The sequence below is a fragment of the Apium graveolens genome, chromosome 2, assembly GCF_009905375.1.
Source record: "Apium graveolens cultivar Ventura chromosome 2, ASM990537v1, whole genome shotgun sequence".
Taxonomy (NCBI): domain Eukaryota; kingdom Viridiplantae; phylum Streptophyta; class Magnoliopsida; order Apiales; family Apiaceae; genus Apium; species Apium graveolens.
Genome location: NC_133648.1, coordinates 111,158,459 through 111,230,547, shown reverse-complemented (window position 1 = coordinate 111,230,547; position 72,089 = coordinate 111,158,459).

Sequence of the window (72,089 nt, the reverse complement as noted above, 5' to 3'; positions counted from 1 at the left end):
CATGAACATGCCTGAATCAGAAGCGGTAGTCTTACTACCATTCTTCTTCTTCAATTCTGCAAGGTAAACCTTGCAGTTCCTCTTCCAGTGCCCCAACTTGTTATAGTGAAAACAAACAGCTAAATTAGGACCAGTCAACTTGTGAGCATCTAGTATGCTCCGGAGTGATAGTGCAGAAGACATGACGAATATAGTAAATCTATAAATGATAAACACATAACAACACTTAGCAAATATTCAATTTCATTTCAAAACACTATATGAATTGGGTCTTTATTCATAAGTGTCTCCCACTAGTTTATCTAATTTTTTCAACCCCCTAAGTGAAAATTAAGCATTCATAATGCTAGTGGGAATAGGGATCCTACATTCCATCACACAACCTCGGCTGTGGCACGAAACGTCATGTGATGTTCAATAGGCAGACAACTCTTGTCAATTACATCTTATGTTATTCCCTAATATAAGTTTAGCCTCTTAAATAATTGAGTCACGGCTGTGGCACGACAAACTCAATATTCTAAGTAAAGTCTAACCCAACATTTCGTACAATTGAATCAGTCTCCAACGGCCCACGGCTATAGCACGTACCGATCTTTAGATTCTAATTCAATGTACACATCTCTATATAATAGACATGTATTTCTTATTTGGAAATCAAAGCCCTCGGCTGTAGCACGAAACGACAATGATTTAAAAATAAGAACCACTTTCTACCTTGTTGGAAGGCTATGACCGACACAAGCCCGTTGTGTCATTGGCCAATTACTACTTGATATTATTTAATTTTAGAGGGATTATATTACGTTACAATCATAATCATATTATAAAGAGATTCTTCCTTTTAAATTAAATATTTCAAATCAATAATCGATAATCAGAGGATTCCCAGATCGGGTGGAGCATTGTCAAGAGGCGTCACTTAATAACCCTTTCTTACAGATTGAAATCTGTTGTTGACAGAATCATCCTTTCTCTCAATATTAAAAATTCATATTCAATTACGTGTTTTATAAACACAAGAATCTCATGATCGTGTTCATAATATTTATTGTTAAGGCAAGAAACGATTCCTATTCTAGATTTTCTAGAGCACGCCTTATATTGATTTAAGTTCACCTAAATCTATCATCGCATGGTAAACATAGGCATATATCTCATATATAAAATTAAATAAACAAGTAAATGTAAAGTGCAATAAAGTAAATGTGTTTGGTTATGGCCCCATCCTATGTGATCTTTATCAATCTCATGATAAAGATCAAGGTCAATCTAATATAGTGATGGAAATAAATACAACTACTTATTACATAAGTCTTCTTCTTTGTTTAGACTTCTTGTATGCCTCGTCTTCTTCTTTGTATCACCTCCATTGGATAGCCTTCTTGAGTCTTCGATTACATTACATGATTTAAAGTAAAACTAATCTAATGAACTTACAAGAATAACTCGAGTTACATTCAAGATTTATGATTACAAAGATTGACAACATGCAAGTCATATTTAAAACCAAAACCAAAACCATAACACTAAGGTCGAAAGGCCATAACCATCCACCATGCTCATACAACACATAAAATCATGTTAAAACACATAATCTGATCCTAACATATCATATTATCCATGATCTAATCATAAAAAGAAAATATGACAAAACATCAGAAAAATCAGAATCAAATCAAAAAAACAAGAATCACTGTTTACGGGCAGTAAACGATGTCAAACGCCTTACAGACGAGTCGTTGATAGCTTTAGCTATCAGTTTTGTGCAGCAGCCAATTCAGAATCCGTATCTAATATGATTCTCATAATTAGAACAAACATAAATCATGTATATATCAGTATATATACATATTACATAATCATCTTATGATTATACAACTCACATGAATATCATATATTCAAAACTATACATATATAAGCATATTATATTAACATCAAATCATGGCGAATCACGTACATGCTCATATATCGAAAATAATTAAACACATAAATGAATTAAAAACTTTTCGCAAGTAGCTCTGATGCCATTGAAGGGTTTTTAGCACATAAACGCAGCGAAACCGTAAATTTAATCTTAAAAAAACCGAAACCCTCCGCAGGATCCATGCGAAAAATAATATGTCATTCGTAATTCAGTATGTTTACCTTAAGAAGCTTTACGTTATGGAAAGATGGAGGTCTTTAATAGCGATCCAAGAACGATGAACGGAGATCCTTAGCAGCTGCTCCTCAAGTGTGAAGCACTCCACTTGTATCCACCAAGAAAACGATGTAATGAAGGAGGAGGAGATGGAGAGAATTAGGGTTTTGTAAATCTTTTCGGTTGAGGCCAAAATAGGGTTTATAATAGTATATTTATAGGCAAAATTTTCAGCTAAAATTTTTTCCATAAAATATTATTATTATTAACCCTTTATTATACTCACTAATAATTAAAACACCTTTTAATTATTAATCCTTTTTCTAAACTCTTTAGAAATAATTCTCTCACTTGATTTAATTTCCAAAAATTAAATTCTTAATTAATAATATTAAGAACCTTTTCTTAATTAATTTATAATCAATTAAATCTCATTTAATCAATTATTAAATTTACCAATTAATTATTTATTTCATAAATAAATAATTATCAGCCATTATTAATTAATTCCTTCACCATTAAATCATTCTCTTTTATGGTGTGACCCTGTAGGTTCAATATTAAGCCGGTAGTAGAAATAAATAATAATAAAACTATTTTATCATTTATATAAATTCTCTAATTCATTAAATATGATTAATTAATTAATCATATTTATTATACATCGTGAGGGATACTTCTCAGCATATCGCGACTATCCGGATAATACGAATTCAATGCTTTGAAATACCAAGAACCTATTCAGTGAGTAGTTACCGTACAATTAATTCCTTCTACCCTGCAATGTCACGATTAAATACAAGGCATGGAACTTGTGTCAAGCCTATCTTATTTAATCACTTGCTTTCCCATTTACTATGCTTAGTTCTATTTAATGTAAATTAGAAACTCCTTTCTAATTTCATTCACTCTGGCCAGAGATTCCTGAACTAACATAAGTGGATCAGCATTGAACATTCTCTTCCTACACTGGAAGGGGTAATTCCTTTATTGATCATACACTATCTTCATGTACAAATTCCTATACCCAGTAGAGCCCTTATAATTGTCCCTTTAGACTAAGAACTAAACCAAAGCATAGTTCAGTGTACACAAGATGACTATGATGACCTCAAGTCTAAGGATACTTGTACAACTATCACTATATGAACAACTGCTGACACGTGAGTGAACTCCATCAGTTGTTCAGCTGTATGAGTCATGTTCGGTGAACTTATTCTATAATAAGCACCTACATACCAGCTATAGTGTCACCACACAAATGTCTATGAGAACAGACATCCTTCATAATGAAGCAAGCATAGTATGTACCGATCTTTGCGGATTATTAATTACCAGTTAGTAATCCTACGACCAGGAACTATTTAAGTTTAGAGTTATCATTTTTTAGGTCTCATTATTACGATCTCATCACAATCCATAAAAAGTTTTACTCTAAACTGTGGTATATCTTATTTAAACATTTAAATAGATAGAGCCCACAATAAAAACAAAACAAGCCTTTTATTAATATTAATGAAATCAAAACATATTACATAAAAGTTATTCCTAAATCCTCATACATGATTGGACTTAGGACATATCTCTTCACTTAGTGCTGGCATTTGTTGTGGATTGAAGAGCAGATTGTGTCTGACTTATGAGTTGAATGAGGGTGGTCTTGAAATAATGTTCATCACATTGCTTTGAAAATGCCCAAGATGGCATACAAGATCTGGAACTAGGGCCTACTTCTCCCCTATGTCCAGTGACCCCTCTTCACTATCATCACCAAAGAATTCTTCTAATCCACCAGCTTCATAATCTATGTCATCACCAGCTGTAGAATGCATAGCTGTGATGGCATCCTTTGCCCTTTGCATGGATTGAGTATTGTGCACCAAATTCAGCATCCTTTCTGCATCTTCACTACCCTGTCCAGCCAAAAGTTGATATGCTGGAACAGGATGAGTAAATGTCTCAGCATCCAAAGAGGTGGAATCTATAACAGCTTGACTATGCTGAGATAGATCCTCTCTATTTGCCTCATTGACATTCATTGACTTACTAACAATGATGTCCACCCTTATTTCTCCTGTACCTGCTTTTCTCTCATGAACTCTCTTTTCTTGCATCAAGGGCTCCCCTTGGTTTCCGACCCTCACCTTCACCATCTAAGGTGGGACTCTTCTCACTCACTTTTGCCAGTCCTGAAGAAATGGACTGCAATTGGTCACTCATTTTCTCTCCTTTTTCTTGGGAGCAACCCAGACTCTCACTTAATTCACTCATTTCCCTCAGTCCTATGAGTGATTGTACTACTACTAAGTCTTCTACACTTGTAAGAATTAAAGAAATTTGAAGTTGTGCAGAGACACCCGACAGATGAGGAATATCTATCGGGATAGTAGTACGGCTATCCGAAGGATGACTGCTGTCAAGCTTATCCATCGGGATACAATCACTACTCGACGGATGATGAATATCCATCGAAATAGAAGAAATGAATGAGTTTGGAGTGGAGACTGTTGTAGACTCTGTGCAGATTGATGAAAATTTAGGCACAGATGTCTTAACAGACTCAAAAAGAAATGGCAAGTGAGCCAACAAATCATCTTAAAGATGATGCTGACTTGCTTGGATTTTTGGCTTCTCCAAAAGAGTTAAACGTGGAGAATTTGGAAGTGATGTATTGATCATGTCAACCTCCAATGAGTGTATGGGTGAGTTTGGTGTTTGAGGTGCTTCTATCACTAGAGATTTTGGATGTGACTCCACATTTACTGGAGCCACATCAAACTGACTTTGAGAGGGTGTAGTGATGTTAGGCACAAAGCATTCGCTAATAATTCACGCAAGTATATGCGTTCGCAAGTAATATAGAATAATTTCTAGTTCGTTCCTACAGAGACTCGGGCTAATTATATTTAATTAACACTTACTCACCAATATATGATTACTTCTCAATGTCAAGACAATAAGACTTAAGGTTGATTAACTAATTATTAACTATGATTAACTAGAAGAATAAAATACTTAAATAACATTTGAATTAACAATATTAAACACGCATGAGATCATAACTTGTTAGATATATTTGATAATGTCATGTGCAATATGATTTGTGTTTAGTTTTCAGATCTTACTTAACAGGACAAATCCGTACTTAACTGGAAATCAGCACTTATACTGAAGACAGAACATAAGATATCAGAACTTAAGTTATCAGAACTTAAGATTCAGAAGATATTTATCAGGAGATAATATCAGGACTTAAGATGACTTTCAAATAAGGCAGGCGGCTAATTGAAAGGAAAGAAGATCGAGACTAAGACAGAAAGAATTGTGCATGAAGAAGGAATTATATGAAGAATAGAATACTAGGAAGAAAAGATAACTAGTTGATATATTTTAGGAAGCAGAATTATATTCCATATCAATTAGAAGATTATCTTGTAACTGTGTAGTATATAAACACAGGCATAGAGTTTACACTATAAGTGTTACGATTATCGAAGTTATTATTCTTTGTAACTCTAGCAGCTCTCATGATAATTTGTTCATCACTGAGAGAGGATAGTTCCATATTGTAACAGAGTTTATTGTGTTGAATAAAATCTGTTTTCTGTTACTTGAGTTCTTATATTCGATTTGATTGTGCTAAACATTGTATTCAACCCCTTTCTACAGTGTGTGTGACCTAACAAGTGGTATCAGAGCTTCTATTAACACACAAACAGTTTAAGATCCAAAATCAATCATGTCTGAAGAAGAAACTCCAACCAAGCCCACCAAAACTGAAGAACCTCCAAAAACCATAACCCATAGTCGATATGAGACTATAAGAGTTCCCATATTAAAACCTTCTGAGTATTCCATATGGAAAGTGAAGATGGATATGTTTCTGGAAGCTACAGATCCAGAATATCTCAACAGGATTTATGAAGGACCACATATGCCAACCAAACTCTCTGTGGAATTTGCAGGTCAGCCAGCAAAGTCTGTACCAAAGGAGAAAAGTGATTACACTGCTGAAGATATCTCATCGATTGCAAAGGATGCAAAGGTAAGACACTTGCTGCATAGTGCCATTGATAATGTCATGTCAAACAGGGTAATTAACTGCAAGACTGCAAAAGAGATATGGGATGCTTTAGAAACAAGGTGTCAGGGAACTGATTCAATCAAGAAGAACAGGAAGACGATACTCACTCAAGAGTATGAGCACTTTGACTCAAAGCCTGATGAGTCATTAACAGATTTATATGACAGATTTGTCAAACTCTTGAATGATTTGTCACTAGTTGACAAAGAGTATGATATTGAAGATTCAAATCTTAAGTTCCTGTTAGCTCTTCCTGAAAGATGGGATTTGAAGGCCACAATAATAAGAGACAACTATGCTCTTGAGGAAACAACTCTTGATGAAATTTATGGGATGCTCAAGACTCATGAACTTGAGATGGAACAAAGAAGCAAGAGGAATGGAAGGAAGTCAAGGACAATTGCTTTTATGGCTAAGGAGGAAATTCCCAAAGAAGCTGCCTCAAAGAAAGGCAAGGGAAAGGCTCTCATCATAAAGTCTGATACTGAGTCATCAAGTTCTGATAGTGATGATGACTCAGAAACTGAAAGTATATCTGGGATAGACCCTGATGAGGAGATGATGAAGCTGTGTGCTCTTATGGTGAAAGGAAATTCAGAAGAGGAAAGAAGTTTTCCAGGAAAGGTGCAAGTTCTGATAAGAAAGGTTTCAGAAAATCTGAAGACAAAGGAGGAAAGTCTGAAAGAGGAGATTACGCAAATGTTAAATGCTATAACTGTTGTGAGAAAGGCCACATATCTCCAGATTGCAGAAAAGGGAAAAGTGATAATGGAAAGGCTCTTGTCACAAAGAAGAAAAGCTGGTCAGATGCTTCAGATTCTGAGGATGAGGAAAACTATGCCTTGATGGCAAATGCTGATAGCAGTTCTGATACTGCTGACTTAAAGGAAGAATAAGAATATAAACTCCTTACCTTCAAAATCAGGAGTTAAGAGTCAGTCTGTTAGATATAAGCCACAAAATCCTTGTTTTCATTGTGGTAGTTTATGGCATTCCATTTATACTTGTAAGGAATATCATAGTTTGTACTATGATTATTATCAAATAAAACCTTCTGTAAAGAAAGTTAGCATTATTCCTTCTAGTATAAGTTCTGATGCAAAGTCTGATTTTGCAAATTCTGATAAGAAAACTGTTAACATAAACTCTGATGCTAAATCCGCTGCAAATGTTAACAAACTTAAAAAGGCCAAAGGATCCAAGTAAGTCTGGGTCCTTAAAACTAATTATTAGTGGTCTTTGTGATTGCAAGGCAACAGGAATAATATCCTAGTTCTGGACAGTGGATGTTTAGGATATATGACTGGAAATAAAACCCTGCTATTAGTCTTTGTGGAGAAAGCTGGCCCAGGTGTTTCTTATGGAGATGGCAACATTGGAAAAACTCTGGGATATGGCAATATCAATCTTGGGAATGTCATCATTGAAAAAGTAGCTCTTGTCTCAGGACTTAAACACAATCTGTTGAGTGTGAGTTAAATCTGTGATAGAGGTTATCATGTGGATTTCTTTGAAGAACACTGTGAAGTTGTAAGCAAATCTACAGGCAAAGTTGTTCTGAAAGGATACAGGTATGGTAACATTTATGAAGCCAAGCTTTCAACAAGTACTGATGGTTCTGCAATCTGTCTGTTAAGTAGAGCATCAATTGAAGAAAGCTGGGATTGGCACAAGAAACTCTCTCATTTAAATTTTAACAATATAAATGAACTAGTAAAGAAAGATCTTGTGAGAGGACTGTCAAAATCAGTATTTGCTCCTGATGGCCTTTGTGATTCATGTTAAAAGGAAAAACAAAGAAAATCTTCATTCAAGAGCAAGACTGAATCATCAATTCTTGAGCCTTATCACCTACTACATGTTGATCTATTTGGTCTAGTTAATGTCATGTCTATTGCAAAGAAGAAATATGCTATGGTAATAGTGGATAAGTTCACCAGATACACATGGGTGTATTACTTGCACACAAAAAGTGAAACTGCATCTATCTTGATTGATCATGTCAAGCAACTGGATAAATTGGTCAAAGATTCTGTGAAGATCATAAGAAGTGATAATGGCACTTAGTTCAAGAATTTGATCATGGAAGAGTTCTGCAAAGACCATGGAATAAAGCAGGAATTTTCTGCTCCTGGAACTCGACAGCAAAATGGAGTTGTTGAAAGAAAGAATATAACACTTATTGAAGCTGCACGGACTATGCTTGATGAATCAAAGTTGCCAACCTACTTTTGGGCTGAAGCTGTGCAGACTGCTTGTTTTACTCAGAATTCAACACTCATTAACAAGCATGGAAAAACACCATATGAGATGGTGAAGAAAAAGAATCCAAATCTGAAGTATTTTCATGTATTTGGATGCAAGTGTTTTGTTCTTAAGACTCATCCCGAACAACTATCCAAATTTGATCTAAAAGCTGATGAAGGAATATTTTTTAGATATCCACTTTCTACAAAAGCCTTCAGAGTCTATAATTTAAGAACAAGGGTTGTCATGGAATCTATCAATGTCTCTTTTGATGATAAGAAAATTACTGGACTTGAAGATTTCAATGATCATGATCAGCTGAGATTCGAAAATGAAGTTTTAAATTCTGATACTGTAAATCCTGATACTGCAAACTCTGATGGATTAAACTCTGATGTTATTAAAACTGTGGTGACTATGCCTAAGGAAAATGCACTTGTGCAGGGGGAGCATACAGAAGATCTAACCACATCTCAAGAAGCATCAGAACCTACAACAGGCTCTTCAAGTTTTGATGGGCCAAGTTCTGATAATTTTGGAAACTCATGTTCTGATATTTCTGGAAACTCAAATAATGAAGGATCCAACTCAGAGAGCATAATTTCAGGGGGAGCATCAGAAAATGTTGATGGAGACAGCATGGATCATGAGGGATCATCCAGTTCTAGAGAAAACCTTCCATCTGCAAGGAAGTGGACTAAAGCACATACACCTGACTTAATTATTGGAAATCCTGATGCAGGTGTCAGAACTAGAACAACTACTTCAAATGAATGTCTCTATAATTCTTTTCTTTCTCAGACTGAACCAAAGAAAGTGGAAGAAGCTCTTCAAGATGCTGATTGGGTGCAAGAAATGCAAGAAGAGTTAAATGAATTTGAAAGAAATAATGTCTGGACCTTAGTGCCAAAACCAAAGAACAGGTCTGTTGTTGGCACAAAGTGGGTGTTCAGAAACAAAACTGATAGTGATGGCATAATTATAAAGAACAAAGCAAGGCTGGTTGCAAAAGGATACTCTCAACATGAGGGAATTGATTATGATGAAACATTTGCACCAGTTGCTAGATTGGAAGCCATAAGGATATTTTTGGCTTATGCTGCTCACAAGAAGTTTAAAGTCTTTCAAATGGATGTGAAAAGTGCTTTTCTCAATGGAGACTTGGAAGAAAAGGTATATGTTAAACATCCTCCAGGCTTTGTAGATCCCAAATTTCCCAATCATGTCTACAGGCTTGATAAAGCACTTTATGGCCTTAAGCAAGCTCTAAGAGCATGGTATGAGACATTAGCTCAGTTTCTTCTAGAAAGTGGATTTAACAGAGGGACTATTAAAAAAACATTGTTCTACCTCAACCATGGAAAGGACTTACTTTTGGTGCAAATATATGTTGTTGATATCATTTTTGGTTCTACAAATGACAGACTTTGTAAGAAGTTTGCCAAGCTGATGCAATCAAGATATCAAATGAGTATGATGGGAGAACTTAACTATTTTCTGGGCCTTCAAGTCAGACAGAATGAAGAAGGAACTTTTATTTGACAATCTAAGTATACCAGAAATTTGTTGAAGAAATTTGGAATGCAAGATTGTTCAAGTGCATCCACTCCTATGGCCACTGCAACAAAGTTGGATAAAGATACCAGTAAATCAGTAGATATTACTGATTATAGAGGTATGATTGGCTCTCTACTCTATCTAACTGCAAGTAGACCTTATATCATGTATGCTACCTGTCTTTGTGCAAGATTTCAAGCAGATCCAAGAGAAACTCACTTAACAGCTGTGAAAAGAATTTTCAAATACCTTAAGGGTACAACTGATCTGGGATTGTGTTATCCTAGAGAATCAGACTTTAAGCTAATAGGTTACTTAGATGAAGATTTTGCAGGATGCAAAATTGACAGGAAAAGCACAAGTGGAAGCTGCCAATTTCTTGGAGGCAGATTGGTTTCTTGGTTTTGCAAGAAACAGAAGTCACTTTCCACATCAACTGCAGAAGCAGAATATATTATTGCAGGAAGCTGTTGTGCACAGATTCTTTGGATGAAGAATCAGTTACTGGATTATGGATTAGAATTTTCTAAAATCCCTATTTACTGTGATAATCAAAGTGCTATTGCTATGACAGGTAATCCAGATCAACACTCAATGACAAAGCACATTAGCATTAGGTACCACTTCATAAGGGAACATGTGGATGAAGGTATAGTGGAATTGCATTTTGTTCCCACAGATCAACAACTAGCAGATATCTTCACAAAACCACTGTGTGAAGCTACTTTTACAAGATTGGTAAATGAACTTGGAATGGTTTCAGGTTCTTTCTATAAATCTGCTTAGTTTATGTTCTGATACATCAGACTTTATGATCATTATTTATAGATATTACCATCTTTGTGTATTATGTGCTTAAATTGAAAAATTGCTTAAGTGCTGATTGTTGTCTGATGTGAATTTCTAAACTCTGATAGTGATATGAATGTTTCTGTGACTATTCAATCCAATGAGGATAACTGTACCAGATGCTGACCTGGTAGTCTTTAATATACTAAAGATCCCATGTTTGAATTAATTGTTTATGTGGAAATCTTTTAACACAAGCAAATTCTGATATTGAGCTTAGTTAAGTTTACTTTGGTTATCTTATTACTAAGTCAAAAACTAGAATAGTGCTTCTTATCTGTTAAGTTCTGATGATAGTAAATCTGGTGGATGTACTAAGTACTGATAAGCCTCACTTATCAAAAGAAAAAGAAAAGAAATAAAAATCAGGCACTCCTTTGAGATCTAGAGTAAAAATGTGGAAGGGAATACCCAAATGCATTGTTGGTATTAAGTAATATGCATTAGAAAAGCAAAATAAAATTTTCTTGGTGACTTTTCACACTCTATGATTATCGGAGAAATACTCTGATAGCAGCATAAATTATGATAAGCAGTCGTGACTCACTTACACTGACAAGCCACTGTAAAATAGAATTTTAAAAGATGCATAAAATGAGCACAAAACAGTTGAGGTGGACTCATGCATGAACTCGTTCAATTGTAGGCTTCAGAATAATGACAGATTTTGAGCAAAGTTCTTAGTTATGCCTTATTTCTAAGATGTACTGAAGTGAATCAGACTTTACTTTGTCTGATATTTAGCTTAATGCACACACTTCCACTCCATATGAATGATGAAAATTACTGTGGTGATCAACGTTGTTTTAGATGAACAATTTATGTGTCAGATTGCATAAATTCTGAGGACAAGTTCTGATGGAAGTTCTGATGATTAAGTTCTAATGAAACCTTATCAGTATTTGTGTGAAGAATTACAGGAATACACATTCACTTTTCGAGTTAAAGAGCCATATTCTGATGACTTTTAAATCCTGATAATAATCAAGTTTTGATGCTGACGTGGCAGTATTTATTTACTTGGTTTATTTTTGGTCATTACCTGAACGATAATATTTTTTACAGAATATTGGTTAATGTTAGATAAAATAGTCATAATCATTATGGGTTAGTGGTTAGCGTGTATGTCTTGAAAACCTGCATGCGCACAGTAATTATTATCATATCCCGTGCCCATTAACTCTGGCTTTAGATCTTTTTACTGACTGTTATTATTACACATCAGTCTAGGGAGTCGAGGGGTCATTATTCTTACTTGTAATTTTTAACCAGTCCTTGCGTCCCTTGGTATTCTATTGGCTATTTAAACCAACCATTCATTCCAGCCAATACATCTTTCATTTTCTCAAAAACTCACTCTCTTTTTATTCATACTAACAAAAATGGTCCGTTTCAACATGTTCCTGAACTATGAAACTTTTAACATCGAGTTGAGTTCTGATGAATGGCACCAGGATTGGCATGTCACCGCCATTCCCGACAAGCTTTGGAACTCAGTTCCACAAGAGGTTCACACAGAACTCTTGTTCTTATCAATGGAGTATCACCTCCATCTTGATAGGTTGGAAGAGGAAAGGAGAGAAGCTCTCCGTCAACAAGAACGGATCATCCGTCTTGAAGTGCTCTTCGTCAGTAGCAGAATGAGTTAGTCCTTAGGTCTTCTTAGACTAGGACTAAGGCTGTTGATGTTAGGAATCGTAGAATAGGACAATCTTGTAATTTTTGCATGTAATTGCTAAATTTCATCGAATGTAATCATCTGATATATCAATGAAATTTTCTTTAATTGCAAGATTTGTTCTTTGTTTCTCAAATTATGTGCCTGTGCATGTTTAATTGCAAGTTATTAATCTTTTCTTCATCAATTTTTAATTTTATTTTGTGATGAATGTTTTGATTAAATTCTGTTGATTTGAGGAAACAACTGAGGAACAGTTTCCAATATCAGAACCTGTTGTTGTAGAAGCTGAGAAGGTTACTTCTTAGAAAGATACTGTAACTGGGAGTTCTAGGCCCCTCAAAAGGCTTAGAAAGTTAAATTCTGATGATAAAGCTCCCACAGTGTCTCCACCTTTGAAGAAAGTAAAGAAACAGAGAGCTCATAGGGACATAGTTAAGTCAGATTCAAATGTAGTGGAAGCAGCTAAGGAAGGGGACCAGGAATCTCTAATCTCAATAGAACCAGTTGTTATTGAATTACTTCCTTCTGCACAACCATAAACTGCACAACCAGAAACTGCTCAAGCTAAAATACCTACACCTCCAATGTCACCTATAGTTGATCCAGTACATACTGAAGAACCAGGTACAAGTGTTGAAATTGATATTCATAACTTGATTATGCCTGAGGTTTTGTACTTGGAAGCTCCACCAATTCAACTCACTCCACCAACAACATCAATTTTGGATATTGATCAGAACCTGGCTGCAGATCAGAATTTAGAGGATGATGTTGAAGCCTCTATAGCCTCACATACTGCTATTTTACCAGAGGATGTTGATACTGCATATTCTACAAGTTTTGATGCTGCTAATGAAGAAACTACTGGTGAAGCTGCTGCCAATTTAGATGCTGGTGCAGCTGGTCTATCAGGACATGCACCTCAACAAATAATTAGTAAAGCTGGTTTAGTTAAGAAGTTTGTTATGGGGGAAGCACCGGTACCTTGGAGTGAAACTCCTAGAGGAAAGGAGTGGACTAAAGAATGGAACTCAGTTAGTTTTGTTCCTTCTGAAAAGATTCTTGCTGAGCATCTTGCAAAAGCTGATAAAATGCTGATAAATGATGATTTCAAGGCACAGCTGAGAGTTACTGCATTAAGTACAAGGCACCTTCAAGGTCAACACTCAATAACTCATGACAAGGTGAATAAAATTCAAGAAAACTTGATCCAGCAAGATATGACTGTGAAACTTGAAAAGAACAGATTTTTCAAGCCAGTCTTTGACAGAATTGTCTACATTGAGAAAATTCAGGAGAAGCAACAAACTCAAATTGAAGAAATTCTGAAGAATCAAGCTTCTCACCAACATCAACTCAATGAGATCCAATCCTCAGTGGAATTGCTTGTCTCTCTTCTTTTACCTGCTGATGCCAAAAAGGGGGAGAAAGTGATTAAGTCCAAATGCAAATCTATTCAGACACTGAAAGGAAAGGATGATGGAAATGATGACCAGGGAAACTCTGATAAGGGTAGAGGTCAAGGTCAAGGCAAAGGATTTTCATCAAGTAAAGTTATAATTACAAGTCAAGGAACAAGTTCTGATACTGGGAGAAGAATAAGTTCTGATACTGGTAAAAGGATAAGTTATGGTGAACATCTGGAACTTGATGAAGAAATTTCAAGGGAGTTATTTCTTAAAGAAAATCCAGGAATGGACTTTGAGAGTCTAAAGGAAGAAGAAGCTAGACTCAAAGCAGAAGGTGTCATGACAAAATCTAAAGCTTCTGTAGAAGAAAAGAAGTTTCCAAAACCTAAGGGTATTGTGATTAAAGAAAGAACAAGTTATGAGGCAACCAAAGCCAAATGACAAGTGGAAATTGATCCAAGGTCCAAGGGCAAAGAAAAAGTTGATGAACCTGTAAAGGTTTATATGCCAGTCATGGATGAAGAAATAACTGATGATGAAGAAGATGTTAATCATACTCTGATGCAAAAGAAGATTTTTCAAACAACCTCTGACATGGCTCATGTTGTTCAGAGTCAATATTTAGTAAGTTCTGATATGATAGTGAAGCAAGCAACCTATGACTTAGCTCAAGTTGGCTTGATATCAGAAGATAAGGAAAAGGAAACCTCTGACATTGCTCATGTTAAACCTTCAAAGATACTCCTACCAGGATTCACCAAAGCTAAACAGACTCAACCTTTGAAGACTGCAACAAGTGGTTTTGAAGCAAGAGTTGTTACAGGAAAGGAAGCAAGAGATAAATCTGGATTGGGTAGTTCTGATGAAAGAAGAGTACATAACACTACCAATGATCCAACTTCCTTAAGTGAACCAGGTGTTGGAGCAACTCCTGCAAGATTGAATCGACTTGAATCTGTGCAAATGGTTTACCATACCTTCTTGAAAGAACATATCTTGTTATATTTTATGATAGATGGAAGGGTATACCAGATTAAGCAGAATTCTATACCACTGAAGTATTTTTAGGAACTGGAACATGTTCTATTCACACTTCAAGTGAAAGACAGATTAACAGATAGTGTTGCAGGATATTTAAAGTCTCAAATTCAAAGACAGAAGAAGCTTTATTCTGTAAAGTCTGACAGCACATAATGTCCCAAGTACAGAGATCACAAAGGTGATATTGTCGATATGAAGCCTAACTCTGCTAATATTATAACTACTTTTCTGGGTTATAAAGTTGTGGAATTCAATCTAGAGTCTGACAAGGCATATCTGATTAGAGTAGATCAGGAGATAAGAAAAGCTAAGATAAATGATCTCAGAGCAGCTATTTTTCAAACTGGTAAAGATACGGATGAATTGATAAATGCTAAAAGGAGGATGGTTAATGAACTTGAATATGCTGAGAGATGTTTGTTGAAGAACTATCTCAGAACAACTCCTGATATCAAAGAGATCAGAAATAGAAATTGAATCCAAGTCAAAGATTTACAACTGCTTAAATTGTGAAGTTTATATAGACTGAAGCTGTTATCAGAAGTTAAAGATGGTAAAGCTAAAAGGACTGTAAGTTGTAGTTATCTAGTCAAATTCTCATGCATTTGTACTTAATGTTTTTGACATCATCAAATATCTGTTGAACTTGTATATTATGCTAATTTACAAGTTGGGGCAGATTGTTAGATATATTTGATAATGTCATGTGCAATATGATTAGTGTTTAGTTTTCAGATCTTACTTAACAGGTGAAATCCGTACTTAACTAGAAATCAGCACTTATACTGAAGACAGAACTTAAGATATCAGAACTTAAGTTATCAGAACTTAAGATTCAGAAGATATTTATCAGGAGATAATATCAGGACTTAAGATGACTTTCAGATAAGGCAGGCGGCTGATTGAAAGGAAAGAAGATCGAGACTAAGACAGAAAGAATTGTGGATGAAGAAGGAATTCTATGAAGAATAGAATACTTGGAAGAAAAGATAACTAGTTGATATATTTTAGGAAGCAGAATTATATTCCATATCAATTAGAAGATTATCTTCTAACTGTGTAGTATATAAACACAGGCATAGAGTTTACACTATAAGTGTTACGATTATCGAAGTTATTATTCTTTGTAACTCTAGCAGCTCTCGTGATAATTTGTTCATCACTGTAAGAGGACAGTTCCATATTGTAACAGAGTTTATTGTGTTGAATAAAATCTATTTTCTGTTACTTGAGTTCTTATATTCGATTTGATTGTGCTAAATACTGTATTCAACCCCCTTCTACCTTGTGTGTGACCTAACATAACTTCATTACTACTTCCTTCAATAGTCAGTGTTATTACCCTTAGCATGTAACAGTGATGATATTAACCGAACAACACGAAACTGATAAAAGCCAACTTTCATTGCACAAATACCATTCTACCAAGCATCCATAATTAAGATAGAAGTTGAATAGGCATCAATTATGTTGAGACCCTATATGTCTATAGAATTTGACAACATAACGATTTTAGCGCAAGTTATTCATTATGATTACACAGGGAAAGTAAAACGGTTAGAGTTACCCACTAATCATGCATACAATACATGAACCTATGCTAGCATGGTAAGTTCTAAATCTCAAGATTCACTTTGGCTTCACAAGAGATTAACAGGCTATCTTATATGTTCGCGATGCACATAAGATGAATAAGCACAACCTATACTAGATATCATACAATCATCACTTACCAAGGTAATAAACAATTAACTAAAGAAATCCATAGTAAATCCGCTACGACCCCATGATCACGATTAGCCCATGATTGAACTAATAAAATACTTATTAAAACCAGAGTACGTCGCAAGAGTATTAAGGTTCAAAGTAAAGAAAACTAGCATCCACTGTTATAACAAATAAAAGAATCATAAGATAACGTATGCTTCCTCTTCTTCGTTGCGGTGTGCTAAATCGGTCTTCTTATTCTTCTCACATTGCTCCTTGCTTGATTGATACTTGATCCTTGTTGCTTGTTATTGTGAAACGTCTCTCAAGTAGGTTTATATAAGAGTCCACAAGAAACAGCGTCGTCAGAAGCCCAGTAGAATATAAATTAAAAATCCAGAATTAATTTTCTCGACCCCAGGCGGCCGCCCCAGATTCCAAGCGGGCGCCTGCACCTCCAGGCGGTCGCCCCAGATCCCAGGTGGGCGCCTGGACATCTTCTGGAAAAATAACCTTTTTGCTCCTGATTTTGCTAATTACTTCGCACAACTCCCCGCGACTGATTCCAAGTACTTCCCTAGGCTTATTATGATGAAATCTCCCTAAATTCGCAAGTTATACCCTGAAATGCAAAGACACTAGAAAAATGCATCAAATACAAAAAATATTTGATTTCAAGACATCAACTCAAGCCATTATAAGACGTTCTAAGTGGTATAAAATGCCACTTATCACACCCCCAAACTTAAATCGATGCTTGTCCTCAAGCGTCACAGACTCAAAAACAAAATAAAAACATGCATGAATGCAAACTACGTGAAATGCAGCGATCCCCATCGCAATGACTAAACCAACCAACACATAACATCTCAACAAATGCAATTAGGCGACTAAAGATCAATCAAATCACGCAAGCTAACATACAACTAGAAATGTGGTGTGTGCGAATGCTTAACAGATATGCTTCGAAACTAGATCAATTATCATAACTCAATTAACCTCAAGGAAATCACAAGATTATACAAAGAATAAATTCTAGACACAAAATGACTTATAACACTTTAAGATCACTGGAGCTTATTACAAAATCATGCTTTTATTTAACACAATAACAAATGCTTATTTGATCGTGCAATGAGTGAGGTCCATAAAAGACTTATGCAATGGCATCCATTTAGCGAGCGTTAGGTTAGCGGATCCCAGACTATAAAAGACTTAGGTCACTAGGCACAAAGTCCCCTAAGAACTTGATAACTTGAATACCGAAGAGCTCACTCGTGATCAATTATGCATTAAACCATATTTTTTTCTTCTTTTTTTCTCTTTTTTTTTCAATTTCTGAGCAAGTGCGTTCCGCTCCATCTTTCTCAACCCTAGACTACTCGCATACAATACGAGCTGGCTACTAGCCATTTGACGCCTAGCCACGATTAGCAATGAATTCCAATTTTTACTCCAATTTTATCTTTTCATGCCTTTTATCATTAAGAGCCTATCATACATTCTAAGCATAATCAATAAATTAACCTCAAAAACCATCAAACCATGACAACAATCTAGCCTTAAGCATACTCTAAGACTTAGTGAAATTACAAATGTTTCTAGCATGCATGTCAACCTAACAAGATTCAACATCCCTCTAACGCTATCACTACACTTGCATCAATATCACATATCAATTGGTCAAGCAACACAAAAGGGATCATGGTATATGCATGAGCTACATGACATGATAAATAAAGCTAAAAAAAACTATATGGAAAAAATATGCAACTATATGAACTAAACTATCATGAATATACAACTACATGACACACACACAAATATGTTCCTTAACTACCACCCCCAAACTTAAAATCTTCAATATCCCCAGTGAAGGTAATAGAAAGGAGCACATGATATACCTACTCAGAGAAATCATCATCATCATCACCCTCAGAGGATGGAGTGTCAGGAGGCGGATAAGTAGAGTCCTCACCAAAAATGGGCCACTGGATGTCAGCTCCAAGTCCTCTAAAAGCAGTCCCAAGTGCTAGGGTGAGCTCCTGAGCAAACCTACTCTGCGACTCGTACATCGCATCCATCCTCCTGGATAGCCTCCAATACTGGACATCAGCTATACCTGAACCATCACCTCCTTGGGCTCTAGATGAACCTACCTCGCCAGACTGGGCCTAGCCATCGTAGCACCAGCTACTGGACGTCCTCCTGGAAGACGATATCCCAAACCATGCTCCTCGGTCTCTCCACCCGTCCACTCCTGTATCGCATTCAACATCGATGAATCAATAGGAGCGGCAAGCATCTGCAGCTGCTCATAAGAAGGCCAGTGGACTCCAACTGCCTTGCACAGCTTCGTGACAACAGAGGCATAAGGGATGTTGTTATGTGTCCTCCCCCTCAAAAACTTCAAAATCCCTTGGTAGATGAACTCACCAAGGTCCACATAATACTCCTCGTTCAAAATCCCCCACAACAACCTGGCTCTCTCAACTATAACCTAATGTGCATGCGAAGAAGGCAAAATATTAGCACAAATAAAGGCATTCCATGCACGGGTATACATGTTCATCGCAACAGCCGGAAAAGAACGATACTCATTAGATCCTTTCTTAAACTTCCACACCGTGCCCGGCGGACAGAGAGTAGCAATAAATAAATCTGAGTCAAAATCCTCGGGGGTCTTCTCATTCCAATTCTCCTCCTGGGGCTTCCTTTGTCGCTGCCCAATAACAAGGTGAATTGCCTCGGGCTGATAATCAACCGTAAGCCCCCGAACAACAGAATACCCATTCTTGTCGGCCTTGGCGTTCATATAAAACTCGTGAACCACACTCATCGGGACCGCCTCGGGCGACTCACAAAAAGTAATCCACCCTATTCTCTGCAATCATCGGTAATAACTCACCATCCCTCCCCGATGGCAAAAATCCCCTCTCCTTCAGAATTGGCTTAGTCAGAAGCCTAGCATACTCCTCCTCAGCAATCCTATCCACCAATCAGGGCCTCGCAGCAGTACCCCTCGAAGAATCAGTAGTCAGAATGGTGCTGCTATCAACAGTACGAGATCTCTTTGGGGCCATTGAAATTGAGAATAAGTGTTTGAGAGTTGTGTTTTGTGTGTAGGAGAGAGTTTGTAAGTTGAAAGTATATGGGAGTGTATATGGAGAGGTTGTGTGCATATATAGGGTATGATTTAGGTTTAGAAATTGATTAAGAGTGGGGTTTGTGGCTTGTTTGTAGGAGAAAATTCGTGGGTTAATGGGGTTATAGCTGTGGTATTTTGTTTTTGTGTTTTTTCTATTTTTTTTATATAAGGCTAAAAAAAAATTCAAACAGACGGGCTCCACGCGGTCGTCTGGGATTAGCAGGCGGGCGCCTCAGTTCCCAAGCGGCCGCCCGGACTAGCAGGCAGACTATAACGACTCGTATATTATTATTATTATTATTATTATTATTATTATTATTTTAATATGTAATTATGGAATAAATAAGTAAATAAAATATTTGGGTTATTACTTTGTCACTATGTGTATGTGATTATTAGTGTACGGAATTGAGTTGCGTGGTTAACTAATAAATAGTATGATGTTGTATCGTTGTTAAAGATGATATTATTGCAGTTTTATTTCCATAAATACTTGGATTGTCTCTAAAATTATTTTTATAATTTTATAATTTCAATAATTATTTTTAGGACTTTATAAAATTCAGAAATCAATATTTCGTTAATTACTTATTTTTAAATGATTTTGAGAGTGTGTTTATTGGTAAAATCCATATTTAATTATGGAAATTTTCAAAAATTATGAAGCTTATATTTTATTAAGTTCGTATTATTCTGATAATTTTAAAATTATTTTGGGAATTTTCGGGATTTATTTCGCCCGCGCGTTGATTCGTTTATTTGTTAAAAATGGGTATAATTTGCATTTCAGAAATTATTCTAAAATTACGAAATTCATGTTTTTATAAACTTCGGGATATTTGTAATATTTTAAAATTATTTTCGTAATTTTCTGAAATTGTTTTAGGTATAGCTCGGTTCGTTAATTGTGAAATACGAGTACGAGTTGTGTTGCAAAAATACTTTATAAAAAAAAATTATGAAAAAAAATCATTTTTAATAACTTTAAATTAGTTGTGATATTTTAAAATTAATTTGGTAATTTTTCGATCATTTCCACTCGCATAGTATATCGATTAAATTCAAAAGGCGGCACAGTCAGGGGCACGACACGTATCAATTAGCTGTAATTAAAAATAATATATATATAAATGAATAAGGACTGATCATATTTATCAGTCTTATCCCCCTTTTATCTTTGTTCCCCTGTTGATTTCTTTCTCCCTCACAGAAGCCTCTCGAACTCTCTCCATTTTTCTCTTTCTCGATCATTCTCTCTACCTCTCTGTCTCTCTCTATTAATCTCTCCATCCTTCTTTTCTCTTCTTCTGCCAGTGCCCTGTTTTCCGGCTTCGGGTAAGCGTCTTGGCCGCTGTTTGAGTTCCGATTGGTAGCTTCTGTTTTACCCCTGTTGGTTTGTGCGTGTATGTGCGTGTATATACATGTATGTATGTGTGCAGATATGGTGGTTATGTTTCCTTTCTGGTTTCCGCCGCCCCTCACGATTTCCGGTGAGGATGGCGGCGTGTGGCTGCTATCTTGCCGCGGTTCTATTGTCTGATTTATGTTACCGACTGTATTGTCATGGTGATGCTGTTGTTTGGCTTGATTATCGTGGGATTAAAATTTTATTATTTTACATAAATAATTGACAGATTTCGTGAAATAAATTATTCGGTATTTGTAAAAATTAATTTTATCAATCGATAAAATTTGCGTTGGAAATGCAAAATTTTCGGGTACCCGCGAATCTTATCGCCGTCGGCGATGAGTCTCGACGAGCCGGCGGTGGACCGTGATGATCATACTCTGAGTCCTAATTTAGTAAATAGAAATAAAATACGAATTAAATGTAAAGTGCGAATAATAACTATTAATGGTATTGAATTAGTGTTTGGGAATTTGCGGATGTTGGTTGTGGTAATTATGGATTGTGATTTGTTGTTATTGACGTCGAGTTGTTCGACGGGTAGGCCGATAATCAGAGCAGGTACTGCCCGAATTTTTGGAAATTAAATTCAGAAATTCAGGACATACCCTGTAATTATCGGAACGTCGAACAAGTATAAATAAGTATATACATATATTTTGTACGAAACCTGATTGTATGCTGTGATGACTGTGCTGTCAAAATCCAATAACCCTAATTTCGTAAAAGGACGAGTATACGTATTTCTGAAAACAAACACCAAACCGATTTCTCGAGAACGTGAACCCTGACTGTGGGGTGTGTTATTGTATTGTACTAATGTATATAATTACGAGTCGGGTTTGAATATTATTGAGTAGAATTGGTGTCGAGGATATGTCAAGCATACATAGACGTCTAACGTAGAGCATTTTGACCCTGTAGGTAATGATCGAGAACCTGAAAGTGGACGATGGACTAAAGATAACCTAGTGGTCAATTGACGAGTTCAGTAGAGTTTCTACAGAAAGACCTAAGTGTCGAAGTTGAATCCAATGGGATCTAGTGGTTGGACGTTAGAGCCTGAGCAGCAGAGTCGGCTCAGAGTTGATCAGTAATAGTTGTAAAGCCTTATAAGGCAAGTATTTCTGAACTTTTCTACAAGATATATATTACCAATGGTTTTGAACTGTTTTATAACATGTCGCTAATTATCAAAATAATTCCTGTTTTATACTGCAAGTGCTTTAAACTATTAAACCTTGAACCCTGATTCTTTCTTGATCTTGAGCCGTAAGCCCTATTCTTTGGAAACCATCCTTTGTTAATCCTCAGATATCAAATCACACCAATATGATACTACTCCCCAAAGGTATACTACCAAACACCAAACACTGAAACAAAATTGTTTGAAAACACAGAAACTTTTATACTGCAACCATTCTTTATAACATCAGAGAACCATATCCCGAAAAATCATTACTGATCAAATACCTGATCATTTTACAAACCGGAAAAATCATTTCTTATACATAACCTGATATACCCTTGTGATATCCATGAGTTCCTTACGTTTTTATGCAAATGTTTAATCATTATTGATTATGATCTTGTTTTATTGAATCATATTGTTATCATATTGAACTGCTTTAGGATTGGATAGTTTTTATATATGTGGACCAGATTCGTGGTCAGACCATACCAATGGTCAAGTTAGGCCAATGTGTGCCTTGGATCCAGTAATTAGAGCAGTGCTGTGTGCTTGCTCGGGGTTAGTGCATGACTGATCAGCAGCCTAACCTTGGTTTTTAAAACTTAAAATGAATATCCAATTCTAATGAATAGTTAAAAAGAAACTTGATTCCTTTGAATCATCTCATTTGATCATTGTTTGACCTCAGTTATCACTATTATGACTTGCTGAGCTAGTTAGCTCACTCTTGCGATTCTTTTATATATTTTACAGTTAAAAAGGATATGGATGATAGAGAAGCGCCTCAGTCCAAAGTACGGGCTAAGGTTCCAGTTTGAATTAAATCGAGTTAGCAAGAGCTTCATGCAGTGGAAAGATAGTACGATTGTAACAAAAACTTTATTATCAATTGTAAGTTAATTCAGTCGGGATTCGGTATGATGTAATAAATTAAGGTTGTAGCTTATTTTCATACTTTAACCTGTTGCGATCCGTGGTTTTGTGAAGCAGGGCCATTATAAATAATATTTCTTATACAGGTTCATATATGGTGTATGTGTTGTGGACCCCAAACTTCTGACCCGAGTTTGGAGGGAGCCACAGGTTGGTATCAGAGCCACAGGTTATAAGTCACTGAAACAAGCCTAGATTGTCGGGATTGGGTAGAGGGTTATGATTAAGAATAGGAAGTAGAAAGATAAGACGTTGTGAGATTGAGTGCGATGGTATAGTAGGTCTCCGGCACAGTTCGTATTACGATTCGGGATCCTCAGCTTGCGACGTAAATTCCAGACAACGGCAATGGCAGATCTTGATTTCCCGATGTTATTTGATCATTTGGAGCTTTCCGTTCGAGGATCGTCATCTTCTCTCAGATTGGAATTGCACCTTATTCTTTTACCAGTATTAATGGCACTACCTTCTGTTATAACGATTGCACTTCTTCAAGCTATTCTACGCTACTTTTCCACCTTTTGATATGAGATTACCTATTCAAGAACCTCCATCTGTTTATTCTTCTTTCACTGGACATTCGGCTGTGAGCGTATCTCTTTAGTTTACCCTACATCTTGTTCTATACCCCCAGTTGAGAACTTGTCATATGACGCAATTGTACCTACGAGGATGGATTCGGGAGTTACAATAAATGGTAAGCGCTTGAGTTATAAATAGAGGTGAGACAAAGTTTAGAGAGGAAATTTAAGTATTTCAGAGGATGGCTATTATCGGATTAAAAGAAGCCCTTAGTGACTAAGCCACCCGTGAATAAGTATGGGATAAACTAGATGAATTTTGAAAGAGTAAGAGAGAAAAGCATAAACCTGGGATTTTTGTGAAATTAAATGATGATGATATGATAAATGCGATATGTAAAGTAGTAATGTGATGTGACGCGAGCAACCTTTGTTCTATGAAACAGACTTATTGACTATTGGATAGTCTGTTCCCCTTAACGATTGCAAAGTTGATGATAGAAGTATTACCAGTATGGAAGTTTTAATGTGAAGCTACAAATAAGGTAACATGCTACGACAACTGAAGTTTTCGTTGATTAAGGAAGGCAAATAGACTCGATAAAGGAGAAAAAGTAGATCGAAGTGAACGGACCTTTATGTGATCGTTTCTTTAACTTGGTACCTTGTTATAGGTCGAAAGGACAACAACCAACTCATATAGTAAGGACAACCAGGTTTGTGATTTTCCAAATTTTTTTTTTTTAAAAAAAAACAAGTTTTCGAAAAAGATTTTCCTTTACAAATTCCTAAAATCCTTTTCGAATAAAATGATTTTTAAACATTGGTTGTCAAGTTACTATTTGAGTTTCTTATTTGTTAGAAAGCCCGGATTACCTGGAAGGATGTTGTGTCAGACTTAGTATTGCTAATTTTGAGAACGAAGTAACCTATGATTATGAAGGAGTTGGTTATTTCTAACAGTAAAGTGCAAGTATTGTTTGATAAAATCTACATCAGAATCAGTGTACGGAGTAACTATACATTCAATTACTAGGACTATCAGAGTTCGAAGAATTCATCAATATAACAGAAGCCGGAGCATGATCGAAGAAGATTGGAAAGATTTCCAGACCTCTCTAAAAGTAGAATATTATTAACAAAAGGATCGTTATGTCGAATGGTACGTGGTTATTCTAAATTAAAGGAGGAATCTCGAAGTTACCTGGTAAGGAACGCCATTATGATCGAATTGTTAAAGTATTATCCGTGTGGGTGCGATATTAAAGACGCAAGATGTGACAAGTAGGAATCTACCATAATGCTTAATTTGCAAAAGCATTTCAGTGTACCCTCTAAAGTTGTTATATGATGCAATTGGAATGTGATTGAACAAGCTCGAAAGATGAATACAAGTGAAATGTGGATGGTGACCAATGGTATCGTTCTAGCTTTCAATATTACAGCGTATATTCCTTCTCAATTCCTAAAAATATATGAACTTCTTTTCTCCAATGAGCTCTTTTCTATGATATCGAAAAAAAAGGATATTCCATTCCTTTCAAATTTATTTGCTTCCCTCAAGTTTTGCTTTCTGATTGAGACAAACAGTGTTATGGTGAGACACTTTGTCGGAATTACAAAGAGTCGGGTGGGACGCCACCTAATCATGTGCTGTATGCCATACGGTATGAAAGACTGGCCATCTTAAGTACCAATATGGTTGTCTCATTCATATTCAAATCATTACTTTTTCTTTCTTTTCAACTCTAAGTTTATTAAAATTATGAATCCTTCTAGTTGTTTCGTTGTACCGTTGTTCTTTGCAAGAGCTGTTCAAACAAAAGTCAACGTATTGTACACCCAGCGGGCAAAGTCTCATCCACCTCTCATGCATGGAAAGGAAACAAGGGCATATGGTGGGAATTGCAAATCACTAACCCTAGCCAGGGATGCATTACGAGTCAAGGTAAGGAATACGTTTTCGAGAACGAGAATATGCGATTTTCCTGTGAAATATGTTATTCAGAATGCGGACGTAATGATGTGGATGATCAGGGTGAATACCTTATTCGTTAAAGTATTAAAAGATGTGGGAGAAACTTAATTGTTTATCTCTCAAGGTTTTGTTGATAAAATAAATTACCCTGTTAAATTGATGAGATTGTGATTAAAGGACTAGCAAGTCAGGAATGTGTAATTGCTAAATAAGTGGGTACCAATGGGGGAATTGAGATGTCTGGCAATAAGTTGTGAAGAATTGATATTAGGAAAGATGAAAGGATTTGATATTATTCTAAGAAATGGATTAACTATTAAAGCGTGATGCCCAGACCAACCGTCGTGATGAAAAGATAGTTCCGAGGATGCCAAATGAGTAGGTGGTGAGGTTCAGAAGATGAAAGAAGGTAGAGAATTTGTTAACGATGACTTAAGCTAAGAGGTTACGGTGACCAAGAGGTAAGTACTATGGTGATTATGAATAGAAGTCAGGAGTAAACAGAATTTGAAGATTTTATAGTTTCAAGATATAGTTCCAGATGAATTACCAAAATTTTCTCCAGCTAAGGAAATGAAGCTCGCGATCGACTTAACACCTGAAACGGAGCCAGTGACCAGGGCCTTACATAAAATGTCACCAGTTAGAATGAGGAAGTTAGCAAAGCGGATGCAAGAAATGCTAGAAGAAGAAGCAAAGTATTTTCTAAAATTGATTTAGGATTTAGGCGTTACAAATTGGAGATTGAACCTAGGGACAGAATCTTTAAGGAATATCTAGATGAGTTGTAATTATGTTACTTAAAATCAACGGAGGACCCTGTATTTAATGATAATTAAGAAGTTGGAGAAGAAAGAAGTTGTATGTAAAGTTGCAGGGTGAAAGTTTTGATGATAGAAAGCGTAAATAGTTAGTGAGGAGGAGATTAGAGGAGATCCAGTCGAAATTAAAGTCACCATGAAAAAAAAGGCCAAAAGCATCAACAAAAGTAAGAAATTTTACCATGGACCGGCTATACTGAAAATTTGTACAAGATTTCTTGAAAGTTACAATACCTTTGATGAAGCTAATTAGGAAAAGCAATAAGTGAGTATGAAATGGAGAAGGGTGAAGAAAGTTTTGTTGAGTCAAATGAAGGAATGGTTATAGTACCTGCTTTATCACTTTGAAGATATCAAGGAGATTTGGTAGTTTATAGTAATACTTCTCATAAGGGAGTAGGATGTGTGTTGATGCGGTATAATAAAGTTATTGTATATGCACCCAGACAACCGAAATATTATGAGCAGAAGTATCCTACTCATCGTTAGGACTAACAGTAATAATATTTGTTTTGGAAAAATGGGGAGACATGATATGTATGAAGAAAGGTGTAAGATCTACGGACCATAAGAGTTTGAAGTAAGTATTCACGAGAAAAACAAATGTAGTGGCAAGCGATAAACAAAAAGGAGAGAACGAACATAAGGACTACACCAGAAGGATTAACTATAGGTTTCTCGCAGTTGGAATTGGAAGCTAAAGTTCATAATCCAAAAGGAAGAAAGATGGATAGTGTGACCTTTCAGTTGAAGTTGTGAAGTGAAAGATAAAATGTCAAGAGAAGATAATAGATCACGATATTAGCGATTAGTAATTGGAAATTTTACCAAGCACGATATCCCCAGGTTTTATTTCAGCACTTGGATGTTACAAGTAAAAGAATTAAGAAATGAGATCCTACAGGGAATTCATAATATTAAGTATTTAAGTTATTGAAGAAATGCCAAGATATATGGAAATTTAAGGAAAAATAGTGATAACCAAGTATAAGAAGGAAATTTTAAGATGAATCGGGAAGTGTTGGACATGTCAAAGAGTTACGACGAAGTATTGGAAAGCCTAGTGGATAAGGCAGACCCAGGAAGTGACTTTACAAGAGGCGAATCGTGAAGTGGGAGTTTTGCAAAACAACGAATAAGAATAAGTGATCCCTATAAAGAATTAATTTCCGACGAGACCTAATTCAAGCAATATACTATATCTCGAGGATTAACTTAAGATCCAACCTGAGAAAATATCAGAGGTTACGATTAAAAGTGAGTTAAGAGCATTGCAAGCTCTGGTGATATTATGTGAAATGACGAGTGTATCAGTTGTCTATGAGGAATTAAGAAACATGGTGTATGAGGAATACTTGGATAAGCAAATTGTATTTATTGATAATATCTTCAACTATTCAAAGAATAAGAAAGTTTGTATGGAATGCCCAAGGATTTTTCTCCAAAGATTAGAAGGAAAGCAACTATACTTTGAGTCTTCAAGAATGAAATTTTAACTAAGGTTAACAAAAGATTCTGAATTAATCCATTAAAAACTACCTAAGCAAAACCGTATGGTAATGGATGTTTTAGGCCGACAGAAAGGATTGGATGTAATAAGACCCCCAAGGAGTTAATAAACGAATTGGACAGAGCGAAATCTGAAGTTCAAATATTTTAAAAAATAACAGTACATGAAAATATGAGATTACTTTTCAGCCTTAAATGATGAAAAAGAGTAAAAGATTTTAAATGTTTGGAAACCAAGTTGAAAACGAGCACCTCCTATCATCCTTAAGCGGAGAGTCAAAGTACGAAAGTGATTCAGGAAATGTAAGATATGTTGAGAGGTTGAGTTTTAAGGAAACACTGGAATGATCATTTATCAGCAATATCCGCTTTGGAATGCCACTTTACCAAGCTTCATGTAAACGCAAGTATAGGTCCCCATTGTTATTAAGATAAAGTGGGAGAAAGGAAGTTGTCGAATTCTAAGTTAATCCAGCACACCAAGGGTGTAATGATATTGATTGAAGCAGCTCGAAGTAGACAAAGAGAGAAGACGAAATTGTATCAAGAGAGAATATGGGTATAGAAGTAGGACCAGTAGTGTTAGTACAAGTTTCATCTTGAAAAAAACTGGATAAGTCTAAGTAGAAGGGACATGTTAAGTCCTAAAAATTAGTCAGCCATCGGAGGTATTGATAAATATAGATAAAGTTGTCCATAAGTTAATGATTATCGTCACAACAGTGTGTTCAAATAATATGTTTTGCCTATCAGCGTTAAAGTGATAAGTATCTGACTTGAATTAAGCAATTGAGTAAGAGCCAATGGGCTCTTGTCTAAGTTTGTTCTGCATATAGTGATCGATCCAAATTCTTGATCGTTAAAGACGAGTTCTTGGAAATGAGAGTATATATATAGTAAGTACGGTTGAAATCCTCAAGTAGAAGAGTCTACTTGGGAACTAGAGTCAGATATGCTTGACAAATATCCTCACTTGTTTGGTTAAATCAGATTCTGAGGACAGAATCTTTTTAAGGGGGGAAGGATATAACGACTCGTATATTATCATTATTATTATTATTTTAATGTGTAATTATGGAATAAATAAGTAAATAAAATATTTGGGTTATTACTTTGTCACTATGTGTATGTGATTATTAGTGTACGGAATTAAGTTGTGTGGTTAACTAATGAATATTATGATGTATCGTTGTTAAAGATGGTATTATTGCAGTTTTATTTCCATAAATACTTGGATTGTCTCTAAAATTGTTTTTATAATTTTATAATTTCAATAATTATTTTTAGGACTTTATAAAATTGAGAAATCAATATTTCGTTAATTACTTATTTTTAAATGATTTTGAGAGTGTGTTTATTGGTAAAATCCATATTTAATTATGGAAATTTTCAAAAATTATGAAGCTTATATTTTATTAAGTTCGTATTATTCTGATAATTTTAAAATTGTTTTGGGAATTTTCGGGATTTATTTCACCCGCGCATTGATTCGTTTATTTGTTAAAAACGGGTATAATTTGCATTTCAGAAATTATTCTAAAATTACGAAATTCATGTTTTTATAAACTTTGGGATATTTGTAATATTTTAAAATTATTTTCGTAATTTTCTGAAATTATTTTAGGTACAGCTCGGTTCGTTAATTGTGAAATACGGGTACGAGTTGCGTTGCAAAAATACTTTAGAAAAAAAGATTTATGAAAAAAAAAATCATTTTTAATAACTTTAAATTAGTTGTGATATTTTAAAATTAATTTGGTAATTTTTCGATCATTTCCACTCGCATAGTATATCGATTAAATTCAAAAGGCGGCTTAGTTAGGGGCACGACACGTATCAATTAGCTGTAATTAAAAAAGAAATATATAAATGAATAAGGACTGATCATATTTATCAGTCTTATCCCCCTTTTATCTTTGTTCCCCTGTTGATTTCTTTCTCCCTCACAGAAGCCTCTCGAACTCTCTCCATTTTTCTCTTTCTCGATCATTCTCTCTACCTCTCTATCTCTCTCTATTAATCTCTCCCTCCTTCTTTTCTCTTCTTCTGCCAGTGCCCTGTTTTTCGGCTTCGGGTAAGCGTCTTGGCCGCTGTTTGAGTTCCGATTGGTAGCTTCTGTTTTACCCCTGTTGGTTTGTGCGTGTATGTGCGTGTATATACATGTATGTATGTGTGCAGATATGGTGGTTATGTTTCCTTTCTGGTTGCCGCCGCCCCTCACGATTTCTGGTGAGGATGGCGGCGTGTGGCTGCTATCTTGCCGCGGTTCTATTTTCTGATTTATGTTGCCGACTGTATTGTCATGGTGATGCTGTTGTTTGGCTTGATTATCGTGGGATTAAAATTTTATTATTTTACATAAATAATTGACAGATTTCGTGAAACAAATTATTCGGTATTTGTAAAAATTAATTTTATTAATCGATAAAATTTGCGTTGGAAATCCGAAATTTTCGAGTACCCGCGAATCTTATCGCCGTCGGCGATGAGTCTCGACGAGTCGGCGGTGGACCATGATGATCATACTCTGAGTCCTAATTTAATAAATAAAAATAAAATACGAATTAAATGTAAAGTGCGAATAATAACTAATAATGGTATTGAATTAGTGTTTGGGAATTTGCGGATGTTGGTTGTGGTAATTATGGATTGTGATTTGTTGTTATTGACGTCGAGTTGTTCGACGGGTAGGCCGATAATCAGAGGAGGTACTGCCCGAATTTTTGGAAATTAAATTCAGAAATTCAGGATATTCCCTGTAACTATCGGAACGTCGAACAAGTATAAATAAGTATATACATATATTTTGTACGAAACCTGATTGTATGCTGTGATGACTGTGCTGTCAAAATCCAATAACCCTAATTTCGTAAAAGGACGAGTATACGTATTTCTGAAAACAAACACCAAACCGATTTCTCGAGAACGTGAACCCTGACTGTGGGGTGTGTTATTGTATTGTACTAATGTATATAATTACGAGTCGGGTTTGAATATTATTGAGTAGAATTGGTGTCGAGGATATGTCAAGCATACATAGACGTCTAATGTAGGGCATTTTGACCCTGTAGGTTATGATCGAGAACCTGAAAGTGGACGATGGACTGAAGATAACCTAGTGGTCAATTGACGAGTTCAGTAGAGTTTCTACAGAAAGACCTAAGTGTTGAAGTTGAATCCAATGGGATCTAGTGGTTGGACGTTAGAGCCTGAGCAGCAGAGTCGGCTCAGAGTTGATCAGTAATAGTTGTAAAGCCTTATAAGGCAAGTATTTCTGAACTTTTCTACAAAATATATATTACCAATGTTTTTGAACTGTTTTATAACATGTCGCTAATTATCAAAATAATTCTTGTTTTATACTGCAAGTGCTTTAAACTATTAAACCTTGAACCCTGATTCTTTCTTGATCTTGAGCCGTAAGCCCTATTCTTTGGAAACCATCCTTTGTTAATCCTCAGATATCAAATCACACCAATATGATACTACTCCCCAAAGGTATACTACCAAACACCAAACACTGAAACAAAATTGTTTGAAAACATAGAAACTTTTATACTGCAACCATTCTTTATAACATCAGAGAACCATATCCCGAAAAATCATTACTGATCAAATACCTGATCATTTTACAAACCGGAAAAATCATTTCTTATACATAACCTGATATACCCTTGTGATATCCATGAGTTCCTTACGTTTTTATGCAAATGTTTAATCATTATTGATTATGATCTTGTTTTATTGAATCATATTGTTATCATATTGAACTACTTTAGGATTGGATAGTTTTTATATATGTGGACTAGATTCATGGTCAGATCATACCAATGGTCAAGTTAGGCCTATGTGTGCCTTGGATCCAGTAATTAGAGCAGTGCTGTGTGCTTGCTCGGGGTTAGTGCGTGACTGATCAGCAGCCTAACCTTGGTTTTTAAAACTTAAAATGAATATCCAATTCTAATGAATAGTTAAAAAGAAACTTGATTCCTTTGAATCATCTCATTTGATCATTGTTTGACCTCAGTTATCACTATTATGACTTGCTGAGCTAGTTAGCTCACTCTTGCGATTCTTTTATATATTTTACAGTTAAAAAGGATATGGATGATAGAGAAGCGCCTCAGTCCAAAGTGTGGGCTAAGGTTCCAGTTTGAAGTAAATCGAGTTAGCAAGAGCTTCATGCAGTGGAAAGATAGTACGATTATAACAAAAACTTTATTATCAATTGTAAGTTAATTCAGTCGGGATTCGGTATGATGTAATAAATTAAGGTTGTGGCTTATTTTCATACTTTAACCTGTTACGATCCGTGGTTTTGTGAAGCAGGGTCATTATAAATAATATTTCTTATACAGGTTCATATATGGTGTATGTGTTGTGGACCCCAAACTTCTGACCCGGGTTTGGAGGGCCACACAGACGCCCGGGAGGTTTCTAGAATTTTTTTTCCTACCTTTTTCTTTTCTGATTTTTTTGGTTTTTTGATAGAGTACTAACTTCTAAAGGTTCCTATAGTCTCAAATCTTGGGTTGCCTCCCAAGAAGCGCTTCTTTTACGTCATTAGCTTGACGTAGAGTAGTGCGATCAAGTTGACAATAAAACAGCACTAACCACTTCCCGGTTTGCCGTATCCCCATAATAGTGCTTCAATCTCTGACCATTAACCTTGAATGCTTGGCCCGGATCGTTCTCAAAAATTTCCACCTCTCCGTTTGGAAACACAGTTTTTGAAGATAAATAGTCCAGACCACCTTGATTTCAACTTTCGAGGAAAAAGTCGGAGACGAGAGTTGAATAAAAGAATTTGTTACCCCGGCATAAATAACTTAGTAAATAACTTCCTGTCGTGCCACCTTTTCAATTTTTCCTTGTACATTTTGTTATTTTCATACGCTTGTAGTCGAAATTCATCAAGTTTATTTAACTGAAGCATTCGCTTCTTCCCAGCTGCATCTAGATCAAGGTTTAACTTCTTCAATGCCCAATAAGCCTTATGCTCAAGCTCCGCAGGTAAATGACATCCCTTACCATAGACAAGTTGAAACAGGGACATCCCAAGTGGTGTCTTGTATGTTGTTCTATAAGCCCAAACAGCTTCATCGAGCTTCAAAGACCAATATTTCCTTAACGAACAAACAACTTTCTCTAGAATGTGCTTGATCTCTCTATTAGACACTTCAGCTTGACCATTAGTTTGCGGATGATAGGCAGTAGCAATACGATGATTCATATTGTAGCATTGCATCATAGAAGTAAACTTACGATTGCAGAAATGCGACCCCTCATCACTTATGATAACTCGTGGCATTCCAAACCTTGTGAATATCTACTTATGAAGAAAACTCAACACTACCTTTGCATCATTTGTCGGTAGAGCCTTGACTTCTACCTATTTCGAGACATAATCGACTGCCAACAAGATGTACTGATTATTGCAGGACTAGATAAATGGTCCCATGAAATTGATTCCCCAAACATCGAAGACCTCAACTTCCAGCATCACATTTAAAGGCATCTCATTCTTTCTAGTAAGATTCCCAACTTTTTGGCAACGATCACACCTTAAAATGAACTGATGTGCATCCCTAAACAACGTAGGCCAGAAAAAACCTGCTTGAAGAATACGATCTGCTGTCTTTTCACCACCATAATGGCCACCATAAACTGTGGAATCACAGTCTCGTAATATCCCCTCCATCTCACAGAATGGGATACATCACCTAATGATCTGGTCAGCTCCTTATCTAAACAAATATGGTTCATCCCACATGTACTACTTCACCTCATGCAGAAACTTCTTCTTTTGAGCCGCATTCATATTAGGAGGCATTATATTGCTGAAAAGATAGTTCACAATATCTATGAACCATGGCTCTTCCTCCTAAACTGCGAATAACTGCTCATCCGGAAAAGATTCGTTGATCAATGTCTTATCATGTAAAGTAGAATCGGGATTCTCCAGTCTAGAGAGATGGTCAACTACTTGATTTTCAGTGCCTTTTTGATCCTTGATCTCTAACTCAAATTCCTGTAGCAAGAGAACCCAACGAATAAGTCTAGGCTTCGAATCCTTCTTTGAGACCAGATAGTGGATGGCAGCGTGATCAGTGAATACTGTCACCTTTCTCCCAAGTAGATAAGATCAAAATTTTTCGAAACCAAAAACTATAGCCAAGAGCTCCTTCTTACTAGTGGTGTAGTTCATTTGAGCTCCATTAAGCGTCTTACTAGCATAGTAGACCACATGAAAGAGATTATTCTTGCGCTGCCCAAGAACTATGCCCACCGCATAATCACTTGCATCACACATCATCTCAAAAGGTTCTGTCCAATCAGGTGCCGTAATAACTGGTGCAGTTATTAAACTCTTCTTGAGAGTCTCGAATGCTGCCAAACATTTATCATCAAATTTGAAAGGCACATCTTTCTCGAACAAGTTGCACAACGGCTTAGATATCGTAGAGAAGTCCTTGATGAAACGCCGATAAAAACCCGCATGACCAAGAAAACTACGGATTCCTTTCACAGAAATAGGTGGCGGAAGATTTTCAATGACTCCCACCTTGGCTTTATCCACCTCAAGACCTTTACTAGAGACATTATGCCCAAGAATGATGCCTCGTTGCACCATGAAGTGACATTTTTCCCAATTGAGCACCAAATTAGTTTCCACACACCTTTTTAGCACCGAACGGAGATTATTCAAACATTCATCAAATGAATGTCCAAAGAGGGAGAAGTTGCCCATGAACACTTCGACATTATTTCCAATCATATCAGAGAATATTGCCATCATGCATCTCTGAAAAGTGGCAGGTGCACCACATAAGCCAAAAGAAACTCTGCAAAAAGCAAACTTGCCAAATGGACAAGTGAAAGTAGTCTTTTCTCAATCTTCTGGTGCAATGCAAATCTGATTGTAACCCGAATAGCCATCCAGAAGACAATAAATGGCAGAGGGAAGTGATCCTTCCTTGTGGTTGTATTCAACTTTCTGTAGTCCATGCATACCCTCCATCATGTGACTGTTTGAGTGGGGATGAGCTCGTTCTTCTCATTTGCTACCACAGTAATACCTCCTTTCTTCGGTACATATTGCACGGGGCTCACCCAAGAACTGTCAGAAATAGGATATATGATTTCTGCATCCAGCCACTTTAGAATTTCCTTTTTCACCACTTCTTTTATGATAGGATTAAGTCTTTGTTATTTCTCAACAGCTAGCTTGCTACCTTCCTCTAGCATAATTTTATGCATGCAATACGAAGGGCTGATCCCTTTATATCTTCAATAGTCCATCCGATGGCCGATTTGAATTCTCTCAAGATCCTCAAGAGCTTGTCCTCCTCACTACCTGAAAGGTCAGATGCAATAATAACAGGCAAAGTAGATGCATCACCTAAAAAAGCATACCTCAAGTGTTCATGCAATGGTTTAAGCTCCAAAGTAGGTGCTTCCTCAATAGATGGTTTGAGCTTTCCCTCAGCATTCTTGAGATCAGTATTACCAAGAGATTCAAATGGCATGTCTAGCTTTCGCTTCCAAGGAGAAGCATTTAGAAATTGTAGTTGCTCATTGCCTTACTCATCTTCACTTTCAAATTCCCCCAATAAGGCTTTTTCTAAGGCATCAGACCTTAGCACATGATCGAGTTCTGAAGTTACCATAAAATCAATCAAATCCACCTTGAAGCACTCCTCATCTTCTATAGGGAATTTCATCGCATTGAATATATTGAATGTTACATCCTGATCTTGCACCCTCATAGTAAGTTCATCTTTTTGCATATCTATCAAGGTACGGCCTATAGCCAAGAAAGGTCTTCCCAAGATTATGGGAATCTTCTTATCTTCCTCGAAATCCAGAATGACAAAGTCTGCAGGAAAGATGAGCTTATCCACCTTTACTAACACGTCATCCATGATGCCTCGTGTGTATATAATAGAATGATCAGCCAATTGTAGAGACATATAGGTGGGCTTTGGATCAGGCAAATTCAGCTTTTTGAAGATAGACAACGACATTCGATTGATGCTTGCTCTCAAATCGCAAAGGCACTTGTTGAATGACAACTTGCCATTGGTGCAAGGAATGGTGAAGCTACCTGGATCTTTAAGCTTTGGAGGTAATTTTTATTGCAGCACAACACTGCACTCTTCGGTTAGAGCAATGGTATTAAGATCATCCAGTTTCACCTTCCTTGAAAGAATACCTTTCATGAATTTCGCATAGCTAGGCATTTGCTCCAGAGCCTCAGCGAAAGGTATGTTAATGTGAAGTTTCTTGAACACCTCCAGAAACTTACCAAATTACTTATCCAACTTTTGTTTTTGCAATCGCTTAGGAAAAGGTGGTGGAGGATAGAGTTGTTTCTCCCCTGTATTACCCTCAGGCAGAGTATGTTCAACAGTAGTCTTCCTTGGTTCCGCCTCTTTCTGCTTTTGCTTCTCTTCTCCATCTTCAACTTCAGCTTCTCCATCTTTTGCTTTTTCAGCTTCAGCAACTTTTCCAGACCTTAAGGTAATAGCTTTGACTTTCTTTTTAGCTTCCTTCCTACCTGGCACTTCAGTATCGCTGGGAAGTATGCCAGGTTGACGATTGAGCACGATATTGGCTATTTGACCGATTTGATTCTCCAAGGTCTTGATAGAAACAGCCTGACTTTTGCACAACAACTTTAGCTCCTCGAAATCAGCACTAGAAGGTGGAGCAGCACCTCCTTGTTGAAGATATGATTGCCTTTGAGAAAATTGCTGAGGTTGCTTGAATCCAGGTGGATTAAACTATTTACTTACAGCTTGCTGATATGGTTGCTGAACAACATTCTGATTGTTGCTCCAGCTGAAATTGGGATAATTTCTGTTATTAGGATGATAAGTAGCTGACACAGGCTACTGCGGTCGCTGATAATTGTTCACATACTGAACAGATTCATTAACAAGAGAACACTGATCCGTAGCATGAGAGCCTGCACAAAGCGCACAGAAAATAGCTTTCTAATTGACTCCATAGTTGGCTAAAGAATCGACCTTCATAGACAGCGCTTGGAGTTGCGTTGCAATAGCTATAGCTGCATCAACTTCCAGAATGCCTGCTACCTTCCCAGGCATCATCCTTTGAGTTGAGTTTTGATGCTCGTTTGCAGCCTTTGTTTCAATAAGATTATAGGCCTCAGTATAGCTTTTGGCCCACAAGGCGCCTCCAGCTGCTGCATCGAGCATGGGCCGAGATTGGGCCCCCAAACCACTGTAGAACCCAGTGATCACCATCCAGTCAGGCATTCCATGATGTGGACACTTTCTCAACATCTCCTTATAGCGCTCCCAAGCTTCGCACATAGATTCTGTTGGTTGTTGCGCAAACTGAGTAAGAGCACTCCCCATAGCTGCATTCTTGTCCATTGGATAGAACTTCACCGGAAACTTTTGTGCAAGAACTTCCCAAGTAGTGATGGACCCAGCTGGTAAAAAATGTAACCAGTCCTTAGCTTTATCCCTCAGAGAGAATAGGAAAAGCCTCAGCTTGATAGCCTCATCAGTAACACCATTATATTTGAAAGTACTACAGATCTCGACAAAATTCCTGATATGCATGTTGGGGTCTTCAGTCGCAGCACCTCCGAAAGAAACAGAATTTTGCACCATCTGAATAGTGCCTGGCTTGATTTCGAAAGTAGTGGCCTGAATAGCCGGATGAATGATGTTTGACTTAATGTCATCAATTTTATACCGAGAAAAGTCCATAAGAGTTGGATATGCTGGAACTATATGATCTCCCATGAATACCGGTTCTTTCTTTTCACTCTCTTTATCCGAATATTCAAAATCTATCTTCTATGGAATATCAAGAACTGAATTTGTCTCCTCAGTCGTATCTAGAGTCCTCTTGCAAGTGAGAGAACGTGTTTGTATAAACGCTCGCTAGAGTACCTGAAACACAACCAGAAACAATAAGTAACAAGTCTTAATCAATGAGTCCTAATGACCACTGATGGCAAGTACATAAACTAAACAAATTAACACCGAAGTCCCCGGCAGCGTAGCCAAAAACTTGTTAGGTACAAAGCATGCACTAATAATTCACGCAAGTATACGCGTTCGCAAGTAATATAGAATTATTTCTAGTTCGTTCCCACAGAGACTCGGGCTAATTATATTTAATTAACACTTACTCACTAATGTATGATTACTTCTCAATGTCAAGACAATAACATTTAAGGTTGATTAACTAATTATTAACTACGATTAACTACAAGAATAAAACACTTATTAACAATATTAAACACACATGAGATCATAACTTCATTACTACTTGAAGGGTTTTTAGCACATAAACACAGCAAAAACGTAAATTTAAATCTTAAAAAAAAAACGAAACCCTCCGCAGGATCCATGCGAAAAATAATATTTAATTCGTAATTCAGTATGTTTACCTTAAGAAGCTTTACGTTAATGGAAAGATGGAGGTCTTTAATGGCGATCCAAAAATGATGAACGGAGATCCTTACCAGCTGCTCCTCAAGTGTGAAGCACTCCACTGATATCCACCAAGAAAACGATGTAATGAAGGAGGAGGAGATGGAGAGAATTAGGGTTTTGTAAATCTTTTTGGTTGAGGCAAAAATAAGGTCTATAATAGTATATTTATAGGCAAAATTTTCAGCTGAAAATTTTCCCATAAAATATTATTATTATTAATCCTTTATTATTTTCACTAATAATTAAAACACCTTTTAATTATTAATCATTTTTCTAAACACTTTAGAAATAATTCTCTCACTTGATTTAATTTCCAAAAATTAAATTCTTAATTAATAATATTAAGAACTTTTTCTTAATTAATTTATAATCAATTAAATCTCATTTAGTCAATTATTAAATTTGCCAATTAATTATTTATTTCATAAATAAATAATTATCAGCCATTATTAATTAATTTCTCCACCATTTAATCATTCTCTTTTATGGTGTGACCCCGTAGGTTCAATATTAAGCCGGTAGTAGAAATAAATAACAATAAAACTATTTTATCATTATTTATATAAATTCTCTAATTCATTAAATATGATTAATTAATTAATCATATTTATTCTACATCGTGAGGGATACTTCTCAGCATATCGCGACTATCCGGATAATACGAATTCGCTGCTTAGAATACCAAGAACCTATTCAGTGAGTAGTTACCGTACAATTAATTCCTTCTACCCTGCAATGTCACGATTAAATACAAGGCATGGAACTTGTGTCAAGACTATCTTATTTAATCACTTGCTTTCCCATTCACTATGCTTAGTTCTATTTAATGTAAATTAGAAACTCCTTTCTAATTTCATTCACTCTGGCCAGAGATTTCTGAACTAACATAAGTGGATCGGCATTGAACATTCTCTTCCTTCACTGGAAGGGGTAGATCTTTTATTGATCATACACTATCTTCGTGTACAAATTCCTATACCCAGTAGAGCCCTTATAATTGTCCCTTGAGACTGAGAACTAAACCAAAGCATAGTTCAGTGTACACAAGTTGACTGTGATGACCTCAAGTCTAAGGATACTTGTACAACTATCACTATATGAACAACTGCTGACACGTGAGTGAACTCCATTAGTTGTTCAGCTGTGTGAGTCATGTTCAGTGAACTTATTCTATAATAAGCACCTACATACTAGCTATACTGTCACCACATAAATGTCTATGAGAACAGACATCCTTCATAATGAAGCAAGCATAGTATGTACCGATCTTTGCAGATTATTAATTACTAGTTAGTAATCCTACGACCAGGAACTATTTAAGTTTAGAGTTATCATCTTTTAGGTCTCATTATTATGATCTCATCACAATCCATAAAAAGCTTTACTCTAAACTGTGGTATATCTTATTTAAACATTTAAATAGATAGAGCCCACAATAAAAACAAAACAAGTCTTTTATTAATATCAATGAAATCAAAACAGATTACATAAAAGTTATTCCTAAATCATCATACATGATTAGACTTAGGACAAATCTCTTTCAATCTCCCACTTGTACTAAAGCCAATCACTCTGGTATCTAATACCCATCTTGTCTTTATGACAATCAAAGTGACTTTGAGAAAGTGGCTTTGTGAGTGGGTCTGCTACGTTGTTATGTGTGTCAACTCTCTTGACGTCTCCTCTTTCAATACAATACAAGAAATGTTACCGTGCTCCCACTAACCTTTTTGTTGACACATGGTTCATCTATGTTTTTGATAAAACCAAACTCTTTGATTGTCTCATCAAAACGGATGTTCCATCTAAGAGAAGCTTGCTTTAAACCATATATGGTTCGCAGCAGCTTACACACTAGGTGTTCATTTCCCTTGGAAAGAAAACCCTCTGGTTGTGTCATATACACTTCCTCCTCAAGTTTCCCATTGAGGAAGGCCGTTTTCACGTCCATTTGCCAGATCTCATAGTCATAGTAAGCAGCAATCGCAAGCAAAATCCGAATTGATTTTAACAGGGCTACAGGAAAAAAAGTTTCATCAAAGTCAATCCCTTGCCTTTGTTTGAATCCTTTTGTCACGAGCCTGGCCTTATTGGTCTCCACCTGGCCATCTTCTCCAATATTTCTTTTATATACCCACTTGAACCCAATAGGCTTAACACCTTCAGGCGCCTCAACCAGAGTCCATACTTGGTTGGTATACAGAGATTCCAATTTGGATTTCATGGCACTATGCCATTTCTCTGAGTCAACACTGCTCATAGCCTCATTATAGGTCACAGGGTCGTCATCATCAATGATTGACAACTCATTATCATTCTCAATGACAAGGCCATAATACCTCTCAGGTTGGTGAGACACTCTCCCTGTCTTACGAATGGGCTATTCCACAGAAGGTTGTTCAGTCTAAACAGGTGTTTCCACTTGATCCGTAGTAGTTTGTGCTTCTTGAACTTCATCAAGTTCAATTTTGCTCCCACTGTTTCCTTCAAGGATAAACTCCTTTTCCAAGAATGTAGCATGTCTGGAGACAAACACCAGATGATCGATGTAAAAGTAATACCCCAAAGTCTCTTTAGGATATCCCACAAAATTACATTTTACGGATCGAGTTTCCAGCTTATCTGGGTCAACTTTCTTGACATAAGTTGGACATCCCCAAATCTTAACGTGTTTAAGACTCGATTTCCTTTCTTTCCATATCTCATATGGTGTTTGAGGAACAGATTTGGAAGGCACCTTATTCAGTAAATATGCTGAGGTTTTCAATGCATAACATCATAAGAATACTGGAAGATTCGCATAGCTCATCATGGACCGAACCATGTCTAACAAAGTTCAATTTCTCCTTTCAGATACCCCATTTAACTGTGGAGTATATGGAGGAGTCCACTGGGAGACTATACCATTTTCTTTGAGATAATCTAGAAACTCTCCATTCAAGTATTCACCACCTCGATCTGATCGAAGAGTTATAATACTGTGTTTGGTTTATTTCTCCACTTCATGTTTATATTCTTTGAACTTTTCAAAGACTTCAGACTTGTGTTTCATCAAATACACATATCCGAATCTAGATCTATCATCTATGAAAGTAATGAAGTACGAAAATCCACCCATGGCTTGCGTAGACATTGGTCCACATACATCTATGTGTACCAATCCTAGCAAATCTACAGCCCTCTCTCCATGTCCACTAAATAGAGATTTGGTCATTTTACCCAATAGACAAGACTCGCATGTAGGATATGATTCAAAATCAAAGGGGTCAAGTAACCCTTCTTTATGCAATGTCCGCAGTCTATTTTCACTAATATGACCTAGCCTACAGTTCCATAAATAGGTCAGATTTTCATCATCTCATTTTATTTTATTAGTTTGTTCAATCTGAAGTAAATCATGCTCTACGTCACATACATACAAACCATTATTTAAAATGCCACGTCCAAAAAGAACATTATCTCTAAGGATATAACATTCATTATTCTTAATAATAAATGAAAAACCATCCACATCCAACATAGGAATAGAAATAATATTCCTCACAATAGAGGGAACGTAATAACAATTATTCAAAATAATAGTCTTGCCCGTAGGCATATGTAAACTAAATGATCCTACAGATATGGCCGCAACCCTTGCTCCATTGCCCATACGTAGAATCACTTCATCTTTTTCAAGAGTCCTACTTCCCTTTAGTCATTGCAACGAATTGCAAATATGATAACCACAGGCGGTATCTAATACCCAAGTAGAAATTTGACCTAGTGACATATTAACTTCGATCATGAACATGCCTGAATCAGAAGCGTTAGTCTTACTACCCTTCTCCTTCTTCAATTCTGCAAGGTAAACCTTGCAGTTCCTCTTCCAGTGCCCCAACTTGTTACAGTGAAAACAAATAGCTAAATTAGGACCAATCAACTTGTGAGCATCTAGTATGCTCCGGAGTGATAGTGCAGAAGACATGACGAATATAGTAAATCTGTAAATGATAAACACATAACAACACTTAGCAAATATTCAATTTCATTTCAAAACACTATATGAATCGGGTCTTTATTCATAAGTGTCTCCCACTAGTTTATCTAATTTTTTTCAACCCCCTAAGTGAAAATTAAGCATTCATAATGCTAGTGGGAATAGGGATCCTACATTCCATCGCACAACCTCGGCTGTGGCACGAAACGTCATGTGATGTTCAATAGGCAGATAACTCTTGTCAATTATATCTTATGTTATTCCCTAATATAAGTTTAGCCTCTTGAATAATTGAGTCACGGTTGTGGCACGACAAACTCAATATTCTAAGTCAAGTCTAACCCAACATTTCGTACCATTGAATCAGTCTCCAATGGCCCACGGCTGTAGCACGTACCGACCTTTAGATTCTAATTCAATGTACACATCTCTATGTAATAGACAGGTATTTCTTATTTCAAAATCAAAGCCCTCGGCTGTAGCACGAAACGACAATAATTTAAAAATAAGAACCACTTTCTACCATGTTGGAAGGCTATGACCGACACAAGCCCGTTGTGTCATTGGCCAATTACTACTTGATATTATTTAATTTTAGAGGGATTATATTACGTTACAATCATAATAATATTACAAAGAGATTATTCCTTTTAAATTGAATATTTCAAATCAATAATCGATAATCAGATGATTCCCATATCGGGTGGAGCATTGTCAAGAGGCGTCACTTAATAACCCTTTCTTACAGATAGAAATATGTTGTTGACAGAATCATCCTTTCTCTCAATATTGAAAATTCATATTCAATTACGTGTTTCATAAACACAAGAATCTCATGATCGTATTCATAATATTTATTGTTAAGGCAAGAAACGATTCCTATTCTAGATTTTCTAGAGCACGCCTTATATTGATTCAAGTTCACCTAAATATATCATCGCATGGTAAACATAGGCATATATCTCATATATAAAATTAAATAAACAAGTAAATGTAAAGTGCAATAAAGTAAATATGTTTGGTTATGGCCCCATCCTATGTGATCTTTATCAAGCTCATGATAAAGATCAAGGTCAATCTAATATGGTGATGGAAATAAATACAACTACTTATTACATAAGTCTTCTTCTTTGTTTAGACTTCTTGTATGCCTCGTCTTCTTCTTTGTATCACCTCCATTGGATAGCCATCTTGAGTCTTCAATTATATTACATGATTGAAAGTAAAACTAATCTAATGAACTTACAAGAATAACTCGAGTTATATTCGAGATTTATGATTACAAAGATTGACGACATGCAAGTCGTATTTAAAACCAAAACCAAAACCATTACACTAAGGTCAAAAGGCCATAACCATCCACCACGCTCATACAACACATAAAAGCATGTTAAAACACATAATCTGATCTTAACACATCATATTATCCATGATCTAATCATAAAAAAAAATGACAAAAATCAGAAAAATCAGAATCAAATCAGAAAAACAAGAATCACTATTTACGGGAAGTAAACGACGTCAAACGCCTTACAGAGGAGTCGTTGATAGCTTTTGCTATCAGTTTTGTTCAGACGCTCGTTTACCTATGGAATAGGGTATTCGTTTGCGTAAATCGGACACCAGACCCAAATTTCAGCAAATCTGTAGCAGCCAATTTAGAATCCGTATCTAATATGATTCTCATAATTAGAACAAACGTAAATCATGTATATATTAGTATATATACCGATTATATAATAATCTTATGATTATACAACTCACATGAATATCATATATTCAAAACCATACATATATAAGCATATTATATCAACATCAAATCATGGCGAATCACGTACATGCTCATATATCAAAAACAGTTAAACACATAAATGAATTAAAATATTTTCGCAAGTAGCTCTGATGCCATTGAAGGGTTTTTAGCACATAAACGCAATGAAAACGTAAATTTAAATCTTAAAAAAAAAACGAAACCCTCCGCAGGATCCATGCGAAAAATAATATTTAATTCGTAGTTCAGTATGTTTACCTTAAGAAGCTTTACGTTAATGGAAAGATGGAGGTCTTTAATGGCGATCCAAAAATGATGAACGGAGATCCTTAGCAGCTGTTCCTCAAGTGTGAAGCACTCCACCGGTATCCACCAAGAAAATGATGTAATGAAGGAGGAGGAGATGGAGAGAATTAGGGTTTTGTAAATCTTTTTGGTTGAGGCAAAAATAGGGTCTATAATAGTATATTTATAGGCAAAATTTTCAGCTGAAAATTTTCCCATAAAATATTATTATTATTAACCCTTTATTATTCTCACTAATAATTAAAACACCTTTTAATTATTAATCCTTTTTCTAAACACTTTAGAAATATTTCTCTCACTTGATTTAATTTCCAAAAATTAAATTCTTAATTAATAATATTAAGAACTTTTTCTTAATTAATTTATAATCAATTAAATCTCATTTAATCAATTATTAAATTTGCCAATTAATTATTTATTTCATAAATAAATAATTATCAGCCATTATTAATTAATTTCTCCACCATTTAATCATTCTCTTTTATGGTGTGACCCCGTAGGTTCAATATTAAGCCGGTAGTAGAAATAAATAATAATAAAACTATTTTATCATTATTTATATAAATTCTCTAATTCATTAAATATGATTAATTAATTAATCATATTTATTATACATCGTGAGGGATACTTCTCAGCATATCGTGACTATCCGGATAATATGAATTCACTGCTTAGAATACCAGGAACCTATTCAGTGAGTAGTTACCGTACAATTAATTCCTTCTACCCTCGAATGTCACGATTAAATACAAGGCATGAAACTTGTGTCAAGACTATCTTATTTAATCACTTGCTTTCCCATTCACTATGCTTAGTTCTATTTAATATAAATTAGAAACTCCTTTATAATTTCATTCACTCTGGCCAGAGATTCCTGAACTAACATATGTGGATTAGCATTGAACATTTTCTTCCTTCACTGGAAGGGTAGATCCTTTATTGATCATACACTATCTTCGTGTACAAATTCCTATACCCAGTAGAGCCCTTATAATTGTCCCTTGAGACTAAGAACTAAACCAAAGTATAGTTCAGTGTACACAAGATGACTATGATGACCTCAAGTCTAAGGATACATGTACAACTATCACTATGTGAACAACTTCTGACACGTGAGTGAACTCTATCAGTTGTTCAGCTGTGTGAGTCATGTTCAGTAAACTTATTCTATAATAAGCACCTACATAATAGCTATAGTGTCACCACACAAATGTCTATGAGAACAGACATTCTTCATAATGAAGCAAGCATAGTATGTACCGATCTTTGCGGATTATTAATTACCAGTTAGTAATCCTACGACCAGGAACTATTTAAGTTTAGAGTTATCATTTTTTAGGTCTCATTATTATGATCTCATCACAATCCATAAAAAGCTTTACTCTAAACTGTGGTATATCTTATTTAAACATTTAAATAGATAGAGCCCGCAATAAAAACAAAACAAGTCTTTTATTAATATCAATGAAATCAAAACAGATTACATAAAAGTTATTCCTAAATCATCATACATGATTGGACTTAGGACACATCTCTTTCACTACTTCCTTCAATAGTCATTATTATTACCCTTAGCATGTAACGGTGATGATATTAACCGAATAACACGAAACTGATAAAAGCCAACTTTCGTTGCACAAATACGATTCTACCAAGCATCCACAATTAAGATAGAAGTTGAATAGGTATCAATTATGTTGAGACCCTATATGTCTACAGAATTTGACAACATAACGATTTAAGGGCAAGTTATTCATTATGATTACACAGGGCAAGTAAAATGGTTAGAGTTATCCACTAATCATGCATACAATACATGAACTTATGCTAGCATGGCAAGTTCTAAATCTCAAGATTCACTTTCGCTTCACAAGAGATTAACAGGCTATCTTATATGTTCGCAACGCACATAAGACGAATAAGCACAACCTATACTAGATATCATACAATCATCACTTACCAAGGTATTAAACAATTAACTAAAGAAATCCATAGTAAATCCGCTACGACCCCATGATCACGATTAGCCCATGATAGAACTCATCGTCACCATGGGTTCATATGAAAACATAATAATAACACGACAATATAAACTAATAAAATAGTTATTAAAACCAGGGTACGTCACAAGAGTATTAAGGTTTAAAGTAAAGGAAACTAGCATCCACTGTTACAACGAATAAAAGAATCTCAAGATAACATATGCTTCCTCTTCTTCATTATGGTGTTCTAAATTGGTCTTCTTATTCTTCTCTCCTTGCTCCTTCCTTGAGTTATATTTGATCCTTGTTGCTTGTTATTGTCAAACGTCTCTCAAGTAGGTTTATATAAGAGTCCTCAAGAAACAGCGCCGTCAGAAGCCCAGTAGAATACGAATTAAAAATCCAGAATTAATTTTCTAGACCCCAGGCGGCCGCCTGTACCTCCAGGCGGTCGCCCCAGATCCCAGGCGGGCGCCTGGACAGCTTCTGGAAAAATAACCTTTTTGCTCATGATTTTGCTGATTTCTTCGCACAACTCCCCGCAACTGATTCCAAGTACTTCCCTAGGCTTATTATGATGAAATCTCCCTAAATTCGCAAGTTATACCCTGAAATGCAAAGACACTAGAAAAATACATTATTAGATATATTTGATAATGTCATGTGTAATATGATTTGTGTTTAGTTTTCAGATCTTACTTAACAGGACAAATCAATACTCTTAGGAATATATGTATTAGTTTGATGATAAGTTAAACAAAACACTTAAGTAGAAATCTAGTATTTGTAGCCTTAACGGATAAGACCATCTTGGCTATCCATTGATGGAGTAGGTTTACTTAGAAATAAGTTTAGTATTGTAGCACATTTCAGTCTCTGTATTTAAGTTATAATTCTTAGAAGTTGTGGGAAATTATAAGTCATGTTGACTACTAGTGGATATGTAAATAGGAGGGCTAATTGTAAATATTTCATACCTTGTAATTTTGTGTAAATGAAGTAATATCAACTGATAGATTAAAGGCCTTCAACGGATGAGAAACAAAGCTTTAATGGATGTCTCTAAAGCTTCAACGGATAACATCCATCAATGGATGAGTGCATCAACGGATAAAGCTTCAACTGTTAAAGCATCAACAGATGTCACTAAAGCATTAATGGATAAAGCCATCAATGGATGAAAGCTTCAACGGATGCATAGTTCCATAGCAGTTGATAGTGATAATTCATAAGCTGACAGAGGCACATGGTTTGACAGAGACAATTGGAATGTGGTAGCCTCTTGGAGGAATCAAGAAAAAGCAGCATTTCCATTCTAGTGCAAACAAGGAAGTATTCAAAGATTCACAGATTATCTTAGATTGCATTGGATAGAGAAATGAAGAAGAAACATGTAAAGAACTATTTTATAATTGTATTTTATCTTTGTCTTCACTTGTAAACTTGGTGATATATAAACCAAGTTGCAGCTAGTAATTAGATGTGAATTTTCCAGAGCTGTTTAGAAAAACATAGAGAGAAAATCATCTAGTTTGTACTAGGAAGCAGCTGTGATCAATTATTTGTATCACAGATTTTCTAAAATACACATCTCTGGTGGAATAACAAATCCACCAGAAAAGTTTTTAAAAGCCTTTATGTTCTTTACATTTGTGTCTTGAATATACATCTGTCTGCACCTGCTCAAAGCAATTCACACACATCTATTCATCATACACTTAGCTTTTGAAACTGCTCAAAACTTGAAAAGGTTTTGAGATTTACGTTCAACCCCCCTTCTGTAAATCTCATTGTTAGTTCCATGGGAATAATAATTGGTATCAGAGCAAGCTCTTGACATACAAAGAGTTTAAAGATCTATTCTACTTACATCATGAGTAAGAAGGATATTGGAGTGAAGATTCCAATCCTGGAAAGAGATAATTATAATCACTGGAAAGTGAAGATGCATCTACATCTTCTCTCTCAAGATGAAAGCTACATCAACTGTATTGAGAATGGTCCTCACATGCCTCATAAAGTGGCCACAGCTGCCACTGCCACAATTGCTGTTGGATAGTCTATTCCCAAGCCAAAATCAGAATTGACTGATGAAGATATTGAAGAAGTTCATAAGGACAAGAAAGCCATGAACATTCTGTTTAATGGCCTAGACAAAGATATGTTTGATAATGTCATTAACAGCCAAACTGCTAAGGAAATTTGGGATACCGTACAACTTATCTGTGAAGGTACTGAACAAGTTAGAGAAAACAAAATGCAGCTTCTCATTCAACAATATGAATATTTTCATTCTGAAGAAGGAGAATCATTGAATGATACCTTCAATAGATTTCAAAAACTGTTGAATAGATTGAAGCTGTATGGCAGAGTGTACCAAGTCAAGGATTCCAACTTAAAATTTTTGAGGTCTCTACCAAAGGAATGGAAGCCTATGACTGTTTTACTAAGGAATTCTCAAGACTATAAGGACTTCACACTTGAAAGATTATATGGAATTTTGAAAACCTATAAACTTGAGAAGGAGCAAGATGAGTTGTTGGAGAAGGGAAACAGAAAAGGTGGATCAGTTGCACTTGTAGCTGAAAATGAGAGAACTAAAACCAGGAATGAAGAAAAGACAATGCTAAGTCTCAAAATTTGCACAATCAAATCAGAATCAAGCAAGGGAAATGAGCAAGAAGCTGAGGTTGAAGACAATTCCAGTCAAGATGACTCTGATGATGTTGATGAACATCTGGCCTTCGTGTCCAGAAGGTTTGCAAAGATGAAATTCAAGAAAAACACTAGAGCCACTAAGCCAAACAAGAACATGGTGGACAAATCTAAGTTCAAGTTTTATAACTGTGGCACAAGTGGACACTTTGCAAGTGAGTGCATAAAGCCAACTTCTGAAAAGAAGATATTTGAGCAAGTGGATTACAAAAAGAAATATTTCGAATTGCTCAAACAAAAGGAAAGGGCTTTTCTGACTCAGGAAAATGACTGGGCAGCTGATGGAGCCAATGAAGATGTCACACCCCAACTTAAACAGCAAATTAAATATAACTATTACAACATTTAATAATAAATAAACATACCCAAATCCAAGATCTTACAGTTTAGGGTTTGGAACAGCCCAACACTACCATCTATTACAATTGATTTTAAATATCGAGTCCTCACACAAACTACAATCACTTATTCTACCTGAGCTCGAACATAGGCATCAGCATCACAGGTCTTACGGGCAGTCTGCTTGAATCTAACCATCGCTGCTAGCTGTAATATCAGGGTAAAGCAAGGAGTGAGCCAAATACTCAACAAGTGTTAAACAATACGATACAAAACATAAATCGAGATATATATTAAAGAATGTCAATGGGAGGACATGACCAATGATAATGAGAGATAAAACTTTGGGTGATGGCATCATTTTGTTGGTATAAAAAAAATCATACCTTAATCAAAATTATTTTATGACGCTACGGATTACAGCCGGTGATCAGCCGCGAAGTAATCCCGAACCTTGCTGGGTTCTAAAACATTAATGGGAATCCCTAGGCAACTTTTAAGCCTAATATAAGTGTGGAAAAGACTCGCGTCTCAGTCCAGATCCACTATTCAAAGAAAATATTTATCCCCCTTTGGGACTGAAAACCCATATTTTATTTATTTCAAAAACTGATGCCGATTTATAACAAAATCTCTTTTACAGTAAATATTTTTTTATCAAGGGATTATAGATCAACTCGAAACACGGGAAATATGGTACTAAATCTCAGGGCCATGATTCATAAAACTATACTCTATTAAAGTAACTGAATGGTTTTCATATATCAAAGATTGGACAAGGGGATTTAGTGAGGCTATTGGATATTATAAAGGGTAATGCCAAATTGGGCTTAAAGCAATGGATTCTCATCAAGGTTCAAGTGCTGGATCATCAAGAAGATAAGCTTCATGAATACTAAGGGTGTTAAGGTATGCAGAAATGATCTTTAACACATGATATATCAGAATTGTCAAGCTTCAGGATAAGAAAGAGGGGTATCAATCAATGAGGAATCACTTTGATAAGTATCTGGCTTTTAGGGTTCAAGGTAATGTTCTATAGGGGTTCAAGTATCAGGATGAGATATCAATACTTAGGAATCATCAGCATGTAAATCAAGAGAATCAACCAAGAGTTATAACTACCCTTTCTTTTATCCTGGCATTCGAATTACTTTAATATACTATCATGATAAGACCACTTTGCAATACGTACTCGAGGGTTCATGGCATTTTTATATAATTCAAAGATAAACATAAGATACGCTTGATTTAATATATCAAATGACACAGGATAGTTGCAGCAATTTATGAACTATTAGCAGTAAATATGAAGGACAAGTTGAATCACTTGCCTTGAGAAAGGCTGGTCTGGTCTGAATGGTAGGAGCAACTGGAGCTTCACTCGACCTTTATGGAAAGTTTTCCCTCGTCTCGAGATCCTACATAAATAATAATAATAATCCTCATTATAATATATTCTCACCAACTTAACCTATTTACAACCCGAATTTAAACACGGATGGCACTTAGGCCTATATGCACTTAATTTATATTTACCTTTAATTTATAGTTGCACACACATAGCCACATAATCACATATCATATATTAATACCAAATAACACCATTTACACCATAATGCAATACTAGGCTTGGATGATCTCGATCCCCCAACTTAATTCACTTGGTCGCTAAACTAGACAAAGTCTTCTAATTTTGGCATCCTAACTCGATGTGCCTTTACTAAACTATCCAAGACCTATTGACCCTCACTTGTGCCTTTTATTCTACTGACCTTATACTATCTTACAACTATGGTGGTCAACCTAAAATCTTACTCCTAAGTGTTCTAAAACTATGTGCTAAGTGAAAGTGTTCACTGTGCAAATTTCAGAATGACATCTATGGTTTCTTGAGTGCATTTGACACCCTTAAACTATAGGTTTTCCTTAAAAACTCTTACACAAGACTCTCCTGACCTAAGGGCATCTCCCAAACTTGATGTGGCTCAAGGGCCTGGCTTGTGCCTTCTTGGGCCTAAGCTCAAAGTCCATTGTTCCCCTGTTTTCCTGGGCAGAAAACACCCTAACTTGAATTAACTTGTGACACATGGTTCTAACTCATATCCTATGAACTATGGTTGGAAACACTTCTCTGACACTCCCTCTAACTAAGGCCCAACAGGGCCTAATGAGGGCCTACCCATGACATGGTCAAATCTCCCTATTTCTAAGTTGCAATAAAACTGTCCCCTGCTGGACAGATTTTGTTATTCTACTTGTGCACCTAACCAAATGACATGCAAACCTCCAACCAACACCTAAAACGTTTTATATACTCCCAATAATAACTTCTGGTGGCTTGGGCCTCAAAGTGCACATAAATGACATGGTCAAAACTCACTCTAAACCTCAGGGTACTAAACTGATTTTCTGCAGAAATTATAACTCTCCTTTCTCCAAGGTTTTGACTTGACAAACTCAACCACCAACAACCCAATACCCAAACCAAGACTTAAACATGGTGATCTACTAAACTAACTCCCTTATACTCAAAATAATCTTGGTGGAGATAATCCTTACCTAAGGTGCAATCATGGCAAAACAAAAGAAACCACATTTCACAACTCACAAATCATCAAGTTTTTTGAAACAACAAGTTATGCATTTTATAAAAGATATACACGACTTATTACCATGCATCAAGAAGCATTAATCAATATTAACACATGATTCCTACTGAAATTAAAGCTTACTAATAAAATCTTTCCAAATGATCAAAATCTTATAACATTCTAAGTGAAATCCACATGCATGCATGTCTTCGAGTTTTGCAAGCCAAACAACATGTTTTCTAAATATGTTTTACCAAGAAATTTACATGCAAGCCTAGAATGAGCTATATCTAGATGATCACTTAGCATGCAAGGAGTTTCATCAAATTTTTACTACAAAATTCAAGCCATTATCACATAAACATGCAAAAATTGAACAAAACAACAAGAATGGTCTCAAGAACCATTCATTCGGCTCCCCTATGGTCATTGCCGAATGAAATGGAAGGGAATGGCCATTTAACATCAAGAGTTTCCTTCTCAAGACTTGGCACTTCACCATTCCTTGCATTCCTCTCAAAAACAACCTTGAACTCACCAGAATCAAGGTTGTACTTTGAGTTTCAACTAAAACCTTAACATGCAACCTTAAAACTTAAACTTTCTACTCAAAACTCTTTGAAATATATGTGATCATGGTATGGGAAGTAACATTTACTTGTGTAGGAGGTGGGAACTTGATTGAGAAAGAAAGAAAATGGGGAGGGGGGTGGTTTCGGCTGAAAAGCCGAGAGTGAGGGGGTAGGAGCCGAGAGTGAGAGAGAGGAGGGAGAGAAGAAAGAGTGTGGTGTGGGTGATGAGTGAAATGATCATGTCTTTTACTTGTTTTATGGTTTTTGTTTTGACAAATGTGAGTGGGAATAGGAATTGACATGACTACCCTTCCACTTATACTTGGATCATATTGCATGCAAGGGTAAAGGAGGAATTTGGCTAGAAAAATAAGAGTTAGTGGGGTGATAATTGTCTCTTTAGCCGTTTTTGATTGAATAGAAAGGATTTGCATGCAAGGACAACTATGTAATTTGCTAATTATAACAATTAAAATTTATAAATATTTATTTTTGTAAAATAAAACACAAGTTCAAAAATTATAAACTTTATACCATAAAATAATTTGGATTTTTAGAAATTTTATAAAACTACTTTTGAAATTTTTGAACAAAATAACTTTTAAAGAGAAATTTATTCAAGGTTTAAAATATTCCTTATAAGTCAAAAATGAAAGAAATAAATAAACTTTTGCTTTGAAAATTCATATACAACATAACGAAAATTTAAGACGCAGAGTTTTCATTCACACAAGCATACAATAGTTGCATATATTGGCATTCGGCTTTTAAAGTTGTACTAAATTTACAATTAATATTACACAGAAATGCCGGTTATAACAGAAGATGATGATATGAAGTATGTCAACTTAGCCCTGATGGCTAATTCTGATGAAAATGAAACTAGTTCATCAAGCAACCAGGTAATCACTACTGACCTCTCTCAGCTTTCTAAAAATGAATACAATGAAGCTATAAATGATATGTCCAATGGATTATATCATTTACGTGTTTCCCTTAAATCACTGGCTAAAGAGAATACGGGAATTAAAGAGAATAATTTGTTTTTAAGTGATAGGAATGTTGTGTTAGAGGGTAAGGTAATTGAGCTTGAAAAGATTAAAATCAAATGCTTATCTGTTGAGAGTGAACTAGAAGAGTCTGTTAAGAAAGTAGAAGTTCTTTCTAAACAACTAGAACGTGAGCAAGAGGTAACCAAGGCCTGAAAATATCTAGGGATGTTAGTGCTCAAATTGTCAAGGTTCAAGGAATCGAATCACTCTGTGAGAATGCCTGGAAGAAAAACAAAGAAAATGGAATTAATTGATGACTGTCAACGGATATGGAATCAATGGATGATCAAAGTCATCCGTTGAAGGAAGAAAAGGAGCATCCGTTGAAGGCTTATCAATTGAAACATGCAAATAATTCTAAAAGGGATAATTTGAAAAATCTCAGTAAGAAGTTTGGTTCAACTTCCAAGAACTTTGTCAAAGAAGAAGCTAGCACATCCAAAGATGCCAGTAAGGTGAATATAGGATACATGACTTTAGATCAGTTGAAAAATAGGCTTAAGTTGGTTGAGGATAAAAAGGAAACTAAAAGAAAATCCAGTAGAAATGGGAAGGTAGGGATTAACGAATACAACAACTACACACCTGATAAGTATGCTCTTAGAAAAAGTTGTGTGCATTGTAGTAGTGTTAATCATCTATCTGCTAACTGCAAATCTGTTAAGAATGCTCCCATGCCTTTAACTCCTTCCATGCCTAACATGTCTATGTCACCACTACATGTTATGCCTGTTATGTCTCAACAGAATCCACATGCACATTTTGCAAACATGCCATATATTAATAATCCTTATTTTGCTGCATTTAGTATGCCTCAAATGCCATACAACATGCCTATGTGAAATAATATGTTTGCACAATCTATGCCTTATCAAATTCAATCAAATGGGCTAAATGATTCTGTGACTAACCCTACACTTCAATCAACTACATCTGAGATCAAGGTTGACTCAAAGTTACCTAAGTCAAAAGGTGCAGGAAGTGTGAAGTCTAGGAAAAAGACTAACAAGGCTGGACCCAAGGAAACTTGGGTACCAAAATCAACTTGATTTGATTTTGTTGTGTGCATGGAAAAAGAAGGAATCTATGGTACTTGGACAGTGGTTGTTCAAGGCATATGACAGGAGATTTCACCCTGCTCACAAAGTTCAAGGAGAGAGCTGGCCCTAGCATAACCTTTGGAGATGACAGCAAAGGGTTCACTATGGGATATGGCTTGATTTCAAAGGAAAATGTCATCATTGATGAAGTTGCATTAGTTGAAGGTCTCAAACACAATCTATTGAGCATCAGTCAACTATGTGACAGAGGGAATACTGTTTCCTTCAATTCTGAAGCCTGTGTTGTCACCAGTAAAAAGGACAACAAAGTGGTTCTAACTGGAGTTAGAAAAGGGAATGTGTACTTGGCTGACTTCAACTTTACAGATGCAGAATCAATCACTTGTCTTTTCAGCAAAGCAAGTTAAGATGAAAGTTGGCTATGGCACAAGAAGCTGTCCCATTTGAATTTCAAGACAATGAATGATCTAGTCAAAAAGGACTTAGTTAGAGGAATTCCTCTAGTGGAATTCTCAAGGGAAGGACTGTGTGATGCTTGTCAGAAAGGAAAGAAAAAGAGAGCATCATTCAGTAAGAAGCTTGAATCAGCAATTGATGAACCATTACAACTGCTACATATGGATCTTTTTGGACCAGTCAATGTATTATCAATTTCAAGAAAAAGATATTGCCTAGTGATTGTAGATGATTTCTCAAAGTTTTCATGTACCTATTTTCTTGGATCAAAGGATGAAGCTAGTGAAATCATTGTCAATCATATCAAGCAAGTCAATAACCATCCAGGTTTCAAAGTAAGGAATATCAGGAGTGACAATGGAACTGAGTTCAGGAATTCTACCATGAGGTTGTTATGTGAAGAAAATGGGATCATGCATGAGTTCTCAGCTCCAAAGACTCCACAACAGAATGGTGTGGTGGAAAGGAAGAATAGATCACTAATTGAAGCTGCAAGAACAATGCTTGAAGAGTCAAACTCCCAACATATTTTTGGGTTGAGGCTGTTAACTGTGCATGTTACACTCAGAATATTTCTCTAATCAATCAGGCAAAAGGCATGACTCCCTATCAATTGTTCAATAAAAGAAAACCAACCTTAAACTTCTTTCATGTCTTTGGTTGCAAATGCTACATTCTAAGGAACCAACCTGATCATAAAGGCAAGTTTGATGCAAAGGCTGAAAAAGGGGATATTTGTTGGTTATTCTATTGGAAAATCATATAGGGTCTACAATCTAAGAACCAACATTGTTATAGAATCTGTGCATGTTGTGTTTGAAGATAAAAAGATTGATGGACTAACAGATGAGGGACATCATGAAGGACTCAAATTTGACAATATTGAGATATATTGTGATGATAGTGAAGATGAGAATGATGGAGAAGACACTTCAAAAAGGATTCAAAATCTGCCTTTGGATAATGCACAAAATGCTGCATCAGTTGAAAGTCATAATTCAGCATCCGTTGACAGAAGTAATGCAGCATCCGTTAAAAGACAAAGTGCATCATCCGTTGAAGTACATAATGGAGCATCTGTTGATCATAGTTCATCAACGGATAATCAATTTACATCATCAGTTGATAGAACTCCCAGTTCCTTGCAAAGGACCAATAACTCAGGGGGAGTTTCAACCAATCAACACTCTATCTCACATCATGACAATACTGAGGCAACCTCATCTAGAGCTAATCTACCACCTTAAAGGAAATGGACCAAGAATCATCATTTTGAACTAATCATTGGTAATGCAACATCTAAGGTGCAAACTAGAAGGGCTACTCAAGATGAATATCTATACAGTAGTTTTCTATCACAGGAGGAACCTAAGAGAGTGGAAGAAGCTCTATTGGATCCAGATTGCATTTTAGCAATACAAGAGGAGCTAAACCAATTTGAGAGGAACAAAGTATTGAAACTGGTAACCAAGCCAAAGAACAAGAGTTCTATTGACACAAAATGGGTATTCAGAAACAAGATGGATGAAAATGGCATTGTCATAAGGAATAAAGCTAGATTGGTTGCCAAGGGCTTCTCTCAACAAGAGGGAATAGATTTTGATGAGACATTTGCTCCTGTTGCAAGACTTGAAGTCATCAGAATTTTTCTAGCCTATGCAGCCCATGCCAATTTCAAAGTCTATCAAATGGATGTCAAGAGTGCATTTCTGAATGGAGAATTGGAGGAAGAAGTTTATGTGAGCCAACCTCCAGGGTTTGAAGATCCAAATTTTCCAGACCGTGTGTATTATCTGTTGAAAGCACTCTATGGACTAAAGCAAGCACCTAGAGCCTGGTATGAGACTTTGTCAAAATTTATCCTAGATAATTACTTCACAAGAGGTACTGTTGACAAAACTCTTTTCTTTAAAAATGTTAATGGCTATACAATACTTGTTCAAATTTATGTAGATGATATTATATTTGGTTCTACAGATGATAAACTTTGTAAAAAAATGCTAAGTTAATGCAAAGTAAATATGAAATGAGCATGATGGGAGAGCTAACTTATTTTCTTGGTTTACATGTTAAACAAATTAGTGGTGGAATTTTCATTAGTCAAACTAATTATATTTATGATCTTTTAAAGAAGTTTTACTTAATGGAATGTTCATCTGCAAAAACTCCCATGACCACTGCCACTAAGCCTGAATTAAACAAGGCTGAAAAGTCTGTGGACATTACAAGCTATAGAGGCATGGTTGGTTCACTTCTATATTTAACTTCCAGTAGACCTGATATAATGTTTTCTACATGTCTTTGTGCTAGATTTCAAGCTGATCCTAGAGAATCTCACTTAGTTGCTATTAAAAGAATTTTCAAATATCTCAAAGGGACCCCAAATCTAGGAATTTGGTACCCTAGAGAGTCTGGTTTTGATCTAATTGGCTACTCAGATGCAGATTATGCAGGTTGCAAAATAGACAGGAAAAGTACAACTGGCACATGTCAATTTCTAGGGAATAAGCTTGTGTCATGGTTCAGTAAGAAGTAAAATTATGTTTCTACATCAACAGCTGAGGCTGAGTACATTGCTGCTGGTAGTTGCTGTGCACAGATATTATGGATAAGGAATCAACTATTTGACTATGGGCTAAATGTTGACAAAATTCCAATATTATGTGACAATACAAGTGCCATTACCATTACTGAAAATCCAGTGCAGCATTCAAGAACCAAGCACATTGACATCAAGTACCACTTCATAAGGGAACATGTGATGAATGGTACAGTGGAACTTCATTTTGTTCCAAGTGAAAAACAGATTGCAGACATATTTACCAAGCCACTTGATGAATCAACATTCACAAGATTGGTAAGTGAGCTAGGTATGCTTAATTATTCATAAATTCATGTTAAATTGTAATTTGTTTTGTAGCCTGAAATGAATTTGTTGCAAAAACAAAGTTGGCTTTAAGTAAAGTTTATTCTATCAATGGATATTCCCTATCCGTTGAAAGCCAAAATTGTTCTATCAACGGATGTCCATTATCCGTTGAAAGATAAATACATTTCTGGTAATTTTATCCTACAATGGATAAAACCGTGTTAATCTTCAATGGATAACTGTTTAGCTCATCCATTGAAGTGTCACATCAGTCATTTTGAGTGAGTCACAGCCATTGATTCTATTTACTTAACCGTTGATACATATATATACACAGTTGTATGTATTTGTATTAAAGGCAGTTTTTAGAATACATAGAGTTTTTTCTTTTATTCTCAAACGGATGTAATTCACTTAGAAATATTGTTCAATCATTCTCTTTATATTTTAATTTGAGAAAGTATAAAAGCCCCTTTGAATTCTTATTTTCACTTTACGCTTTCTTGCAATTTTCAAAAGTTTTTACTCTCTTTCTCTCCCAAAACTCTCAACTTTTCCCTGCAACTTCTACCCACAATAATGGCACCAGTAGTAAAGATAATGTCCCAATCTGGGTTTGTCTATGAGAAAAACAATTTCGTAGCTTTGGTGGAAAAGAATGAAGCCCACTCAGATTATCACAAGATGATGGACTTCATCAAAAACTGCAAACTAAGCTATGCAATGCTGGAAGCCCCAATGATTTACTGTGAGGTACTTGAGGAAATGTGGACAACTGCAGAGTTCAACCCCACTGATATGACCATCTCTTTCTCTCTCAAAAGTAAAGATTACTGTATTAATTGTGATGATATACAGTCCTATTTTAAATTACCTGAAAATAATTCCATGACACCACACACTGATAATGATGTATCTAGCATGTTAGATTCCATAGGCTATTCCCTTGATTCTACTAGTTTAGGCAGTATTAAGAGAAAAGACCTTAGGAAAGAATGGAGTTTTCTTAGTGATGCCTTTATCAAGGTTTTCTCTGGGAAATTTAGTAATTTTGATGCAATAACTTCATCTCTTGTTAATATGCTCTATATGTTGGTTTCTGCTAGGTACTTTAATTTTAGCAATTATGTTATGCTAGAATTGGGTACTAGGTTAGGTAACAAGGCTAATAGACCTCATAACATCTACTATGCTAGATTCTTTATGTTATTGGCTAACCATGTTGCTGAAGGTTTGGTCATAACTAATGAGAGTAATAAACTCAAATGCTGGGGACAAGAAAAGAGGGTCCTTGCAGACCTTTTAAGGATTAACCTCAACAGTAAGGTGACATTGGTATACTTACCAATCATGGATACACCTATGATAAGTGAGGTAGATACTTCTTCAACTCCTACTACTTCCAACCCCATCATTTCTTTGCCTTCAAGTGTGGCCATGGAATCTATGTTAATGTCCCAACAGGTTCCTACCAAGTCCACCAAACCTAAAGTTTCAAAATCCAAGTCAAAGAAAGCCACCTATGTTGTCTCTCAAAAGACAACAGTTGTAACACCTACCATAAACTTTGAAGGGAATGTACAGGGTGTTAGTGGTGAGGGGAGGGGTGAACATCAAGAAAACCCCCAAAATAAGGTAGGAGAGGTAAGTGGTACCCAAGCTAGCCAAGCCACAGTTTCTCAAAAGACTGTGGTGGTTGTAAAGTATTCAAACTTATCCCTAGTTGCATCCTCCAAAAAGGGTGCAGCTATTGAAAATAGTCCCCAACCAGGGACACAAAACAAAAGAGGGAGGGACACTGAAGCCACACACTCACCTGTAAAAGGCTTCACAAGAAGAAAAAGGGTCAAAACCCTAGTTTCCACATAGGGTGCACACACTGCACAGATACAACCACCTGTATGTATGCCTTCTCAAATTCAGCTTGATGTGACTCCAACAAATGTGGAGTCACAGCCCCATTCTCTCAAAATTGACACACATCAATCACCAAATTCTCCATCACCATCTCTGGATGTGGACATGATATTCACATCAATTCCTGATTCTCCCTCTTTACAACTCAGGGAGGAGCCCCACTCAAATACTGGTGATCATCATCTTTTAGATGATTTGTTGGATCATCAGCCAATTCTTTCAGACTTAGTTGAAGAATCTGTGTCACCTAAATTAAAATTAATCCACACAGATTCAACAATTATGTCACTTTTAATTTCTACTTCTTTTCCTTCTTCAATGGATATTCCTCATCCGTTGACAAGTGGTTGTTCTTCAACAGATAAGCTTAACAGCAATTATCCGTTGATACCATCAGTTTCAACTTCAACGGATATTCCTTATCCGTTGATGGTCTCTACACAAACAACTGAATTAACTCCAAGTGTAGAAGACATGGTTACTGTACAATCACTTCTAGGATTGAGGGAAGGGAGTGAAAACTTGAGTGAGAGGATCGGTTGCTCCCAGGAAAAAGGAGAGCTTGAGAGTCTAAATATGCATGATATTTCTTCCAGCATGGCAAAAGAAAGTTAGAGGAGTACCACCTTAGTAGGTGAAGGTGAGGGTGTGAGGAATGTGAGCCAGGGGGAGCCCCTGATGCAAGAAAAGAGAGAAATTGAGAGAAAAGTAGGTACAGGAGGTATAAGGGTGGATCCAGCCACTGCTAGTGAGTCAATGATTGTGGATGATGCTGAAAAGGAAAGACAATTTCAGCAACATTACAAAGCTGTAATTGATAACATTTCCTTGGATGCTGACACTTTTACTCATCCTGTGTCAGCCTATCAACTGTTGGCTATTCAGGGCTATGAGGAGGCATAAAATACTTTAAATCTAGTACATACTTCAGAATCTCTACAAAGGGATAAAGATGCTGTCAATACGATGCCTTCTAAAGCTGGTGAGCCATCTGAAGAATTTGGAGTAAATTCTAATGATGATGACTCTGATTCTTTTGATGGAAGTATGAACTTAGGGGGAGCTGAAGGCCCAAGTTCTATTCCAGAGTTACCTGAATGGGCATTGACAAAGAAGTCTACACCAGGGCATTTCAATGTATCCTTCGTCAAACAAGTCATGGCTATCCAAAAGGCAATTCAGGAAACTTCAAATGCTGGTACCAAGGCTATTCTTCAAGCCCACTTAGATTCTCTACATCTCATGAAGCTACAATAATTAAGACGGAATCTAAGTGTGGATGAACTCAAAAAGGATATAGCTGACTTGAAGTCCTACAATTCTGAGAAGCTGGATTCAATCATGCCCTTTGGTACCATGCAGGAACTGTTACTGAGACTGAGAAGAGAATCAAATGCTGAAAAGAAGATGGCCAAATTATAGGAAAGAGTTCTAGCTATTAAAAACTCTGTGGTCACCATTCTTCACAATCAATAGTCTCAAACTAGTCTTCTAATGCAACTGGCTAAAGCACAGGGCTTGACCCCTCTCCTTGATGTTAACAAAAAGGGGGAGAATAAAGGGGAAGGGGAGCCATCTACACATATACAAATATCAAAAGTGCTAGTTCCAGCCATCACTACTTCTCCAACACTTCAAATCAAAGGAAAGCTTGATGGAATTGATCTAATCCAGCTAGCAGCAGCTAAGATGAAGGTGAAAGAGCAAAGGAGAAAAAATGATGAAAGGATGCAACAATTGTTTGGCTCTTCAACTACAAAATCCTTATCTGTAAAACATAGCACAAAAGTTGAGTTAATCATTATGGAGCACAAGCCAGTAAGGAGGAATAAGGTTGGAGAAACTTCTTTCAGGAACCTGAAGCCCATGGTACTCAAGCCAACCACTAGATTCAACAAGGACTCTACAAAGAACCCTCTCAGCTTTGCTCAACTAAAAGAAGTGGATTTTCCTCTTTCAAAGCCTGATGAAGACAAAGTTTTGGGTGGTAACATCATAAAGCACAAAGAGACCAAGGATGTAGTGGAAAGAATGAATATGGCTATCATCTATAGAGAGGGAAAGAGCATCTGTGTGATGCAAGGACATCCCAAATTCTCAATAGCCAAGAGGGAAGAGACCAAGAGGCTAAAGGAAGAAGCTAAAAAGCTGAAGGCTGACAAAAGAGCACAAGCAAAGCTTGAAAAACAGTTAAAGTCAAGTCAAATTGAAGAAAAGAAGAAGATTGAAGACAAGAGTGAAGGAGACAAGACTGAAAGCATAAATGTGGATATGGGGAATATGGTTGGTGAGAGTGTGGTGGAAAGAAGTGAGGAAAGAAAGGAATGGCAGAAAGGGAACAGAAAGAAGGCCAAGGCAAAAAGGAAGAGTGAAGATGACACTGAGGAAACCCAATCAAAATATAAACCACTACCTTCTATTCCTGAACCTATTGTGCCTGATCCCAGTATAAATATTCATGGTGAAACAATCATCCCTAAAGAGGAATCTATTGATTGGGACACCATCAAATTGCCTACCTTCCTAACTACTTTACTCATAAACATATACCTAAGCCTAAGCCACAAGCCTCGAAGGATGATAATGTTCACATTTGTGACATAAAAGAACATACAGATATTGAACTCTTCCTGGATGAGCTGGAGGAAGTAAGGGGAATAAATGCCTATAGACAGCTACCAGAAAGGCTAGTGTTCAAGTATAAAGGAAGTGTGGAAAGGACTTGGCCCCTTCAAAGAATTCTAAGTGAGGGCTACTCTACCTTGATTAGAGTCTACTCAGCTATCAAAAGGGATACTGGCTTTACCAGGACTGCCAAAACTGAGATTCTCAACAAGATTGCCAGCATAAGGAATAATTGGTGGGAGTCAAATTCCTTGCCTAGAACATTACTCATCCCTGAGCATGGAATTACAATTCATAAATCACCTCATTGGTTGATGGAGTTCAGAGATAATAAAGGAGTCAGAAGATTTTTCACACTTGAAGACCAGCTTAAAATTGCCAGTAATGAAACTCTCAAGGACATGCAATCTAAGTTGGACATCAGTGAAGAAGATGAAGCTGAATTCTACAGACAACTCCAACTCCAAGTAGAGGAAAATGACAGGAGGCTAGGGAAGAAAATAAGGGAACAAAGGAAAAGAAAATGATTTGCTCAGACTAAAAGAGCACCCTTGGAAACACTGTAAATCTTCAATTTTATCTCAGTACATACACTTTTGTAGCACTTTTGAATTTTTACTTGGTTTCAACTCATAAATTTGTTAAGTGTTTTGTTATCATCAAGTTAACCCTGAATTTATGCCTACAATTCTAGTAGACATAAATAGGGGGAGATTGTTAGGAATATATGTATTAGTTTGATGATAAGTTAAACAAAACACTTAAGTAGAAATCTAGTGTTTGTAGCCTCAACGGATAAGACCATCTTGGCTATCCATTGATGGAGTAGGTTTACTTAGAAATAAGTTTAGTATTATAGCACATTTCAATCTCTGTATTTAAGTTATAATTTTTAGAAGTTGTGGGAAATTATAAGTCATGTTGACTACTAGTGGATATGCAAATAGGAGGGCTAATTGTAAATATTTCATGCCTTGTAATTTTGTGTAAATGAAGTAGTATCAACTGATAGATTAAAGGCCTTCAACGGATGAGAAACAAAGCTTCAACGGATGTCTCTAAAGCTTCAACGGATAACATCCATCAACGGATGAGTGCATCAACGGATAAAGCTTCAAACGTTAAAGCATCAATGGATGTCACTAAAGCATCAACGAAAAAAGCCATCAACGGATGATAGCTTCAACGGATGCATAGTTCCATAGCAGTTGATAGTGATAATTCATAAGCTGAAAGAGGCACATGGTTTGACAGAGACAATTGGAATATGGTAGCCTTTTGGAGGAATCAAGAAAAAGTAGCATTTCCATTCTGGTGCAAACAAGGAAGTATTCAAAGATTCACAGATTATCTTAGATTACATTGGATAGAGAAATGAAGAAGAAACATGTGAAGAACTATTTTATAATTGTATTTTATCTTTGTCTTCACTTATAAACTTGGTGATATATAAACCAAGTTGCAGCTAGTAATTAGATGTGAATTTTCCAGAGCTGTTTAGAAAAACATAGAGAGAAAATCATCTAGTTTGTACTAGGAAGCAGCTATGATCAATTCTTTGTATCACAGATTTTCTGAAATACACATCTCTGGTGGAATAACAAATCCACCAGAAAAGTTTTTAAAATCCTTTGTGTTCTTTACATTTGTGTCTTTAATATACATCTGTCTGCACCTGCTCAAAGCAATTTACACACATCTGTTCATCATACACTTAGCTTTTGAAACTGCTCAAAACTTGAAAAAGTTTTGAGATTTACATTCAACCCCCCCCTTCTGTAAATCTCAATAAATGCTAAAAGAAGGATGGTAAATGAACTTGAATATGCTGAGAGATGTTTGTTGAAGAACTATCTCAGAACAACTCCTGATATCAAAGAGATCAGAAGAAATTGAAAGTTGAAGCCAAGTCAAAGATCTACAACTACTTAAATTCTGAAGTTTATATAGACTGAAGCTGTTATCATAAGTTAAAGATGGTAAAGCTGAAAGGACTGTAAGTTGTAGTTATCTAGTCAAATTCTCATGCATTTGTACTTAATGTTTTTGACATCATCAAATATCTGTTGAACTTGTATATTATGCTAATTTACAAGTTGGGGGAGATTGTTAGATATATTTGATAATGTCATGCGTAATATGATTTGTGTTTAGTTTTCAGATCTTACCTAACAGGACAAATCAGTACTTAACTAGAAATCAGCACTTATACTGAAGACAGAACTTAAGATATCAGAACTTAAGTTATCAGAACTTAAGGATCAGAAGATATTTATCAGGAGATAATATCAAGACTTAAGATGACTTTCAGATAAGGCAGGCGGCTGATTGAAAGGAAAGAAGATCGAGACTAAGACAGAAAGAATTGTGTATAAAAAAGGAATTCTATGAAGAATAGAATACCTGGAAGAAAAGATAACTAGTTGATATATTTTAGGAAGCAGAATTATATTCCATATCAATTAGAAGATTATCTTGTAACTGTGTAGTATATAAACACAGGCATAGAGTTTACACTATAAGTGTTACGATTATCGAAGTTATTATTCTTTATAACTCTAGCAGCTCTCGTGATAATTTGTTCATCACTGAGAGAGGACAGTTCCATATTGTAACAGAGTTTATTGTATTGAATAAAATATGTTTTCTATTACTTGAGTTTATATAATCGATTTGATTGTCCTAAACACTGTATTCAACCCCCTTCTACAGTGTGTGTGACCTAACAAGTGGTATCAGAGCAATCTCTTAACACACAAACAGTTTAAGATACAAAAATAATCATGTCTGAAGAAGAAACTCCAACCAAGCCCACCAAAACTGAAGAAACTCCAAAAACCGTAACTCATAGTCGATATGAGACTATAAGAGTTCCCATGTTGAAACCTTCTGAGTATTCCATATGGAAAGTGAAGATGGCTATGATTCTGGTAGCTACAGATCCAGAATATCTCGATAGGATTTATGAAGTACCACATATGCCAACCAAACTCTCTGTGGAAGTTGTAGGTCAGCCAGCAAAGTCTGTACCAAAGGAGAAAAGTGATTACACTACTGAAGATATCTCATCGATTGCGAAGGATGCAAAGGTAAAACACTTGCTGCATAGTGCCATTGATAATGTCATGTCAAACAGGGCAATTAACTGCAAGACTGCAAAAGAGATATGGGATGCTTTGGAAATAAGGTGTCAGGGAACTGATTTAATCAAGAAGAACAGGAAGACGATACTCACTCAAGAGTATGAGCACTTTGCCTCAAAGCCTGATGAGTTATTAACTGATTTATATGACAGATTTGTCAAACTCTTGAATGATTTGTCACTAGTTGACAAATAGTATGATATTAAAGATTCAAATCTTAAGTTCCTGTTAGCTCTTCCTGAAAGATGGGATTTGAAGGCCACAATAAGAAGATATAACTATGCTCTTGAGAAAACAACTTTTGATGAAATTTATGGGATGCTCAAGACTCATGAACTTGAGATGGAACAAAGAAACAATAGGAATGGGAGAAAGTCAAGAACAGTTGCCTTTGTGGCTGAGGAGGAAAGTCCCAAAGAAGCTGCCTCAAGGAAAGGCAAGGGAAAGGCTCTCATCACAAAGTCTGATACTGAGTCATCAAGTCCTGATAGTGATGATGACTCAGAAACTGAAAGTATACTTGAGATGGACCATGATGAGGAGATGATGAAGCTGTGTGCTCTTATGGTGAAAGGGATCACAAAGATTGCATACAGGAAATTCAGGAGAGGAAAGAAGTTTTCCAGGAAAGGTGCAAGTTTTGAAAAGAAAGGTTTCAGAAAATCTGAAGGCAAAGGAGGAAAGTCTGACAGAGGAGATTACTCCAATGTTAAATGCTACAACTGTGGTGAGAAATGCCAGATATCTCCAGATTGCAGAAAAGGGAAAAGTGACAAAGGCAAGGCTCTTGTCACAAAGAAGAAAAGCTGGTCAGATACTTCAGATTCTGAGGATGAGGAAAACTATGCCTTGATGGCAAATGCTGATAGCAGTTCTGATACTGCTGACTTAAAGGTACCTCAAACTACTTATGCCTTGCATACTGATGATATTACTGAGTTGAGAAGATATCTTAAAACCATGTTCATTAGTTATAAAGATCAAACTTTAACATGTGAAAGATTAACTTCTGAAAATTTTGCTTATAAAAAGAGGAATGATTATTTAGAAAAAGTGTTAGTCATGTTTCATCAAACTCAGAAAGATAGCGATGATGCCTTTTATATTAGGGATGAAGTGTTAAAAATGAATGAATCTCTAAAAACTAAGTTAGAAAAGGAAAGTGAGATTATCAGGACTTGGACTAACTCTGGTAAAGCAACTCAGGATATTCTTAGTAGTGGAAACTGGAAAGAGGGCTTAGGTTATGGAGATGGTAAGAACAGTAAGGGAACTGTAGAAACTGAGCCTATAGTTGTTAAACAAAAACCAAAGGTAAATCCTGTTAAGTTTGTAACTGCAAAGTCTGATATTGATAAATCAGAACTTAAGGAGAAAGTAACTTCTGACAAACCTAAACAGGATAAGCCAACTGAAGTTAACATAGGCTTAATGACTAAGAAGCAGCTTAAGCATAAGCTGAAAGATGTTAAGAATGTAAACAAGGTAAAGCCACCTAGGAAAAGTAGGAATGGAAAGGAAGGTGTGAATAAAAGTAACAATTATAAGCCTGTTCCTAATGCTCCTAGAAAAACATGTCATAACTGTGGAAGTTCTAACCATCTGGCTTCTTTTTGCAGGAAGAATAAGAATATAAACTCTTTACCTTCAAAATCAGGAGTTAAGAGTCAGTCTGTTAGATATAAGCCACAAAATCCTTGTTTTCATTGTGGTAGTTTATGGCATTCCATTTATACTTGTAAGGAATATCATAGTTTGTAATATGATTACTATCAAATAAAACCTTCTATAAAGAAAGTTAACATTATTCCTTTTAGTGTAAGTTCTGATACAAAGTCTGATATTGCAAATTCTGATAAGAAAACTGTTAACATAAACTCTGATGCTAAATCCGCTGCAAATGTTAACAAACTTAGAAAGGCCAAAGGATCCAAGCAAGTCTGGGTCCTTAAAACTAATCATTAGTGGTCTTTGTGATTGCAGGGCAACAGGAAGAACATCCTATTTCTGGACAGTGGATGTTCAGGACATATGACTAGAAATAAAGCCTTGCTATAAGACTTTGTGGAGAAAGCTGGCCCAGGTGTTTCTTATAGAGATGGAAACATTGGAAAAACTCTGGGATATGGCAATATCAATCTTGGGAATGTCATCATTGAAAAAGTAGCTCTGGTCTCAGGACTTAAACACAATCTGCTGAGTGTGATTCAAATCTGTAACAGAGGTTATCATGTGGATTTCTTTGAAGAAATGCTGTGAAGTTGTAAGCAAATCTACAGGCAAAGTTGTTCTGAAAGGATACAGGATTGGTAACATTTATGAAGCCAAGCTTTCAACAAGTACTGATGTTTCTGTAATCTGTCTGTTGAGCAGAGCATCAATTGAAGAAAGCTAGGATTGGCACAAGAAACTCTCTCATTTAAATTTTAACAATATAAATGAACTAGTCAAGAAAGATCTTGTGAGAGGACTGCCAAAGTCAGTATTTGCTCCTGATGGCCTTTGTGATTCATGTCAGAAGGCAAAACAAAGAAAATCGTCATTCAAGAGCAAGACTGAATCATCAATTCTTGAGCCTTATCACCTACTACATGTTGATCTATTTGGTCCAGTTAATGTCATGTCTATTGTAAAGAAGAAATATGCTATGGTCATAGTGGATGAGTTCACCAGATACACATGGGTGTATTTCTTGCACACAAAAAGTGAAACTGCATCTATCTTGATTGATCATGTCAAGCAACTGGATAAATTGGTCAAAGATTCTGTGAAGATCATAAGAAGTGATAATGGCACTGAGTTCAAGAATTTGATTATGGAAGAGTTCTGCAAAGACCATGGAATAAAGCAGGAATTTTTTGCTCCTGGAACTCCATAGCAAAATGGAGTTGTTGAAAGAAAGAATAGAACTCTTATTGAAGCTGCACGAACTATGCTTGATGAAGCAAAGTTGCCAACCTACTTTTGGGCTGAAGTTGTACAGACTGCTTGTTTTACTCAGAATACAACACTCATTAACAAGCATGGAAAAACACCATATGAGATGGTGAAGAAAAAGAAGCCAAATCTGAAGTATTTTCAGGTATTTGGATGCAAGTGTTTTGTTCTTAAGACTCATCCCGAACAGCTACCCAAATTTGATCTAAAAACTGATGAAGGAACTTTTGTTGGATATCCACTTTCTATAAAAGCCTTCAGAGTCTACAATTTAAGAACAAGGGTTGTCATGGAATCTATCAATGTCTCTTTTGATGATAAGAAGATTACTAGACTTGAAGATTTCAATGATCACGATCAGCTGAGATTCGAAAATGAAGTTTTAAATTCTGATTCTGTAAATCCTGATACTGCAAACTCTAATGGATTAAACTCTGATGTTATTGAAACTGTGGTGACTACGCCTAAGGAAAATGCACCTGTGCAGGGGGAGCATACTGAAGATTCAACCACATCTCAAGAAGCATCAGAACCTACAACAGGCTCTTCAAGTTCTGATGGGCCAAGTTCTGATAATTCTGGAAACTCATGTTCTGATATTTCTGGAAACTCAAATAATGAAGGATCCAACTCAGAGAGAATAATTTCAAGGGGAGCATCAGAAAATGTTGATGGAGACAGCATTGATTATGGGGGAGCATCCAGTTCTAGAGAAAACCTTCCATCTGCAAGGAAGTGGACTAAAGCACATACACCTAACTTAATTATTGGAAATCCTGATGCAGGTATTAAAACTAGAACAACTACATCAAATGAATGTCTTTATCATTCTTTTCTTTCTCAGACTAAACCAAAGAAAGTGGAAGAAGCTCTTCAAGATGCTGATTGGGTGCAAACAATGCAGAAAGAGTTAAATGAATTTGAAAGAAATAAAGTCTGGACCCTAGTGCCAAGACTAAGGAACAGATCAGTTATTGGTACAAAAGGGTGTTCAGAAATAAAACTGATAGTGATGGCATAATTACAAGGAACAAAGCAAGGCTGGTTGCAAAAGGATACTCTCAACATGAGGGAATTGATTATGATGAAACATTTGCACCAGTTGGTAGATTGGAAGCCATAAGGATATTTTTAGCTTATGCTGCTCACAAGAAGTTTAAAGTCTTTCAAATGGATGTAAAAAGTGCTTTTCTCAATGGAGAATTGGAAGAAGAGGTATATGTTGAACAACCTCCAGGCTTTGTAGATCCTAAATTTCCCAATCATGTCTACAGGCTTGATAAAGCACTTTATGGCCTTAAGCAAGCTCCAAGAGCAAGGTATACATTAGCTCAGTTTCTTCTGGAAAGTGGATTTAATAGAGGCACTATTGACAAAACATTGTTCTACCTCAACCATATAAAGAACTTACTTTTGGTGCAAATATATGTTGATGATATCATTTTTGGTTCTACAAATGACAGACTTTCTAAGAAGTTTGCCAAACTGATGTAGTCAAGATATCAAATGAGTATGATGGGAGAACTTAACTATTTTCTGGGCCTTCAAGTCAAGCAGAATGAAGAAGGAACTTTTATTTTCCAATCTAAGTACACCAGAAATTTGTTGAAGAAATTTGGAATGCAGGATTGTTCAAGTGCATCCACTCCTATGGCCACTGCAACTAAGTTGGATAAGGATACTGGTAAATCAGTAGATATTACTGATTGCAGTGGTATGATTGGCTCACTACTCTATCTAACTGCAAGTGGACCTGATATCATGTATGCTACCTGTCTTTGTGCAAGATTTCAAACAGATCCAAAAGAACCTCACTTAACAGCTATGAAAAGAATTTTCAAGTACCTTAAGGGTACAGCTGATCTGAGAGATGAACTTGAGGATGGTCAATGAACTTGAATATGCTGAGAGATGTTTGTTGAAGAACTATCTCAGAACAACTCGTGATATCAAAGAGATCAGAAGAAATTGAAAGTTGAAGCCAAGTCAAAGATCTACAACTACTTAAATTCTGAAGTTTAACAGACTGAAGCTGTTATCAAAAGTTAAAGATGGTAAAGCTGAAAGGACTGTAAGTTGTAATTATCTAGTCAAATTCTCATACATTTGTACTTAATGTTTTTGACATCATCAAATATCTGTTGAACTTGTATATTATGCTAATTTACAAGTTGGGGGAGATTGTTAGATATATTTGATAATGTCATGTGTGATATGATTTGTGTTTAGTTTTCAGATCTTACCTAATAGGACAAATCAGTACTTAACTGGAAATCATCACTTATACTAAAGATAGAACTTAAGATATCGGAACTTAAGTTATCAGAACTTAATGATCAGAAGATATTTATCAGGAGATAATATCAAGACTTAAGATGACTTTCAGATAAGGCAGGCGGCTGATTGAAAGGAAAGAAGATCGAGACTAAGACAGAAAGAATTATGCTTGAAGAAGGAATTCTATGAAGAATAGAATACTTAAAAGAAAAGATAACTAGTTGATATATTTTAGGAAGCAGAATTATATTCCATATCAATTAGAAGATTATCTTATAACTGTGTGGTATATAAACACAGGCATAGAGTTTACACTATAAGTGTTACGATTATCTAAGTTATTATTCTTTGTAACTCTAGCAGCTCTCGTGATAATTTGTTCATCACTGAGAGAGGACAGTTCCATATTGTAACAGATTTTATTGTGTTGAATAAAATCTATTTTCTGTTACTTGAGTTCATATATTCGATTTGATTGTGCTAAACACTGTATTCAAACCCCTTCTACAGTGTGTGTGACCTAACACGCATCAAATACACAAAATACTTGATTTGAAGACATCAACTGAAGCCATTATAAGACGTTCTAAGTGGTATAAAATGCCACTTATCAAGTGACTGAGTCTATTGCTTCAGTTTGCACTGTGTGTGCACCCTGTGTATCCCCAGTTGGTTTAGATTTCTTCTTTCTGGCATAAGTTTGGGTTGAGCTTGTGTCCCTTACCCTCTTTGCCTGTGCTCTTGGCTGAGAGCTTTGTTCAATAGTCACATCCTTTTGGGAGGAT